The 60,948-nt window shown below is 30.6% G+C and overlaps 1 protein-coding gene and 1 long non-coding RNA gene across 2 annotated transcripts in view; both read left to right on the forward strand.

Moving 5' to 3' along the window:
- The window catches only part of LOC139491844 (terminal nucleotidyltransferase 5C-like), a 9,663-nt gene extending 6,967 nt beyond the window's left edge, over nucleotides 1-2,696 (forward strand). The window contains exon 2 of the mRNA XM_071279743.1: nucleotides 1-2,696. This exon is cut by the window's left edge and continues 6,077 nt beyond it. The gene's annotated coding sequence lies outside the window, so the exon portion shown is untranslated.
- Nucleotides 2,697-16,154: 13,458 nt separating this feature from the next.
- On the forward strand, nucleotides 16,155-59,110 carry LOC139491845 (uncharacterized). The gene is made up of 5 exons (XR_011656650.1): nucleotides 16,155-16,272; nucleotides 25,017-25,127; nucleotides 26,162-26,229; nucleotides 27,653-27,699; nucleotides 58,113-59,110. It is a non-coding gene; the product is annotated as an uncharacterized lncRNA (long non-coding RNA).
- The last annotated feature ends 1,838 nt before the right edge of the window (nucleotides 59,111-60,948 follow it).

A 60,948-nucleotide genomic window follows, 5' to 3' on the forward strand; every position in this document is an offset into this window, starting at 1 on the left:
AGAACATGCCCCCTAAATATAGAAAAAAAGGTAAAGCCTTGATGAAATTGGTCTCCTGCAAATGCTGTGTTAATGAGGCCAGGGCAACAGATCTTTTTCTGCTTATATTTCTTTTTGCAATTTTTCATTGTTTATTTGCTTGGGTGGAACATGAATCATTCTTTCTGAATTTGATAGCAACATGTACAATATGTATGTGTATCCACACTTTTATGTAACAAGGCATACATAGAGATAATTATAATTATGAATTCTGTCAATTACATGTACACACTTGTAACTATTCATCAGAGATATATGTAGATAATTGATTCCACATGATGTTATTATTTCATCAACACAGTGCAGTAAAATAGCTACACCAGAAAAAAATTATTTCACGTTTTGCTTTGACTAGACTAGCGCTCCTTCCTCATACTGGGACTTTAAATATGATTGCACTTTAAATCAAAGTGGGCTGGGGGAGCCATTCAGGATATAAATCTTTAAGAGAAACTTGGTATAACCTTTTCCTATGTTCAGGGTAGCAATTATTTAATTGATTATAAAAGTAAATGAATAATAGAATCAATTTAAATTTTGCTCCATACTCTAGGCTGGATCTACATTGCCTTTTGCAAATGGTATTCATATCATACAAATTTGCTATACCTCAAGATTTCATCACCAACTATATGGGTCATAAATACTCTCAGAGGTTTTGAATTTATTCATAAATTCTATTCATGAATAAATCGTCTGTGACCATGATATTTTTCTGCTCTTTGGGCCTATGATTATTTAAGGATTATACATTAACGACTTATTGATGAAGTTGTGACAGCTGGTTGCATGTAATTCAGATTCATTGTTTTCACTCCTTAGAATATATTACAAGTCTGAATACATGAAATAGTTTTGTTGTTCATATAGTTAGGGACACCAAGGTTGCTGACCTTTAAAGGGCTTTTTTAGATGGGAAGACGAACACTTACCAAATAATAGATAAAAGATTTTTTTTTTTTTAATTGAATTTTAGTCTCTTTATTTTTTATTTTATACATTGGACACTTAGGAACCCTATGTTATTCATATAAGAAATTCTGTAGATGCTTGATTTATTTTTTATCATCACAGCTTCTCCTTGACCTTTAAGGATTACAGCAGTCCATTTTTCTAAAATTTAATTGGAAAATATAATTGCACGTTTAATAAGAGCAGATTCCAAGGTTGTCTGTTATAAGGTTTTAATTGTCAAGTACATATTTAGTTCATACAGTTACCCATGCACAAGTAAGCGTAAAAAGGCAGCAGGTTTCACCAAAGGGTTTGAATAGAATTTCGTTATCATGTACATGTATCACTGGCTTACGAAATGCATCAACAATTTCTAGTCTTCAATTATCTTGTACAAGGATATTTATGGTAAAAGAGAGCCTTTCTCATATAAAACTTGCATTACTGATCATTCATTTCAACTTTCATTAAAAAAAAATACATGTATTAAAATTTTAACTGTAAGTGGCGCAGAAAAAAAAAGCTTAAATAGAAATCATTTATCCTCGCTATATTTAATTTTATTATTTAAAACACACAAGAAAAAGTGTTGACTCGACTTGTTTTAGTGATAGGTGAAGCAAACTAGAAATATTGGAGGTTACACAATAGCCTATAATAAAATTCATAAACAGAAGTTAATTCTTTCATTAGGCATGTTAAGGCATAATTAATGATTTTGCAGAATTGTTCCCATTTGGTGGTAATACAAATGTCATTATTGATGCTGTCTCAGACTTTAGAAGTAAAAATAATTTTGAGCCTGCCATGATAAATCTATATGATTACGTCACATTATTGTCATTTTTCTTGGTATTTCATCAATCGTTAAAGAGAAATCCAAGAAAAGTCCATCTCAATCTACATGATCTACATTTTTGTTCAAATTTTTCCGTCATTGAATCCAAATCATTTTCATTATTTAAGCCAGGGAGTTAATGTAGAAAGAGTATTAGGGAGAAGTGTTGGTCAATATTTTATTGACAAATGAACCAACCTGTGAACATATTGTAATAAAATGATCTGTATTGTATAATAGATTGTAAAACTTCTCCCTTAGTATCACATTGGTCAAAATTAAAAATCAGTGTCCAAATTTACTCTGTGTTTAAATATACCATTGAACGTGCATTTTGTGCAAGTTATACTCCACGGTTTATTCTACAGCTAAATCCTATCTTACTTGATTACCAACTATTAAATTTCATTCAAAATTCTATTTAAACTTGCTGTTAAGATCTCAAAGTGACAATGAGTATCTTGATAGACTGATTAAAAGTCTGATTACTGCACTATCAATGGTATTTTTAGATTAAGTGTATAACATTTTGTTCTATTTATAAGAATTATTTTAATGTAACACTGCAGCCATGTTTAGGCAGTTAGAATGGTAATTATTGTAAGATAAGGATGCCAAAGTTTATTGTACAGCTTGTGTATATTTTTGTATTTACAAGATTTTTTTTCTCTATTTTTGTGATAAATGCACAAATGTTGTTATATAACTATTCTACCATGAATGTTGAGAGGCAAGCAGTGTCCCTATATAAAATATATATATTATTGTTAAGACTACAAGTTATATCAAAATTTTAATTTCATTGCTGGATGATTATCTGTATTAACACAGAATTCCAGAAATAAAATATTTTTGAAAACTATTTTTTTTTCTCGAGTTTCCAATATTGCGTTCATTTTCCAGTTTTCATGTTCAGTATATCATAAGAATTAAGATGGTTGTACCTTCCAACTACCCTGTTTCCAGTTTACACTGCACATAAAAAATATAGATTCGATGATGATGCACTCGAGATAGTTAAATTTTCAGATTTAAGACAGACAGGTTTGTTGTAATATGAAAAAGAAGATGTGGTATGATTACCAATGAGACAACTCTCTACAAGAGAATAAATGACACAGAAATTAATAACTATAGGTCATTGTATGGCTTTCAACACTGAGCAAAGCCCATACCACATAGTCAGCTTTAAAAGACACTGAAATGATATATATCACTCCTACAAATCTTTATTTTCTGCGGAAAGTATTCACAAATATTTATGAGGTGAAATGATGTAATAATAGATTTATGCAGTACATATTCACTAGAGAGCATCTTATAAATATATATGTTGTATGATTACCAATGAGACAACTATCCACCAGAGTTGAAATAACATGGATATGTCCGATATGAGCAATTGTAGGTTATTTTATGGCCTTCAACAATGAGAGAAGATTATAATATTTGATACAAGTTACAATGAACAAACAAAAATATGAAGTATATGTACATGATGTAGCATTAAAATTGAGAATGGAAATGGGGAATGTGTCAAAGAGACAACAACCTGACCATAGAAAAAACAACAGCAGAAGGTCACCAACAGGTCTTCAATGTAGTGAGAAATTCCCGCACCTGGAGGTGTCCCTCAGCTGGCCCCTAAACAAATATATACTAATTCGGTGATAATGAACGCCATACTCATTTCCAAATTGTACACAAGAAACTAAAATTTAAATAATACAAGACTAACAAAGGCCAGAGGCTCCTGACTTTAAACTACAAAAAAACTTGTTTTATTTTTTACAGAGTAAAATAGGCATGACAGGCAAACAATAATATCAAGTGTGGATGTATATAGTACTACACAATCTTTTATTTTGGTCAATACTACAATTCAATGGTCTAAAAATCTATCTGACATGCCATGATGTCAAGTTGTATGAAGTTTTGGTCAGAAAAGTAAAGTGTCCATGAGGAATTAACAAATACCTAATAGAAATTTACCAAAAAACATCCAATATTGAAGTACTGTAAATTTAGAAGTTCTTGCATGCTTTTATTGTTGAAATTTTCATAAATTGACAAAAATTGGATATAAATTATATGCGATTTCAGAAAAACTGAATAGAAAAATATATCAGATATCAGAATGCACGAAACTAGCTCAGTTCCAATAATTTTTGAATTTACAGTACTAGCCAGACAAATACTCTTTTGGAAGCAATTATCATTATTTACTGCCTGATGGAATGTGTGACACTACATGTACTGGAATTTTCATCCATCTACTACATCAAATAACAGCTGCGATACTCATCAGAGGAATCACATACATGTACACCCACACAAAAAAGAACCTCGTCTTGTAGCAGAACAAATATGTCGGGGGCACCTTGGCAGTCTCGTGAATTGATTGCAATGAATGATTGAAAATGGATGACCGAATATGTTTGTTGGTTGTAAACATTTTTTTTCGCCTATTTTCAACATTTATCATGTTTATTGGAAGAAAATTTAGGTGGCATTAATTGGAGTAAGAATTGTTTTCTTAGTTCCATATTCCCAACCCTTTTTCTTCCCTCTACGTGCTCTAACTTGAGATCAAGTTGAGCACACAGTGAAAGCTGAATGAAATATCTTCGAGGTGATCACCATTTATACATGTAGGTATATTACCTTTTCTTGTATATAGGTGAATTTCTTCATGCTAAATTTCATACATTGTGTAGAATGTATGAACCTCCTACAGATGAAGATTCTGTCCAAGAATAATACACTTCTGGTATAATTAGTACAATAAATGATGGTTACATTGTCATGTCTACAAGGGACCATCTCAATGCATATTTTTTTCTAAATGAAATCTAGTGAGATTGTTTTTGGTATAGGTGGCTTTTTCAGTCAAGTATAGAAAAAAATAATGTTTTTCATTTAAGTTTTGTGTAAAAAGTTACTTAATCGTGCCCTAAAGGGACCATCTTAACTTGATACATGTATTTTTTCCCCAAATAAGGAAGTTAGTGGTATTGTTTTTAGTATAAATGGCTTGTCCTATCAAGTATAGAAAAAAATTATATTTACATTGACATTTTGTCGTCGTTTGTGCTTTTCTGAATTTTCATTTTTGTTGTGAGAAACAAAACGATCATGCACATTCTAATAAAGTCCAATCATATTAATAATTAATAAGATTGGTTGGCATCTTTCTAATGTCATACAGGTCTCCAATAGCTATAAGCTTAAAGGATAAATTTTCTACTTCATATAGTCATTCGTATTCTAAAGATAGAACACGTAAGAGGTGTGAGTCTACTGCTATAATTGTCTTGACAGTACAAAGATCAATACCGATAATTGATAAATCTTGGCAATGTCTGAGTCTGAAGGCAACTTGTTTGACATCACCTTTGGGGTTTAACTTTATTATCAGGATGTTTAGGGACTAGAATTACAAAATGTACTTTTGACGTAATTTTAAATTTAAGGTACAAAGTTATTAGCTGCATTTAAAAAAACAAAAATTGAAAAAAAAAGTCATCTGCGTGCAATATGCCTTTTACAGTTTTAATAAATTTATACTGCCAGACACCCAACTCTTCTAGTTGTTAATGTATAAATGATACTGAATAAAAAAAAAAATTGAGAGAGAGTGAATCAGAGAGAACAGAAAATGTCATGATATTTAATGCTTGTAATCTTCACAGTAAGCTATATGGCCAAAGCCAGGAAACTTATTTTGAAAAAAGGCCTCATTTTTATTGTAAGCCAAATTCTAAGAAATGTTATGTCGTCTTGATTTTGAGGTTGTTTTATTGACAGTAACATAGTGAAAAAAAGGGGAAAAAAATAATTTTGTGAGGACTCAAAAGCATTTATTCAACTGTAAACTTGGTGCATATACAATCTTGGATCTTCATACAACAACAAAAAGACTTAAGAGTCATGCATTTTAATAACAACATGAACAAACAAACAATAATCTCCTCATAATCATTAAGTAGGACAATAATGTCAAAAGAAGACCAAAAAAATTGAAAAAAGGTCACAGTTACAACAAAAAATTGAAAAGAGGTCACAGATTTACACAAAAAAAATTGAAAATAGGTCACAGTTACACTATTAAACACTTTCAAAAGAACTAAATGACATACATGTCTGAGGGACACACAGTCTTTTTGTATGGAGCTTCATATGATAAACTTTGCATAGACTTTGTACAAGTATTTCCTTTTTTTTTTTTTTTTAAAGTAGATGGCAGGGGTCCCCACAGACGAGTGCCTGTGGGGTCCCCCTTTTGAAAATCCTGGTTGACAAAAAAAATATATCCGAACTAACTGACACATATCTGAGAAATGGTAAACATAATACAGGTATACAACTATACAATAAAGTTTAACTTCAAACTTCATATTAATCAATATTTCAACAGGTTGAAATTTTTAAAAAGTTAGAATAAATAATCTTTACTACCTTGGACGACCACCTTTAACATGTTTAAGCAAATGTGTTGATATTAAATACATTGTACTAATATTCTGGTACAAACTAGTTCCATAGTTTACAGTTGAAATTAAGGTTACTGACTCCAACCACCTAGTCACCTAGTCTTCAACTTAAAACATTGTATTTGGACCATGTCCTAATCTTTTAAATTTCTTACATGTCTTATATATAGTGGCAAATATTTAAATTTAAAGTGGGTGGATTATCTTTTTGTTTTATGATAAGGCCTAGGTATCAATAATCTTACTAACTTCACTATTTACTTTATTAGAAGGTTCAAAAGATTTTAGGCTACTTTAACTTCTTGGATCTATAGTTTGACACCTTATAAAATTTGGCATGGTCATATATGTATATATATTGTATTGATAGTCACAATTTTTTTTTTTTTTAAATATTTTAAAATACATTTTTTGCTAGGGGACACTGTTTAAATATTGATTGATTTTGAAATAAAGATACAATCTTGAAAAGATATCCCAGCCTTTAGATTTAATCTTAATGGTCTGATTATAGGACATGAAAAGGCAACTTTATTTAATAGTATTGTATATTATATACTCTAATTGTATACATGGTATATTGGAAAGTTCTGGAAACAACCCAACTTAAACAGCACTTGACAAAAACTCTTAATGAAATTGTTTGGAATCGGTTAACTTAAGGCACTAAATATACAATGATATTTGTTGGCAATGGATTTTTCAGTAGGTTGACATGGATTACTACACATTTATTGCAATTTAATGGAAAACCCTATGAACTGTCAGTTTCAGGCAAATTTAGACTCAGAATTTAGGGGGAGATAGACACCAAGTACAGACTTCATAGATTAAAGTTAATATTTGCTGTTAAGACTGCTCTAATATGGGCCTCCTTTTTCAAAATCCTTGATCTTCATTCTGTCCATATCTAATAGATGTAGATATTTATTAAAGTATTAGTATGCAGAAAAATTAGGGGGAAATATACATTGATATAATATGAAGTCTTTTATTGTCAATTATGACACCCAAAATATGACTTTAAAACAGAAAAAGGAGGGAAGTAATAGTGTTAAATGGGAAAATAGAGTATTTACACTATAAATCCAAGTTTTTGTAAATAACTTCAGATTTCTTTTAGGTGTACAAGTGATTTATCAACTTAACAGCTTTTAATATAGACTCCTTAATAATCTGACATTGATCATATCAATAATCATATCAATGTCAGATCTGTTATGTTGATATGTAATCATTACCAGCCTTCAGACTAAAAAAAAACATCTGTTCAGATGCAATAATGATATAACTTACAACAATAGGAAGGGAAGGTTGACTGCAACTGAGGGTCCACATTGGGGAGGAGGGGCATCATAATAGGAAGGAATGGTTGACTGCAACTGAGGGTCCACATTGGGGAGGAGGGGCATAATACTAGGAAGGGAAGGTTGACTGCAACTGAGGGTCCACATTGGGGAGGAGGGGCATAATAATAGGAAGGAATGGTTGACTGCAACTGAGGGTCCACATTGGGGAGGAGGGGCATAATAATAGGAAGGGAAGGTTGACTGCAACTGAGGGTCCACATTGGGGAGGAGGGGCATAATAATAGGAAGGAATGGTTGACTGCAATTGAGGGTCCAAGCCAGGGAGGAAAAAGGGGGGGGGGGGAGGGTGTCACTGTCACAAAGTATTATAATATGTAGTCAGGATTATTTTGATACATGTACATGTATGAGGGTCTGGATGGGGTTTGCAGACCCAATTAACCAAAAAATTAAATAAATAGAAAATTAGGTGTAAAAAGAAAAGACAAGGAGGGCCAAAATATAAAAAATGGGCAAAAAATATAAAGAATAGTGAAAAAATACAATAAAATTTAAAAATACAAAAATGAAGCATTCCCCATCCAGAACTTCATGTATGATTATGATAAACCAAAAAAATATATCTGCAAGTTCAGCTAAGAAATGTAAGAATAGGAAAATGAAGATAAGAGTATTTAACCAAAACGTTAAGTCATGGGAAAATGAATGTTGATTTCCCCTAACATGTGAAAATTTTTGCATGACCCTTAAAATATGTATAGCTACTAAATGTTGTCTGCTCTATGGTCGGGTTGTTGTCGCTTTGACACATTCCCCATTTCCTTTCTCAATTTTATTGTGCTTAAAAAACACAAAAAGCCATGAATAAGAGAGGAAACGATTTCGGAGATGTTCCTCATTGCTAAGGATAGGATATGATATTACCTCTTCCTCATTAGTATCCACTCAACAGTATAAAGACACAAAGACAAGTACTATACTAATACTTAAGGTACACCTACTAAACTGGTCTTTTCCTTCCTATTTGACAATTAACATCTGTCACCATTGAATGCTAAACATCCTGGTTTTGGGACAAGTTTAACAATCCAGTGACAATACTGATTCCCTGTTTAAGTGTTTTATTTTAACATTAATTCTTTCTATATATATATAGTTATGATAGTTTATTATTGTGCTGAGCCTGATCATTTGCCTATTTTTTTTCAAATCTGTAAAGTGTATTAGTGTCTCCATAACAAACTACAACAATCTACAATAGATAAGTTGTAAATGTTGACAAGTTTTATCTGATGCAGAAAATTAATTGTCAGATGTTGTTGCATTTTCTTGGGATTGCTTAAGAAGTCCATAAAGAAAAAGTAAGATAGCTTGTAATTTCCTTGGTCTGGATTAATAATTACTGAGAAATGGGAGATTTGATTGATCAGTGGGTAAAAATAGTTATTTGTATCGCCTCTGAGGATTGAAACATTGTTAGAATCTAGTTAACAGGATGTGTGTCACATGAAATATATATTTGTTATACTAACCGCATAAACTTTGTGATATATTTTTTACATGTTCATGACCTTTTTATTTTAATACCTTTCTCAACACAAACCCCTTCAGTTCCACTTAAGGCACTTTGAAAAGGGTCTAAAAGGCTTTTTTTTAACAGAAAACTCTACCAAGAAGAAAATCTTTGATGGAGGTAGATTGATTGATTGTTCATCATGTGTTTGTTATACAGGGGCGGATGCAGGAATTTTCGAAAGGGGGGGTGCTAACCCAGGGCAAAGGGGGGGTGCAAAACATATGTCCCGATACAAATGCATTGATCGGCAAAAATAAAGGGGGGGTGTGCACCCCCGGAACCCCCCCCTCTGGATCCGCCACTGTTATATATCCGATGTCATATTTAGAATGATACATGCAAGCATCTGAGAACTGCACAGATTTATAGCATCATTCAATATTTAAGGGTTGTTGTAAATACATGTCCTATACAAGCCCTTTTTTAATGGAGAAAACATTGTTATATTAGAGAAGTGACAATACCATACAAGGTTCCATAAAACAATCTTGATTGGCTTAGATCTACTAATTATTGAGAGATAATGTATATTCCTACTGTTTAGTAAGTGTTATTAGGCATGAAAGGAAGCATTAAATCAATACCAAAGACAAATTAAACAAAACCATGTCCTTTGAAAATCCAATGATTTCAGATTTCACAAAAGGACTTCTTTGTCATTTCATTTCCTTAAAGGTAACACTTTGATCAATAAACTCCTGCTACTAAAGTAACAGAAATGAAAGAGATATAAGGAAATGGTTCTGAACAAAGTTGTCAATACAGATGTATAGTTGGAGGGATAGTAGATTAATTAGTCTCAAGATAGGATTTTTATTAAAATTTACAAGATATAGCACATGCACTCGTCTCAGAAAAAAATAAAGGTATATAGGAATTTTTTTGGGGGGATGAGTGCCTGTGAGTTATAGTCTTATTTCATATTTTTGAAATTTTTGAAATTTTAATTTTCATTTTTGAATGTGATGATTTCAATCATACCACATCTTATTTTGGTTATATTTGAAAAAAAAATAAATTATGAACCATTATCATGATAGTACATGTATACTGTATGCTGCATTTATAACCCATATAATATTATCCTAAGTAAGCTAGTAATTTGTCTGGGTTTGTCCAGCAATGAATTGAAAAGTTATCAAGTGTGTGAAGGTTTGGGACAGATTAAATTTCAGTCCTGCATATAGTGTAGCTGTCAATAACTGTTGTTATAAGAGGTATAGAGATGAAGATCAGCAATGCCTTTGTAGTATGCTGAAGAGTGTCTTTGGTATAATGTTAAAGAGTATGTGTCAGAAGAAAGTTTAGAGTCAAGTCAAATGGATGTCATAGCTTTTTGTTGATGGTGATAGAAACATTAGGCCAGTTTAAACCTAGTCCGGTAAGTATGTTTTTGCATGATAAGATATATATAAGTTAATGTTATATTAGAATTTGTTCTCCAAATTAAACAATGACGCATTAAAGGCTTTAAATTGTAAAATGTTAGTTTTGTAGAAACACCTTTAACAAAAATGAAAGCATTTGTGACTTAATGTGTTCATTGTTTAGTCATACGTTTTTTGATTGAGTTAAGTCTGCCAATTGATATTTTATCGTATGTTTTTCTTTGTTGTGATGTTATGCTATTGTTTCAGAAAAAGGGAGAAGGTTTGGATCCATTAAAATGTTTAATCCCGCTGCAAATGTTTGCACCTGTCCTAAGTCAGGAATCTGATGTACAGTAGTTGTCGTATATATGTGTTTCTCGTTTCTCGTTTTGTTTATATAGATTAGACCGTTGGTTTTCCCTTTTGAATGGTTTTACACTAGTAATTTTGGGGCCCTTTATAGCTTGTTGTTCGGTGTGAGCCAAGGCTCCGTGTTGAAGGCCGTACTTTAACCTATAATGGTTTACTTTTTAAATTGTTATTTGTATGGAGAGTTGTCTCATTGGCACTCACACCACATCTTCCTATATCTATATATATAGAGAGATAAATTGAAGGAATTCAGTAATTTGCAACTATTTGAATTTATATGATAAGTTCTATGAGCATTGTTAAGGCAATTTTCAGTCTTCAACAATGGACAGGTGTCTATAATGATTGTAAAAAACTTGATAATTGGTCTGATATGGAATCAAAATCCATACTTTTCTACATATTATATATATTATATATAAAACATTATACATTGTGATTGGTATTTATTATTTGATAAGAAAAAAAGGACATGTGTGATATACATCAATAATAATATAAATTACATCTCTGGACTTGTATGTGTCAATGAGACAGTAACCAAACAACACAAAAAAAACCACCAAAAGACAATTTGATACTCGTTGGAAAATGTTTAAAAAAATGGCTCATCAAAGATTCTAACCTGGCTTATAATTTTGTACGCAAAAGACTCATCTGATTTAGTGACACTCAAATCAAAAAGTTAAACAGCCAAATATAAAAGTATGAAGTTGAAGAGCATTTAGGAACCAAAATTTTGAAAGATTTTGAGGAATACAGCTTTGGTAATATATTCCTGAGCTAGAAACCCTTTAATATCATAAACAATTCAAATTATTTTTATATTGACTATATTGGTTAATTTATTCATTTCAGGGGAAAATCCACTGGAAAGGCAGCTGCTAAACAGTACCCGGAAACCCGAACATATAAAAAAAAAGGGGAATTCCCAAATTGATTTTGGCACAAAAATAAATTGGAAAACACCTGCATTGGACCAAAATGTTATGACATTAATTACTGGTAGATAAATACGTCTTTTACTGTTTATTTATTTATTTACTTGTACAGCTGAAAGTTTGAAATTAATTTTTCAATCTTTATCATCTGCGAATGTTGATTTTGGAATTTCTTTATCAATATTTACACATTGGAAAATAATTTGTTACTTTATTTAAGAAAGTTAAATTAACCAATTTAGATTACAAAACAAACTTTAAACATGGATTATCTGGCAACTGAATGTTCTAAAATTGACTTCATGCTGTTTTGATTTGAATTTTACGATTGAGATTTGATTTGTTTTTTTGTTTTACAGGTGTTTATGGAATGTTTTGTGGGAAATGTCAAGAGAAAATTCTAAAGTTATAAGCTAAAAAGACTCAGCTTAGACTTAAAGACAGGAATTTAAAAGGTAATCCTTTTATCCTTATTTATTCTTATGAAGAATGGTTATTCTAATGCAACAACGTTTGTAACGTTCATTTTGATTGGATAACGTCATTTATTTACATGGCATCAATTGACAATTGATGCTATGGAACGTACGCGCAAGCGCAGACGGCATATGGCAAATTTTAAATACATTTTTTAACGTTGTTTTCTGTCAGTTTCATTAGAATGGAGTTAACACTATTGTATTTTAAGCTCCGACAGCATCAATTGGGGATTTGATGGTCGCAAATACCCGTTTACTGTAATCTAATGTCATAACTTTTCTAAACCAATCTAATTTTTTTAGTTTTGAAGTGAATCTCTGTAACCACTACACTCATACTGACTTTTGATTGGTTGATCAGTTGCAGTCATGAATTGGAATTTCTTGCAGGTCAGATATAAATTTTACAAGCCTATAGCCTAGAGGACCTGTGGACTAAGCTTGAAGACATGCCTTATATGATATTTCCTATACTTATTTTATTTGTATGCATGTGATTTAAGTTTGTTTTTTAAGTCCATTGATCCAGACATAAGACTAATATAAAGCTTTACTTAAGTCTGTAAATAAAAGACAATTATACAAATACAAGGTCAGACATTGACAGAGCCAGGGGTTGCAATCCCCCTATTCTTTGTTAATTTTATATATTTTTTTGTTCATTTCTAAATCATTTGAACGTTTCATGGTGCTCACCCCTTTCCAAATGGCTGGATCTATGTCTGACGTGGGTTGAATCTAAAGAAGCAATCTTTACTTGGCTTATTAACCTTGTTACTTGTAGTCTTTTGCCTAATGTGTGTCTTTGTCATGTAGAGAATATGATGTTGATGGCAGGTCTTTATTTGTCTCTTTTGTTGAATTTTTCACGCCTTTCAATTATTCTCATGGCAATTTTCTACATGGTATATATTGCATTGATATCTGTCATTTGTTTAAAACTTCTAGATGTCTTTATGGTTATTAAACAGTGTTGCTGAGTTCAGGGGCGGATCCAGCCATTTCAAAAAGGTGGGGTTCCTAACCCAGAGTAAAGGGGGGTTTCAACTAGATGCTCCCATTCAAATGCATTGATCGTCCCCAAAAAAAGGGGAGTTCCAACCCCCTCCCCCTCCTCATCCGCAAATGACTGTGTTGATGTTTCATTGAGCTTTACCCCCACATCTTTTATTATCTTTACTATTTCTTAATTCTCTGATGGTAAGATGTTTTAAATAAAAATTAACCTGTTAACTGTAATAGGAACCTAAAAAAATATCCATTGTTGGCAGACCACTTAGATGAGTGTCCCTGACAGTAGATAATTGAAAATGGAAGTGTTCCAAACAAACTAAACTATGGTTGCCTATATAATTGCTTACTTTCACTTCCTTTAAACTTTGGTGATAGTTGTCTCATTGGCAATCATACCACATCTCCTTACTTTTAGTTTTATAAAGAATAAATAAAAACTTCATCATGGACATGATAACAAATTATAAGATATATTTTTGATTGAATTCAAACAATAACGGTATAAATTTTTTATAACAGATATGACGTCACAAAATGCATTTGAAAATAGTTTTTCACTCAAGAATCATTGTGAGAACTTCAATTTCTCTGTCATTTTGGTCTCTTGTGGAGAGTTGTCTCATTGGCAATCATACCACATCTTTTTTTAAATTTGAAGGCTTAAAATCAGTCATATAAGAATAAAACAGATTTTTTTCATGTCGCTGATTTAATAAAATCCTTTGCATTTGATCAGTTCAGTCAACTTAGTGTCATTTCACCGTACGTATGTAGTAAATGTCCATTATAAACACATTATCACATTCTATTATCATATATTGCCGATTATTGATTAATGATTTAATAGACTGGTAATATTTTGTGTAAACCCGTCATACTTGGGATTATTATTATTTTAATATCATTGTGGCTCATGATGTGATATATAATTTCTTTGTTACTCAATAAAAATTGTGTTTAATCCTTGTACTTTAATATACCTACCTGAAAAGAATTTGAATTATCCTGACTTACTAATAAGTTGTTTTTTGGCATTTTAAAATACAAATTTACAAATACTTAATAGTGAAAGGAATTTATCAGTTCGATATTAATAGTGCTTATAAAGGGATTCGATTTTATTTAACAAACCTTTCTAATATAATATTGTTGTTTTATAAATTTTTAGATTTAGAATTAGTTGAGCTTAAGGTGGTACCCAACACCTTCACTTAAATTAATTTAGCTCGTTAAATTTTCATAAAATTTTGACAAAGCATTTACTTTGACCCTTTGACAAAAATATAAAAAATTCAAAAAATTTGAACCAACCATTCTATCAGAAAAAATACACAGGTTATATAGCAGTTTGAAAAACACTAATTTTGATCATTGAGAAGCTTAGTATTCCCTTAACATTGCAACGTAATTAAACTGATTTTACAGAGTTATCTCCCTGTAGTGTTAGGTACCACCTTAACTAGATTTGGCTATAATTTTTAAGGTCCTTTTTGGTCATGAATCTCTTTAACTGTGTCACATTTTTATACATCTTCGGATTTCAAATATTCATCTTTGAGTGTCCTGATGAAGATAAATCCAATAAAGCTCTTTGGATGCTGGAGTTCTTGTCCTTAAATGGGTCAATATCTTTAATTGTTTTTACATAGGCGGTAATGGTAACGTTTTTTTCTGTAGCTCAGTCCATATCGTAAACTTGGATATGTATGATAGCTCGTTTCGAAGCTGTTGACATTTTCACATATGTGGTTAAATTTTTGGGGTATGAAGTGAATTACTTTTTCCGTAAATTAGCATACCCCAAACATCCTTTTGTGATGCTGCTCCTTGTGGTAAAATATCCCCTTTTTAACACAATAAGTTATTTGAAACTAGCTCCATAGTTTTTACACATTTATTCTATGTTCCTCTACTTTCCTAATCACCACAAATGGTTAAGTTCAGTCATTTGTAAAAAATAGAAACATGTCCAATATCACTACACAGAGATTTTTTCTTTACACATGACTTTTGAGTTCCTCATTTCAAGGCGCATTAGGGATGTTGTCCCAAATGATGATTTTTTTTGTTCACCCTATTTTTTTGCATATATATAGTTGAAATCTATAGAAGAGAGGAACTCTAAGCAACAAAGTGATCAGAAAAATGATTCACATAGATATTGAGTTTTGAATCAATTCATTTAAAAATAAAAGTCACCCCTCATAAAAGATATATTGTCAGTGCCATGCAAAAAGCAAATTTCAGGGGCAACCATCTACTGTGCCCCTGCTTGTTTTCATTGTAGAGTATACACTGTTTCTTATATGCTGAATGTAAAATAGGGTACCAGTAAAGATCATAATTATGCTAGTTTAAGTTGACACACTATAGTCTCGATGCAAATTGCAGACTTCCCAATAAGTATTCCATGAAAATTGAAATTGTAACGCTACTGATGTTTTTTGATCCATTGAATATTTTCATTTTTAAAAGATGATTAAATTGAACATTCAATTTCATGTCATACCAAAACAATAAGCCTTTCACAGATATGCTTTATTACTTCAAATTTTTCTAGTTAAAAAGTTTGGTATGGTCATCTTAACTTGTCATGTTAATGATAAATTTTACCATCTTTGACATCTGACCGAAAGCATAAATGATAAAACATCTTTATTCACACTTTAATTGCACTCCTAAACTTTTATATCGTTGATAACATTACAAAACTATAGAGTGTAGAAATTTTAATCTATTTTTTTTTGTAAATTTGATTTTTTAACATTTTCAGATCATTTAATGAAATAATCTCCTCAGACCTGGAGTATAAAGCAATATGCAGTGTTTGTAGTGTAAATTTATCTCCTAGGGAGAAAAGTTAAAAGGACAAGATAAGTGCAGGTATTTATAAAGTACATTTTTACCTACTCGGACACTCACAAATGTCAATATTCACATGACAGTCAGGTGAGAAAAAACAAAAAGGTGTGAGGATCATGTGAGAAAAAAAAATACTGTTCTATAAATAAACATACACATATATCATGATGATAAAGGATTTATGGCTAACTTTCATTTTAAACTGACATATAAGTAGCACAATACTGTGTCTGGTATGTTTTCTTTGATCAACAGTCTTTGTCTATAGACTATAGGTTAAATTATTCAAAACAACATTTTAAATTTTTTTTTTTAATCTTTAAGTCATTTTAAAGCCAATACATATTAGTCTTTTTGGATGGTTTATCATAATTCATAGTTATCAATTGTCATGGACTTCATTGGAAGCAAAGCACTGTCGGAATATTTTTCTCAAATCAGTGTCTTTATAAGTTAATTTATCCATAACTTCACAATGTTATTTTTAAATCTTTGACTCCTTTAAAGCTGAAATATGAGACTTTCTAGATACTGTGTTTTCATTGGAAGCACAGCACTGTCTGAATATTTTTCTCAAATCAGTGTCTTTCAAGATGCTGTGTTTTCATCATCATTTTCATTGCTTACCAATTTTCAAAGATTTCATTGTTATAGGTTACTAGGAATTTAAATCTCAGTAAAGTACAAACTTTCCATACATGTATAAGTTTATAGGCAGACTTTGGAAAAACAACTAGTAAGTTTATAAAAAAAATCCATGAAAATACAGTTTTTCATCAATCCACAAAATAATGATTATAATCAACCGAAATAACGATCCCATATTAAACATAGATAAGGCCACACCAATTTCATTTCTTGTTCTACGGATTTTTGGACTCCAAAATTTGGGGCGAGCGAGCAATTTGAAAATTTTAATAAAAAAATATTTAATTTGCAAATTTTTGAGGCAAAGCTTGAAAAGTAAAGGCGAGCGATTATAATTTTTTTTTGTAAACATAAAATAGTAGGTTTTGACAATATTAAAGCTTGATTTATCACTTGTACTTTGACATTTCTTTAATTTCTGAAGTATTTTTTCCCTGTTCACCAAGAGATAATTAAATCTGGTCTATGTATGTGTGATTGACAATGAGACAATTCTCCATCCAAGTCATAATCAGTTTGGGGACAACCCCTTAATGTTATAAATATCCCTTTTACATGTTTTATGAGGGATCAATATAAGTTATAATATATATTTGTTTGTACAAAAGGGCTCATATTTTCTCAAAGAACTATATATCTATCTGGTATTAAATGGTCAAAACATGTCCAAGAATTTTGTAATATTCCTGGACTTTAACCATGTTAACACATTTACTTTAACAGTTTAATATTATTCAAAATAAGTGGACCCCTCTTTTAGAAAAAGTTGTTTAAAATATGATGTAACTCTCCTCTTTTTGAGTACAAAATTCTAAGTTTTCAAAGGTTTTGTATAGAAGAACTATACAAATCCTTGGTATTTCTATTTTCTTTTCTACATCAGAAAAATGACCCCTTGCCAGTCTGAGGGAGGGTTGTTCTCAACCTGATAATAACAAACACAGGTCAAAGTACGGCCTTTTACACAGGGCTTTGATACAGACCAAACAGCAGGGACCCCAAAATTATAAGCGTACACAATTTGAACAGGAAAACCAACGATCTAATTTATATATCATGTATATCCAAACAGGAAAATACCAATGAACAACATCAACAAACGATATCTGCTGAACGACAGGCCCCTCAATCAATCAGGACAGGTGCATAAACATGCAGCGGCTATGGATAGTTTTGTTTCACCAGCATACAATATAATTGCAGTTGAAGGCAAATCCTTCAGAAGTTCTTTGTACTTTATTCTAACAACGAACATGTTTTGATAGGGAATATAAGTAAGGGGGAAAGTAACCAATTTTTTGTTCTTCCAGGTATTTCCGCTGTAATAAATTTATACGGAGCACTCCCCCTTTGGATAAATAGGTTTCATGCTGAAACAAATATTCTCACAGATATTTACAAAGTGTGGTTGGGTGCTTTTATGTTTTAAATCGTTATATACAGGTTAGACTGTGATTTTAAAAACAAATGTTGATATTTTTTTATAAAATTTACAAAAAAAGCAGTGCGGGAAATGGACATGATTACATTTCCGGATGCGGGAAGCGGGAATATAAAAAAAAATAAAAAAATCTGTTTTAAAAAAAATAGGTGCGGGCGGGTCCGTCGAAAAAGGAATCAAATTGGTGTGGCCTAACAGACATTTTTTTTCGAAATTGATCAAAGTCTTATACATGTACATGTAGACGTGCTCTTGCATAATGTTGATTTCTATCGACACAGCCCATATTAAGAATAAAGAATGATAGGCAAAAGGTTAAAAGATTAAAGAACACAGAAATGAAGGACCCCCCCTCCTTTTTCAACCAGGCCCCTGGATATTTATTGATTTACAATCTGAAAAAAACAGATTGCTACTAAATAACACAAATAAACAATAAACAATACAAATATGTAACATAAATTTAGAAAAATTATCAAATTATCTAGAAAAAAATCTGTTTTTGTTTTTCATTTTCTTTTCTTAAATGCTTGACGAAAACATGCCTCCGTTCACTGTGCAACAAATCATTAGTATGTACATGTACTGTATAACTAAATCTTATCAGTCAAACCAACTGTTTTATAAAAGGTGTACACTTTTAAACATTATTAATGAGATCAAAATTAAAGAGTTCAATTGAAGTGTGATAAAAGTTATATATTGTTATGTTATCTGTCAGATCTCTGTGACTGTTTAACAGATTTCTCACTGTAATCGTTGACCTTGAATTAAAGGTTATCAAACTACTTTGTATTTAATGATCCTTTCTCTTTGTTTGAGTTAGTCTTTTTCCACTTCTGTAAGCTTAGGTATTCAAGAGTTCAGGTATTTTGGGATTAGGTGACAGTTGAATAGGTTTTCTTTTATTTGATGTTTACTTAGTATATATATATAGGTATCATGTTCTGGTAACGGCATTAGAGCATGTTTAACACAGACGTAAATTTTCGCAGATACTTTTTTTCACGTTTATTTAAAAACAGATGATTAGAATCAGAGACTGAATCAGGGCATGTTGTCCGATTATTTAAATTAATCAATTTGAATTTTACCAAAGATTCCCAACATTCATTGCATTAGTGGGATTACATTATTTTTTCTATTAAATAACAAGAATTCTAAGCCCTTACTTGTAAACTTTGTGAGTTGGCTTACAGTATTACCTAAGTATGGTTGAAGGTGCAAATAGCTTGACTAATCATACTATGGATTTATTTATGTTTGTGGGTTCAGATTAACAACTTTATATGGATTGAATACAAACAAGTACAAAAGTACTTTTGTGGATTCTTAATTTCAAGTTTTATACAATTTCTGCAAACAATTGAAAATTGTTTTAGCTAAATGTTTTGATTCTATGTGGCATGGCAAATTTTTGTGCAAAATCTCATTTTCCTATTTTGGTAAATCTAAATGTACTAGAACACACCTGCGAAATTGCTGGCATTCAGAGCGTAGTTTAAAGTATGTAAAGTGTTGTTGGAAGAATTTTGTAAAATATTGAATGACTGGAGAATTTCAGCAAATGTATCATAAGTCATAGGTTATTGGGGACATGAACATATTTTTTTTTATCCCTCCTCCTTCATTTCAAACATTCCCAATTTTTGGTTTTCTATCAATTTCAATATGAACATACATTTAGTATGTTATGAACATTTAAGTAAGGAACCTGTAATTCAGTGGTTGTCGTTTTTTTTATGTTGGTTACTGTAAACCAACTTATTTTCGCGGATACTTTATTTCGCGTTTATACCCAGCTAGTCAACTTCGCTGCGATTTAATTTCGCGATTTTCTTATTTATTTAGTAGTTTGATAGGGAAAGATCCAAGTTATTCCTTTTCGAGACGATTTAATTTCGCGTTATTTTTCTACTCGCGAAAGTCGCGAAAATAAATCGCTCGCGAAATTTAGTTGGTTTACAGTACATATTTGTTTTTCGTTCATTTTTTGTACATAGATATGGCCGCTAGTTTTCTCGTTTGAATTGTTTTACATCGTCATTTCTGGGCCTTTTAAAGCCGAGTATGCGGTATGGGCTTTGCTCATTGTTGAAGGCCATAAGGTGATCTATAGTTGTTAATTTCTGTGTCATTTTGGTCTCTTGTGGAGAGTTGTCTCAACATGGCAATCATACCACAACTTTTTTTTGTTGTTGTAATAAATGAATTTTGTAAAAGATTTAATGACTGGAGAATTTCAGAAATCTGGTTGATCATATAGGGAATCACTAAAGCATGACTGGAGCGGGCCAGGCTCCCTCTTAGTCAGTCAGTGGGCCCCTCTTATGAAATTTTTTAGATTCGCCACTGAGGATTAACATTGGATGCAAAATGAAAGGCTAGAGGTCACTAATTTATAGTAGGGCAATACTCTTCTGATTTAATTAAACAATTTTTCATTAAGGAAAAGAAAATATCAGTTGTATATCTGTTGTAGAGGGACAAATTAGAGTCATTATTACCAACTTCCTATTTTTGCCCAAATTTTGCAAAATTTTTTTATAACAATTTCAGACCATTTATATTATACCAATTTACAATTGATAAAAAACATAAAGGTTTTAAACTTACATTCAGATAAATAGATTTGTTAATAATTTGCTACATTTAAATTTGGATGATACTTGTCAATACTGATCGACCCAATATTTTCAATACAAATACACGGACTCTTTTTTTTCGTTTTTCTGTAGGTTAATTTGTCTTTATGGTTACATAATAAGGATCAAATGTATTGTCTTTAAATTGATCGTTTTTTCATGTAACAATGAAGATTTGCATTACCTCTTGCCTTAGAAGGGCCAAGTTTTACAATCAAAGCTCAATGCAGACTGACTGTATATTTTATAAAAGGAGACACACTGAAGTGCAAGAAATTGTAAGAATATTGGTAATTCATATGATATAATACCATTATGATATTATCAGATTATTACATGGCATTTTTCATATCGCATGTATTATCAGCCCTAGGTTCAATATCAGCCCAAGAGCCGCATGGCTCGAGGGCTGATATTGACCGAGGGCTGATAATACATGCGATATGAAAAATGACATGTTATGATCTTTTTATCATATGCTTCACCAGTAGAGAAAAATAACAGATTCATATATTGATCCTTCTACATGGTTCCCGAAAAGAAGTTGAAAGAGTAAAAAGTTCACAGACGTCGGACCCAAAATTTGATACATTCAATATGAAATCTTTCCATCATATGCCTCAACAGAGAAAAAAAACCCAGATTTTAATATAAACGAATCGACAAAAAAATAATTCAACAATATACATAATGAACATTGTTTGGAAAAGTCAACTTTTTTAAAGTAACTTTCTAAATTATGTTTCAGAAAAACTTAAAAAATGCATTTATTTAATATTTTTTTTTTTAAATTAAATTTAATTATTTTACACAATATACTTTCCAGTATTCAAATAATTGTTTTGTACACTACTTTGTAATGTTTTTCACTGAAAACGTAGCATTGAGGTGTATTTTCCGGAATTTGCCGAGTATCACCGGAATGCCATGTGATAACGTTACCGAAAGGCATGTGATAACAATCGAAGCATGTGATAAACTTTTCATATCAGCCCGCTAAGCACAAATTCGAAAAATCTGGAAAATATTTTAATTTAATGCTATTATCATACGGTAAAAATCATGTTATTTAGTCTAAGTATATGATAAAAAGCTGTATGAGTTCAGGATGTGTGTAGGATCTTTTCATATTAGAAAATATTTAATTTTTGCTTGAAGAAGGAAGTAAAATATAATTTATCTACAAATTATATAAATAATTTATCACAATAGGATGCTGTGTGGCTTATGCCTAAAAAGGCAGCTGGTAGTTATTAATATGAATGATAATTATATAAGTGCAAATAATATACATAATTATAGCTCATAATTTTGTCTAGATTAAAAAAAAGTGACGTAAAATATGACACACATTTTCCTGTATCAATATGAAGATAAGGAGTTATCCCATTTAACTTCAAAGAAGGGTTATGTTGGTTTTTTTTTATAAAAATATATTCTCATCCCTAATTTATGAAAAACAAATGTTGTGGTCAGGTCAAGCAGATGCCCCAAAAAAGATTCTGAATCCAGATTTTCTGTTAAATTTTGAAAAAAATAATTTGATTGTTAAAGTCTAAAAGTTGAAAAGAAAGTTTGTGAAAAAAAAATCCTGACTCAGACAAAAACCATACCCCCCCCCCCCAAATTAAAGTTGAATTATAGTTGCCTAATGAGATGTGGACTTAACAAGGACATTTAGCAATTATAGGTCACCATTTGGCTTTCAACAACATGCAAAACCAATTTAGTATTCACAGCAGATTGTGCTGTTTAAAAAAAATATTCAATATGATGTTTTTTTCCACTTGTTAATGATGACATTTAAGTGTTGGTAAAAAAAATGTAAGGCTTGATAAGATAAAAATCAGACATATGGAAACTGTGTTAATGGGGTTCTAGAGGGATCCACTTTAAAAATGGGGAGGAAGTGGTTAAGAATAATTGTTGTTAATTTTTAACTCAAATTTAAAAAGGAATGCTGATAAAAGGGTAACCCGAATAATTCAGTCATTATATTCCCCTTACTACATTAACACCTGAATGCATAGACAATGAAAAATCTTCAATCAACCATTCGGAATTATCTTGGGATTTACCTATCTGGCCCAAGAACACAATTAATGACCCCGCTTTTCGTTGTCCACGAATATAGTTCCTTTTAATTAGAGTGTATTTTTCCTTAATTTGGTGAAATAAATTTTTGGATGTTGTATTTTAACTGATTTTGATTTGGAATGAGTGATTAGGCCAAGTGCAAAAAGGTAATATTTACAGTTTTCGGAACATCTCTTGACTTGTCAATAGGGGTATGAATGTGTATTGGCTAAATTTGTAAAATGTGTGACTGCAATCTTTTCTGAATTTTGGATATATTTTTGGACTAGTACTATACATTACACACACAAAAAATTTGACAAAAAGATTCGGTGCAATTTTTTTAATGAAACAAAAAGTTATAAAGAACTGATAGAGGAATTAATTGTGGTCTGTGACCATCTCAATAAAATTGAGCTTATTGCTGATTGGTCACCTCTTCTACAGGGCACCAATCAAAATCCAGGATTTGTGAAGAGTTTTTATCGTGTAAGGAATTCAGGCCCTAGCAAGTAGGAGAGATCGATTACGGGTAGGGACTGAAATATTCGGGTTAATAAAAGGGGAGATTTTATCCCCTTTACAGACCCACCAATGATAATGGTAGTAAAAAACATAAGAACAGTTAAAGTTATTTATACAGTGATAAGAATAAGAATAGAAACTTTCAGTTGTGTGACTTGTGTCATTGACATTGGCAATCATACCACATCTTCTTCTTTTTTTTTTAGCATGACATGTATACTCAATGAGTCATAAAACAATACACTGATTTATAACAGAACTTTTTTTATAATATTTTTTTTTTTACATTGAAATGAAATATTTAAAGTTCATATAGATGTAGCATGTATGATATGTGTCTACTAATCCTCATATAGACCCCCAAACAAAATTTATGATATTGATAATTATAACATACATGAGAACCAGCAAGTAAGCATAATAAAACAAACTGACATCAATTAGTTAGTCACAGTGTTGTAGTATTTTCATGACTGATGTAACAGTGTTTTTCATTTCTTCTCATAACCCTTAAATCTTGTGCAATGTTCTTGATATAAAAGGCATTTAAACATGTTTTTGTGTTTGTTATATAAATAGTTCTGGTTAGGAAAACCATTTTACTTACAATGAGTCTTAAGGTGTTATTCTGTAAAATTGCAAAATCTTTAAAAATTAAAAAAATTGATTTAATTTTCTGTTTTTGATAGTTTTTTCACCAGATCTGCAGATCCCTAAATATATATGTATGAAAACAAAATTTTTGATAAATTGATATATATTTTTATTAACTTACACATTTAAAATTGAATTTATTAGCATTAAAAGAAAAACATCCTGAATGTATTCCCTGTTTTATTTCTATTCTCATGTCTTACAAGGATTTACAGGTCTCAGAATGCATTCAAACAATATGTTCAATATTGTGGTTTGTTTCCATTAACTTACAAATTTTAAATTCAAAATGTATTTATTTTTAGAAAAATATCTGAGGCTACAGCAATATTCAGGCCTCAGAATGCATATATGTTTTGCATAATTCAGGCCTCAGAATGCATATATGTTTTGCATAATTCAGGCCTCAGAGTGCATATATGTTTAAAAGAATTGCTAAAAACATTTGTATTTTTATTTACTACCACATTTCATACATTTTATTTTTAATCTAGTTATTAGATAAAAATAGTTCTCCTTTTTTTAACACCAGATTTCCAAGTATCAGAAATCATATTCAAACAATATAAGTAGTAAACTTGTTGCATATTTTTATTTAACTAACACATTTCATTTTTCTATTTTTAATCCAGTTAAAACATTATTTGATTAAAATAGTTTCCCTTTTTTACACTAAATTTCCAGGTATAAGATAATGTATTCAAACAATATGCATATAAAAATTGTGATATATTTTTATTTAACTAACACATTTCATACTTCTATTTTTAATCTAGTTATAACATTATTGGATGAAGATAGTTATCCTTGACTTAACTTGTTTTTGAAGTGGCCTCTTGACCTTGGACTTACACAGCTCCTTGTTTATATTAAAATCATATTCTCAGGTAATTGTTTATTCAGTTATATACTCTTAGTGTTGATCTAATACATTTAATAGTAAAAAACAATCTGTCTTAAGGAAGCTATGTTTATTTATTAAGTGTATTAATAAAAAAGTTTGTCCCTCCATGTAAATGTAATCTCATAAGCATATTTGTATTTGTTTACCTTAACTATTGTGTCTGTATTTATATTGTATGTTTCTCTGTAAACTTGTATCTAGTTTTTAGAGAATAAAGTATCTATCTATCTATCTAATACAAGATGTATAGGGGGAATATTACATTTCGACAAACATAAATTTAGTTATATAACATGATCATTCATAATTAAAAAAACAAACAAAAGCCATTACAACCAGTATTTAGAATTTGTTCTGTCATTTGAGAGTATGTATCATCAATGTTTGAAATAAAAACAACTGTTTAGTCATAACATTACTTAATAACAAGTTTTTTTTTGTCTCTGTGTATTTTTGTCTCTTTTTATGAATCAAAAAATGATAGTGATTTTGTATAAATTTGAAACATCAGTTTAAGAATAAGAAGAAGTGGTATGAAACCAAATAACTTAAAAGGTAACAACTGTAGGTCCTTCAACAATGATCAAAAACCATATGGTATGGCAAGCCATTTAAGGCCTGAAATGTCAAATGTTAATAAAACTATTCAAATTAGAAAACTACCTGCTTGATTTAAGTCAATGTTTAGAGTGATACATGTAAAAAGTCTATGCATATATCATATACATGTACATGTATGAAGCTACATTATTGTTGGAAGAAGAGGGGGAGGGGGCTGGATTGGTCATGTTTTTCTGATTTATTGAAGAAAATATTTTTTTCTCTAGGAGAATGAGCTAAGAGCTTTTTTTCTATTGAAAATTATAAGTTTGACAATACATTGTTTTTAAAAATGAGAAGATGCATGTACCTATATAATTTTTTGTCTAGATAAAAAAAAAACATGCGCCGCCAAAAAATTACAAAGTTGGTGACATAGCTTGGACACACAATAAGACAATTTTACTTTTTTTGTAGGTAATTAAGAATTGTTTGATGGTGAAGCTAGAATGTGAAGGCATACATGGGATAGGTTTTTCTGGTTGGTAAGTGTTCCTGTAATAGAAAGACAAATAACAAGTCTTCACACAGTTAGATGTGAACTACCAGTCTTGTATTACAACTCCAATTTCCGGTGCATGTCAAAACATGGAGGGAAACAAAATAGTGCATTTTTTTCTGAATTTTTTTCTGAACTCAATTTTTTCTGTTTGATTATAGGTTTATGCTGAATTGAAACATATATATAGACTTGCATCTTCTGGGGGATATTAATCCAGGAAGGTGGAAGGATATCATGTTTACTGGAAGTGGTGCAGCCTAGTAAAAACAGCAAACAGAAGGTAGAAAAAAAATGTTTTGACTTCAGGGTTACGTAACTTTTTATTCTTCGTGGCAAGACCCACTTTTTTCGATTAAATCACAATTTCACATTATTACATGCATGATATGAACATGACAAAATTTTTTCTATGTAGCATTTTTTATTTTTTTTATTTCAAAGATCAGCTGTTTAACATGTAAGCCTATGGAGCAGTCAATTACAAGACTGCAACCTGCAGCGATGAAAGTTCTCTCTTGACTCTGGTTAGGATAAATTCAATTGGAAATTTCCAAGGACAAATATGTATCTTTGTTAGTGGCAAAGACTTTTGTCTTCAATTATTTTCAAACCACAATTTAAAATTGTAAGCAATTTTTTTTTAAATGATATTTTTTGCTTTTAAATCATTTTGTTTTGGAAGTAAAGTGAAAAAATAGCTGTTCCCATTGAAAACTAGTAATAATGAAGTTAAAAAAAAAATATTGCTATTTAAATAAAAGTTTGTATTCCTATAAAATAGTTTTTTTACCTGAAAAAGAAATGCTCTCCTACAAAAGATGAAAAGTTGATATATCAGGTGTCTTAAGAACACAATAAGTTAAATGTTATATTTCTGTTTTAAAGCTGATTCAATACTGCTAGCATGTATATAAATAAATTTCCGATTTGTTTGAATGAAACAAAGTTGAGTAGTTGACATCTTATTTTCTATGTCATTTGGTCTCATAGTGGATAGTTGTCTCATTGGCAATCATACCACATCTCCTGGTTTTAAATTGTACTAATTATTTGAATCTGTCCTTCAATTTAAATTGTAAAATATAAGACTTTTTTTTCCCCTGAGGGTATCATCAGCTCAGTAGTCATGCAGTGTTTTGGTGCTTACATGATTTACAACATATTTATCTAAAATTGCTGGTTGATAAATTTTTACATTTTCAAGAAAATTAAAGTTCCAACTTCTTGAAGCAAAGTTGACCTTGGATGAATTTTGATATGCTTTTAGGTCCCTCATGGTCGTATAGCTCTTAATGTTTTCTACATCTCTGGCTTTCAGATATTTAGCATTGAGTATTCCTTATGAAGATAAATCAAGAAAAGCATTTCAACTGACAAAATTTAAAAAGTGTTTTTCTCATTTGTAGATATTTTAGAATTGCTTAATGGTGGATAAAGTGAAGATCTCTAGGGGGTAAGTGAACCTACAATAGAAAGATATATTAAACAAGTCTTCACACAGCAAGATGTGAACTCTGTAGCGATGAAAGTTCTCTCTACTCTGGTGAAGGATAAATTTCTATGATTGGAATATCCCAAGGACAAACGATACCTAAATGACAATGCTTTCTCATTATAATTGAAACTGTGATGATATTATTGAAAAGACATAACGTTATTGTGATGGATTTATCACAAATTGTCCACAAGGTCATAAGGTTTGTTGACGTTATCGTCAATATCAGGCTGAAATTGATGACAAAAACAAAGAGGCAATACCAATAATCTAACCGTCCATAAAATACTCAAAGCAGCTTCTATTATTTCTATCCTTTAACGAAAAACCATGAAAAACTGACAGAATTAATGGACAACTCTGTCTGATGCAGATCCCATGGGACGACATCAGCGAGTATTAAACATGATATCCCGTCTATTTATGGTCCTGTATTAGTTTTCTCCATTTTTACGACCTACTTTAAGCGGAAATTGAGTAGCGTTGTAATGACTGATATCAATCTAAAAAAGGAAATAAAAAATGTACTTTGAAAAAAGTATTACCCTGTATACTACTAATTTATATTTTTCATGTAAATGTTAAAGGCATCTGTCAAATTCAGAAGTATGAGGGATGTAAACTGAGGGCTTATTAAGTGTCTGCTCTGAATATAAAATGCATTAAATATAAAAGTAAAAGTCTGCATTAGGAAAAAAGCATAGCTTTATATGCATTTGAATCAGTTTTGTTCTAACCCCTCAACATTTTGTCAGAGTTCGCGAAAAGTGGTGGTCCTCAGGATTTGACAACCAAAATTTTGCATAGGACCGACACAATTTTAGTATTTTTCAATAGAACTAATAGTGAGGACCAGCAGATTTTCTCCAAGGACCACCAGGGGAAAAAAGATTTTGTGAACTTTGTTTTTGTGTCTATTCCAAGTTTGACTACCTTGACTATGTGTTCTTCATGTTGTTAATGTCTTTCCTCAGAGGAATTCAGTGTTTGATAGTTTTTTTGGTCTCTCCAGTATTTTTTTGTAACTCCTGTTATCTTTTTGTATAATTCTGTTATTATTCTAGTTTATGCTGTGAGGTCTGACCTGTTTAGAAGATATTGCAGTAAAGTTAATTGATGTTTCCAGGAAATACAAATTTTCAGTGGATACTTTTCAGAAGCATCAACCCTACAAGAAAAGGATTGATAACAAGTATGGTTCGAATTCATTGCTAACTTTATTCCTGTGGTTTTTCTTTAGCTTTTCAATGCTTGCATATATAAGAATTTGGGTTTTACAAATATTTTGAAGTCAATGATATTACTAAAGAGATTTCTGTAGTCCAGATCATTTGAGATGTAGTTAAATATCAAGAACTTTTCATAAGGGAGGCCCGCTGACTGACCTAAGGGATGGCCAGCTCCAGTCATTCTTCAGTGATTTCCTATATAAATAACCAAATTTTTCTATTAAAAGGGGGAGGGGGCCTGGATCAGCATATGACGGATATTTCCAAGTTTGCCTACATTGGTGTGAAACATTAACAAATAATAAATCTATACAAATAAAAGGGTAACAGGGGAGCTAATCAAGATGAAGAATTAAATGAAACTGTACTCCATTTAGGGTTACTGGCAATTACAACTACAAGTCTAGATAATTGTCCTTGCTCAGCCATCAGGTCCTTTTCTGGTGCATCATCGTATATTAATATATATGTGATATATAAAGTACTTATAAACAGTACAATATGACACAGTTTTTGATGTATAAATAGAGTTACAAGGTTGTGGTTTTCTCAGGACATCCGAGATATTATTTTTACCCAAGAATAAAATAGGCTGCCAGGAAGACTGCGGTTAAACTTGACATATCTTATAATAATAACATGGGATGAAGGATACACATGGATGAGAAAGCAAGACACCAAAAAATAATTTTGTTTTTTACTAAAATACTGAACTTTAAGATAAATTCTGAAAGGGACAGTCCATCAACACATTCAAAACTAAATTTTTAACTACATATATATCTCAAAACAGACTGCATTTCTCTAAGAAAACAATAGGTTTAACCTAGCCATAGAGTCAGGTTATTAAACATTGCCCAGCACTCATGATACAAAATTATTGCTCAAAACACAGTATTTTGATTGGTTTATTCTGAGTACAAAAATTAAAAAATTTCCTGGTTTTATATATTGCTTACCGTGACCTGTTCCTTGTTTGACAGTTGTAGAAAGCGTTGTTATGTTGACAAAATAATTGGTAAATATGACAATAATTGGGATCCAGCAGTCAAAATTGAGTTAACATTCATCATAGATATAACACAATACTAAATTAAATTGTCCAAAAATATATGAAGGTCAGCAAAGGTTCAATAACAATAGACCAATTTGGTATTAGTTCTTTGTGGTGTTATTGTGTTACTGTCTTGTTTACAGGTATTATAACAAGTGGGAAAATGATATCCCATGATATCAATTCAAGTTATTCAATTTCTATATACCGGTAATAATAAACGAGCCTTTTGAAAGATTTTTTTTATAATAGAACACGATAGCAGCCATTCATCAGGAGGCAGAAGTCATTCCCAACATAACTGGACATTGGGCAAAGTCCAGTTAAAATTCATTTGGTCAGTTAAGTGATATATGCATTACTGGACAAAATGTCTTTAAATGACCAGTATTTTTAATTTTTTTTATCTATTCATGGAAAATAATTTTCATGGATTTCGTGGGTTCAAGGTAAACAACAAATTTTAAGGTTAAATGTTCCATATGCTTCTATGCAGACTTAACAAAAAATACCATTCACAAAAATGGTATCAATGAAAATAGATGAGCCTTCATTATGTGTGAACATCGTTTTAGATACTGTTTGTAAACTGTGTTTTGGTAAGACTTTGATTTGATCAACAAAAAGATTACTTGAATGATTGGTATAAAATTACATTTGGCCACCTATGGCTTGCAGGCTGTGTTTTCCCTATCAAGCAAAATGTATCTAATTGTTTTGTTTATCCAATAAAGTTTGTTTTTTTGATTGCATACTAAGAAGAGGTTTTATATTTCTTGGACTAAATGAGTCCTAAATGTTATTGACTGCATTTTCTTATTTCTGAAGATGGATGTTAAACAGCAATCCATCCATCATGTAGATGAAATGTGCATCTGGCGTACTAAATTATAATCCTAGTACCTTTGATAACTAATTATTTCTGACACACGTTTTGTTTAGGCAGTGGAAAAGAGAGCTCAAGATATATATACTATGTATTTGTGTTTCGTTTGTCCTGTCTCGCTATGTATTATCTTTATAATATGTTTGTATATATTGTCCTCTTGTACAAAAGTATGTGTCTGAGGTTATGAATAAAATCTTGAATCTTGAAATCTTGAAAGAGGGGGGATAGGAGGGGTCCTGATCCCGAAATCCCGGACTTAAAAAAAACGAATTCCAGAGGTCCCGAATTTAAATAAAGTAAATCCTGATGTCCCGAAATCCAAAAAAAACGATTCCCGGATCCCGAAAGGGTCAATCCCGAAATCCCGAGCTTAAAAACACGCGATCCGGGAGTCCCGGTAAAGGTTCTATCCCCCCTCTTGAAAGACTTCGTAATAGAGAGATTTTTGTCTTGAAGTTTTAAAGCAGTGAGATGAAAAATGTGGCATTAATTTATCAATGATTTTTGTTGTTGTTCAATGTTGATTGTTAGATAATATATCTGAAAGGATAGGCCCATGTGATCATAGCCTGATATTATCCTTAATATAGGACTTCAACAATTTTATTGCAGTATTGACAACTTTTTTGTTTCTACTTAATTAAAATTTATAATATTGATTGATTGATAGCAATTTAAAGCTACTTAAGCACACATGGGATCTTTTACACAGAGAAAGGATTTTGTCAAAATAATGATAATTTGAAGACAGATCACATACTTAAATCACAATATGAATACACACAAATATTAGTGTAAACAAATAGTTTATCTGTCATAGATAAAATCTTTGTTTACACCAATATCTCTATTCACATATAATAGTAAACCATAATAACAACAAACTTTTTAGAGCATAGATTTTTAATTGTGTGAAATTCGAAAAAAAAAAATGCAAAATACTAATTTCTTAAAAAATTCTAGCAAATGTTTCATTTTTTTTATAACTGTATATTTGCATAATACTGCTTTCAAATGATTAAAACTGGTTCTGAAGTTTGTGGATAAATTAAAGCTTAACGCATTCATAACATTACTTTTCTAACACCAAGTGTTTCTATATACTTATAATATATATCATTTAAAGACAGGATTATTGTGTCATGCCTCCACAATTATGGTCCATCAACTTCAATAGTTTTTCTTACGATAGTTGAAATATTGCCTTTTTGCATTATTATCCAAATTATATACAGGCAAGACATTTCTCTGTGTCAACATTTTATTTTTGGTCATTCAGGACATGTGTTGTATCTTTATACTACAATATCTGTACGTTTATTTTAGACTCAGGACACATTTTGCACTGTCTGTTGGAGTTTATCATGATGTTCATTATCACTGAAATAATATATATTTGTTTCGGGATCAGCTGAAGGACGCCTCCAGGGGTGGGAATTTCTCGCTGCATTGAAGACCTATTGGTGACCTTCTGCTGTTGTCTGTTCTATGGTTGAGTTGTTGTCTCTTTGACACATTCCCCATTTCCATTCTCAATTTTATTTAGTTTTGAATGGAGTGTTTTGTAGATTATACTTCTATAGCTTCTTGTAATATTTCATTATTAGCCATGTCGTCCTCATTTTTCTTCGTTTTGTGAGATCTAAAAGTACCCTTGGTATCTTACGCCTCTTTATTTCTTCCATATTTCCGTGTAGTGTATTGCGTCTCAATTCAATTTTCTTCAATCTGGAAACCATAAGATATAAAATCCAATTAAATTAAATGGTCTATTAATGTCTCAAATTACATCACTTCAATGAGCAAATTAAGTGATTAAATTTCTAATTGATTTGTCTAATAAATTATAATTACTATTTAATAACTGTACAATACAAATCACTTAATGATCGTGGTAATGTAATTTTTTGTACTAAAAAACTAGCTGTTTTTAAATGACACAACATATTGTTTGACATTATTAAACAGTTTATTTTGCATACAATATTGATCCAGTACAATGTGTTCTATAATAGAATACTATAGTTTAATAGATTTTTTCACTAGGCTTCTATAAAAAGAAAATTTCAATGACATGGTTGGAGTAGCGTAAACTGAATACTTTGCCCCAGACATATTTGAGATTTAAGGTATATGATACATTAAATTTGTCGACTAGAAAAGTTATTTAAATCTTGAAAGAAGACCCCCCCCTCCCATATTTTTTCATCCACTTATTTCTGTTAACATAGACCTTCATAATAAATAAACAACACCAGTCTATTGTTGTCACTGTAGGTTGGTCTCTTGCTGACTTGCTGATTTGTGTTGTGAAATTAAAAAATTTGCCCCCCTTTTTCCATTCCAATTTTCTCTTCTCTGTATGGCTTATTACTCTGTATGTGTTGTGTATTCCATCATGGAATTAATATTTAAATATTACTTCCATGATTCTATATTCTATGAACCTGTGACACAGTGAAACACCTATTTCTTGTTGAAACTGTAGGTTGGCCTATTTTGCTGACTTGGTTATTTATATTGTTGGACTGCTGTTTCATCACATTCTATAAATTTAAATATGCCAGTAACATATTGTAGAGCCTTGAAGTATATATCTTACAGAGTTTAAAATAGAATATAAGTTATATATGATATATGTCAAAGCTAGTACATTATGATTTTTTTAAGGTACTATATTTATTATAAAAGTATTATTATAAGTAATCTGTTGTCAGTCTACACACATTTTCTTTGATAATGTGCAATATGGTTTATATGTTATGTTAAGTAGTGTAACAATTGTTGATATACATATTTTTTTAATGATATTTTAATACTTTAACAAAATATTGCTATTAATGGGTCTATGAATTTTAATATTTAAGGTGGTACCTAATACTACAGGGAGATAACTCTGTAAAATCAGCCAAATGTTTTAATAACGTTGTGTTGTAAAGGGAATATTAAGTTTTTCAATGATCAAAATTGGTGTTTGTCAATCTGCTATATATTAACCAGTGTAATTTTTCTGATAAAATGGTTGGTTCAAATTTTTTGAAATTTATACATTTTGGTTAAAGGGTCAAAGTAAATACTTTGTCAAAATTTAATGAAAATTGAACGAGCCAAGTTAATTTTAGTGAAAGTGTTGGGTACCACCTTAAGAATTAATTCTTCATGCAATCCTCATCATGCTCATTTTATAGATATAAGAAGATGTGGTATGAGTGCTAATGAGACAACTCTCCATCCAAGTCATAATATGTAAAAGCATAGATGTAATGGGTATTACATCTATGGTAAAAGTAAACCATTAATATGAGGCAGGCATTACCTGTGAATGGGGTGGAAGTCTGTATGATATTTTTTTTTAAAATCAAACATGTTAAAAAGAGAAACGGAAATACCGTAACGTTTTCGATTTTGATTCTGTTGTTAGGGATTTTAGTAGTGACGTTATTTAAGTTATGACGTCATATTCAATGTAAACAAAGAAAGGCTGTCATCAGGTAACGTTTTTTTTTTATAACAAACAATTTAAAATTTTTAAAAATGAATTAGTATTAAGTTCCTTTCTTAGACTGATCAATAAACATTTTATTCAAAGTCTCATGCAAACAAGACCGGAAACGGAAGTAGATTTCTGCGCAGATCCGGAAATTCAAAAACGCGACAAAAAAAAAATGTACGATTTTGAGTTCATTAGTACAATGAAAAATTTCGGGAAATTGTCTCGATTTTTAATTTTTAAATTTTTTTTATTGAATTTTCTACTGTAATAGGGGACTTCGTCCTCATATAATTTATAGGTTAAAGTCTTCAACATTTTAGTATGGTTGGCATTTTTTTTGTTGAAATCTTTACACAAAGCATATCGATAAGCAAGGTGGAAACATCTAACACATATGCAGGGTAATAGAGTTAGTCATGAAAAAATAATCAATGTTCTAATTGAAACATTAAAAAAAGATCTTTCCAAGATTACACATCTGGTTTGAATTGAATCAAAAGTGAAAACTGTTACAGGTTGCAAAAGCTGACTTTAACAAATTGTGTCTCAATTTATTTAGTTCTTTAATATTGGAAATTGTTCATATGAAAGGACCATCTTAAATGCTACAAAAATCTATTGACAAAATCCAGCTTACTTGCAGTTGAGGGAACTGGTAAATTAGCAAAATTAAACAAATTCAGTTACAATACATGCATTTTGTATCAACTGCATTTTCTTGAAAATTTCAACTGATATAAACACTTATTTTATGAATGTATTAAGGTAGCACAATACAAAGATTTTATAACTCCAACTCCCAAGTTTTTAAATGCTGTAACTTTCTTAATAATGCTTGGAAATTTATAAAAGTGGTAGTTATGGATAGCTAACAGATTACTCTTTCAAATTAATGCAATGTTAGTATTATGCAACAAATATGTAACCAATTATAATGTTTACTGTGTCTAAAATATTTTTCACCAAATTTCCACTTTCAATTGAAATTAGCTTTTGCATAGGTATTCCTAGAGGGTTGATTTTATTATATGTTGTTCCTATGGCCATTATCTACAAAAGGGTGTCTCAGATTTCAGATAGAATGTATAGAACAAATTTTACACCTAATTGAACATTTTCTTCTTTTATGTGGTTAGGATGTTTACACTAATTAGAGATTTATGAGAGAATGGAATACCATAGGGACTATTTGAGACACCCTTTTGAAGCCCATGATGTGTTGATTAAGATTTCGTTAAAATTTTCTGTATAGATAAAGAGATGATAGAGCTAAATTCATTCAAGTGAACTGACCGAGATTTTGCCACTAATTACGTAATAATTGATTACATAATAATTGCATAATAAAAATATTGCATTCATTTAAAAGAGTAATCTTTTATCTATCTATATATACCTCTTTTATTATTTTGTATGCATTCATAAGAAAGTTACACCATTTTAAAGGTTAGTGATTGGAAGTAAAAAAATCTTTGTATTGTGCTACCTTAATGGCAGCTGTTTCTCAGTATGGCTAATTTGTCAGGGCTGTGAAGTTTCACCAAGAAACCTTTGAAGATGATAAAGTTGAATTATGATAAATTATTTTAACAATATACTTTTTGCCCTCCATAAAGTTTATGGCATAATTGTTGTTTTTGACATGTTTTTATTTTCATATTTTCATAATAATTTGACATAATCAATGTTTTATATTCAGAGGTCAGGTTCCTGCTTTTATGGGTCAATTTATGTGCCTATTAATAAAACATGGTCATAATAAATAACAGATGACTGACCAGGAAAACTTATGTCTTATGATCGTGTTCCCCTTAGTTTTTCTGATGTGCTGCTATGAGTCTAAGATGGTGTCTGGCTGGGTTCTAAATTCCCCTCATTATTATGGGTCATTGATTTGTTGAGTTCCTGTAGTAAAACAGACCTTGCTGTTGAAGACTTCCAACATAAATCAATCATAACTGTCGACCATTCATTAAAAGTTGAAATTTGAAAAAAAGCTACAATTTAATATTTGCGTATTGCTTTAGAAAGTTATATTATCCTTTGAAAAATATTACCCCTACCCCAATTTTTTTTTAACAATTTATCCCTCCCCCTTTATTCAGTAATAAAACACTGGTGTCAAGATGTACACTTTTTATGCTAATTCTTAATGTCTTGACCTTGTTAAGTATGCAATATATACACATTCATCACCGTAACAACAAGAAAAAACTGTGAATTCAAACATTATGACTAGGTTTGTTGGTTTTTTTTAGATCATTTATCATTCAAAACCTATATAACTTTGGCACCAGAAAATAGATGAGTTTGTATATAGAGGGGTTTTTGGTGTTTATGTGTCACCATAAACAAGATCGATCAATTGACTATTTTTTTTCCCAGTTATAAGTTCTCACGTCTGAAATGTTACGCCTGCTTATGTAAAAGTTGTTGTGTTTAATTTGTAAATTATACTTAACAACACAAATAACCCACCACATCTTATGAAGACAGTAATTTCATAATTTCTTAGTTTTGCTACAAGTTTTTTCATGAGTATAGAACAATTGGACTAAAAGAAATAGTTATCACACCATCTGACAGGCAGGTTAGGTGATTACTGATAACATGGAAAGGCCTCCTGAAAACAAAAATAGTATGAGACTGAAGTATGACTTCTGTATTTAAGGTCAGAGCATCATGAATCTAAAGTTGGAAATTAACATCCACAAATAAAGAAACAAATAATGTATAAGTTTATACTACAATGTATAAAAATAAGGAGATGTGGTATGATTGACCATTAAAGATGCGTACAACTTTCCGCTGAGTTCAAATGACTAAGAAGCTAGGAAAAATACAGGTCACTGAAAAGTGACCTTGTTCATTTATTTCTACAAACGAAACAGAGTCAATAATACGATTGTGCTCCAAATATTTTGTGGAAAATATTTACATAAGATTAGGGTCAGTCACTGTTCTAATTACAGCGAGTCAATATTTACCCCATATGAAACAAAAATTGATTTTAGTGGTACGTACATGTATGTAAATAGTGAATAATTCAATGATTATAGTTTTGTAATAGCTGTCTTTGTTATATTATGTAATTTGATAATTCAATAGAAGAATAATCTTTTAAGAAGCTGTTTAAAATATTTCTGTCACAACTTCTGAAGAGCATCAGGCGAATTGTCTGTAAGAAAATGCAATTTTGGTAAAATTAAACTTTGTTATTAAAAGAAGCAAGAACTACGTTGAGAAATTGTCGTAAAATAAATTAGAAAATGTCTCTTGTTAAAATATAATTCATGTACCATTTAGAGTTTGTTATGAAGCAGTTTAAAATAATACCGGTGTGTAATTTTACTGATTTCTAATTATATAAAATTTCCTTAAGCTAACACTTATTTTTTTAACATTTTACTTGTGAAAACAGCTGCTGTCAAGTGCAAATAACAAAAAGTTCTTTTATGTAAACATTCTTTGATGATCCTCTTTCATTATGGAATTAGTTTAGTTCTATAACTTGAATGCAGGATTATTTAAAAATTAAGAAAATAAAAGTCTTTGAAATCATACAAATTTAAGGAGGCTTCAGTTGATACATAGACAGATTTGTAATACTGATTAAACAATATGACTTTCATAGATTGATTAGTAATTATTACTTAAGAATTTTTTAATTCAAAATTTGATGGTTTACAAAGACATCAAAAAACACTTTTAGTTTTATAGATTAATTACAAAATATTAGAGTCAAAGAGTCAATATTTGTGCTCCATGATGATTAAACTTTGGTGTCCTTCACTTGAGTCATTCATAATGATAATGATAATGATAATTATAATGATAATGATAATTATAATGATAATGATAATTATAATGATAATGATAATGATAATGATAATGATAATGACAATGATAACAAATTCTTTATTTATAGAGGGAGCTGGCTACAATAATTTGTCTTCCCTCATGGTGACCCTCATATACATTTACATTGTATACTTCAATTTATCACTAGTAAAGATAAAAACTGTGAGTTTTGTTTAAGAGAATTATCAAAAATATAATTATCAAAATTTATGAAAACATTTGTACCAACATATATGGACTTATATCCTATATCTGGGCTTTTAAAGCTTAAATACTGTGTGGTATGGATTTTGCTCATGGTTAAAGGTTGTATAGTGACATATAATTGCTAATATCTACATCATTTAGTCTGGGGTATATAAGTTGTCTCATTGGAACCATCTTATTATTTTATATCATGTCACTACAAGGTCAAGTATTTTTTCATACTTTGTGTGGAAGTAAAAGTGTTTTGTACTCTTAATACATACATTTTGATTAAAATCCATTCTATTAGAAATGTTCCAGAATATACAAACAATCATAGAAATTTTAATTGCATTTGCCAACATTTTTATTCTAAGTTAATGTAACTTTAAAGATCAATTGACTTCTAGCAAGAAAATTGGTCAACACACCAGGGAAGGCTTCTACTGTAAATTTTTATTTTGAAATTACAGTAAAGAATTGGGCTAAGTTTGATTACTCAAGGTTTTACCATACAAGAAGGAAAACATTTGCAATCTATCTATGGACGCTATAAATAATTAAAAGGTATCCAGGCACAATAAAGTTGTTATATTTGTATCCTTTCTATATAAAACTCATGTGTTTCCATGATGAGATCAAAACATTGAACTATTCTGTTTCAAGGTCAGAATCTCTGTTATTCATTTAGTGATGTAAAAGCCGATGGCTATATAGTACTTGTTTCCTAATTGGCTCCCAATTATAAAGTAATGCACCTGGGTAAGGGGTCAATTTTCCAAGTCTTTGATTTTCTTCGGTTTTTGGTATCTTCTTTTTTTTCTAACAGAACATTTTCAGTCTGTAAATTGGTTTAATGTTAAATTGCTTATAATGTATAATAGGTTCACTTAATTCTGTGTTCAAGCCATTCTTTATTAATTTTGTCCATTATTCTCTCATTCTTTATATTTAAGCACCCATTATTCCCTTTTCTTCATCTTTTTTTATCCATTTTACTCTTTTCCTTTTTTTTGGGAAAATTTTTCTGTAGTATTGAATAAAAATAGATCAGGTTTGTGGTTCAGCCATGTTTAGATAACTTTTAATAGAGTTATTTTCCTTTGATTTAATTTCATGAAAACTCAAATTATCTTCTTTGATGTAGATGTTGGGAAAAAAGGGGGGGGGGAGGTAAAACTGACACTATGTGACTCTTTTGAAACATAATAATTGTTTTAAGAGTCAATAGGAAGATTGTACACTTTCAATATTGTGATCTTGTTATAAAATTGCATTGAAAACAAATTCAAATAGGAAACTTATAAATTTATTTTATATCTGACAAACTGATTTATATGAGTAACCGACTGAATTTCATAATAATTTAATTTTGGATGTAAGGCGTCTTTTGATTGGCTGACGTTGTTTTGTTATCAGCTCATAGACATAATTATGTCATGTGACCGTGACGTCATCAATATTTTTTCATGATTTTCTACAGTTCAAAATGTAATTAAGAATTAAATTATAAGAAATGACTGTAATATTTTTTCTGCCTATTCGAAATAGCACACTTTAAAATAATTCTCTAATTTAGATGCAAACTAATTTAGTAACTTCCTTTATAGATATTTATATTATATATATAAATCAAATTGTTGGTTTGAACTAAAAATATAAAGAATTTAGTGTGTTAAGAAAGCCCAAATGTTAATTGTATTATTAATAACAAGAAGACAAGAGTAGAAGTACCAAAAGCACCTGACGTACATTGCTCTATCATCAGACTAATTTTTCAATCTTATCTATAAAATATTTAATGATAAATTTACAAATAGGTTATGTAAAATTTAAGGTTATTCAGTTGGGAAAAAGGTAGATCAAAATTGACAATACATTATTCTGTACTTGTGAATTTAAATGGCCTTAAAATCGAAATACTAGTTGTAGGTCATGACTTTTTAACTTTTATTGATTAATGACATGAAAATCAATGAATTTGATAAAGAGAAAATATTTAAGTTGAATTTGTATATGTAAGTTTTCTTTATCATTAGAATAAAATGTTTGTATTTCATTTGTTAGCATAATATACAAATATATTAGCCACATTTGACATAAGAGATTATAAAAAAATATGTAGAGGTTTTATAATATGGAGTTGACTACAATTAGTCAAAGATTCCATTTTGCCATACAAGTTCTTGAAAGCCTCTACCTTTTAAAATATAATTAGCCCAAAAGGTCCGAGACCACAATTGTCGTCCCTTGATTTTCGTTGTTCTAATATAGTCCCTAGTGTTGACAGTGGGTTACTTAGTCCCTAGTGTTGACAGTGGGTTACTTGCCATTAATTTTTATACCCCTTCCAAATTAATTTCTCCATGTTTAATGCCTGAAATTGCAAGTAGGGGGATGAAATTACACTGTAAAAAAATTTGGGTCCAGAATTTTAAAGGAAAGTAGTGATTTGGTCCAGGTGAAAAAGGTTGAAAATTAGCACTTCGGAAGCTGTCAAAAGATTTCAAGACGCCCTAAACATAAAATTGTCCATATTTTGAGTTAGAGCCGATGAAGTTTTCTATAATTTTGATATAATTTGTCCCAAAAGTAGTACAACACACTGTAAAAGTTTCTTTGAGAAAGCTCAGGTGGGATTTTTTTTATTTTCATTTATGTTCTAAAAGAAATGCACTACGAAATAATTGTGGTCTCGGAACAAAGATCAAAGTTGATATGAACAAATAGATTACAAATATTTACCTCATCTTTTAATAGTGACAGGGGCTTGCGAATTAGTGATTGTTTCAAAATGTAGCATTTAGTGTTTGGCTCATTAATGAAGGCTTCACATGTACAATGAACTATAGTTGCTTACGACCACATAATTCTTTGGTCTCAGTGCAATGGCAATATACTTTCTTATATTTTTATTATACAACTGAGATTGAGGTTGCTCTGATGACTGACTTATTTTTCTCATCAAACTTAATTAGCCACTATCAGTGGTGGATCCAGAAATTTTCATAAGCGGTGGCCTACTGACTGCCTAAGAGGGGGCCCACTCCAGTCATGCTTCAGTGATTCCCTATATAAGCAACCAAACCAATTTTTTCCCCCCCCCCTAAATCCGCCTCTGATTGTCATCGTAAGAGGATCTTGTTTGAACATTTTATTAAAACAAATCAAGGTGTTTAAACATAAATTAAATTGATCTTTATACAATAATTATATTTTATCTATGATAATACACTTATAAAAGAATTCTTATTTCCGATAGTAAGAGTGTAGTTAATTGTGTATGTCATATGATAAATAGCAATCTATATTTAGGTTCAGATATCAGTTGTAAGTTAAAATTAAGGAAGTAAAATATCTGGCAGACATATTGGAAGTTTTACAAATAAGTTATGGCCCATGGAGGGGGACAGGTTCCAGTTTCCTGTAACCTTTGTGAGGAGAACACTAAAATAGAATGGAAGTGCCTCAACTGTGACATGCTCATGTGTGATAAGTGTAAGGAGAAAATTCATGTGAAATTCAAATTTGCCAAGGATCACAAAGTTGTTTCTATTGAGGAGGTGGGGCTCCATGCAGAAGAAGTAGATTTTTCTAGTATTAGTTGTCAAAATCATTTGAAACAGAATTGTTTTATGTTCTGCAAATCCTGTGACTGTTTAGTATGTCCCCTTTGTATCTCTGAAACCCATAATGGCCATGGTTTGGTAGCCATTAAAGAGGGATATGACATCCATACCAATAAATTGAAGATGGGACAAAAGAATATGAGAACTAAAATAGATGAGCTGAAGAAAAGAAAAGCAGAAGTCAAAGATATTGAAGGCACTGAACAATCAAGATTGGAAAATACCTTGAAGAAAATAGAAACTCAGATAAATGTACTAAAGAATGAGGTTGATCAACACGGTGAGAAATTAAAATCAGAAATAATGAAAAGGTGGGAAGATCTTCATAAAACCACAAAAAAAGAAGAAAATGAAGTGACACTTCTGATTGGAAGTTTGGAATCCAAAAACTCAGAGGTTGATGATATCATCCAATCAAATGATGGCAAGAGAGTCTTTGTGGATGGTTTGGGGTTAGTTAAATCAATAGAGGAAACAGTCACACCACCTGGCACCAAGTTTGATTCTGTTCCAATATTTCTTCCTGGACAAATAACTTCTTATAACATTGGTACATTAGAAAATATTTCAATAAAGGGTGAAATTAAAATTATAAAAGAATTTAACTCTGAAGTTTTCAGCATACGTCATATAGCAGCATCCACTGAAGATATATTGTGGATAAGGGACAAAAATGTACTACAGAAAGTTGAAATAGAAGGATGTAGATTGAAGGTGATTTATTAAAAAGAGGTTGATATCTTTGATATGGCATGTACTCCATCTAAAGATCTCCTTTTTGATTCAGGAGGATCTGTACTGAAGCAGATCAGTGGCCCAAGGAGTGAAGTAACTTATTCTGTTTATGATGTAAAACCATTACCATTAATTTCAGCTGTTCATGTAAACCTAGAAGGAAGAGTCACTGTTGGTGCTTATAGTGGGAATTTTGTTTTTCCAGCCAATGGAAGACGTGTTGTGATTGTAATGGATAAAAGTGGGAAACATGAAACTACTTATGAATATGACAGACATGGAAAGCCTTTATTTACATATATTGAAAATATAACTAGAACAAAGAATGGTAATATTTGTGTAGTGGACATATTATCTAAAGATGACAGAGGTAGAGTCGTTATACTAAGTGAGGATGGAGATGTTCTAAATACCTTCAATGGCCATCCAGAAGTTAACACTGATAAAATTCCTTTTCAACCATACTGTGCATTCACTACACATTCTGACAATGTTGTAGTTTCAGACTTAGATTCTTCCATTTTATATTTTTTTAACAGTTCTGGAAATTGTATTCAATGGTGTGATTTATACAAAGTTGGGATATCTTGTTCATATTCTTTTTCTATTGCTGACTCTGGACATATTTTCATAGGATGCGCAGTAGTACCAGGCAGTAGTGATAAAGCCAAAATATATGAAGTGAATATTTCATGATACATGTATGAGAAACATTTCAGTTCATTTGAAGAAAAAGAGACTCTTTTGATGTTAGTACAAAACCAGTGTCCATCAAAATAGTTGTTTCTGACTTTTTGATAAATTATACTTTTTATTATTAACTTTTAGTATTTTTATTTAAGATGTGATCAGTGAGGTAAATGTTGAAGTTATCCTAAGCTTGATGAACCATATTGTTGCTATAGTGTTTAAGACAAGTATCTTAACCATTTACAAATTAGCATATTCTCATGAGTCTTCAACTCTTGTCATGTTGCAATTGAAATGAGCTCGAATAAAAAAACAGGAGCAAAACAGAAAAAAGGCATAGATATGGAATTAGATGTCTTTGGAAACCATATATATATAACAGCTTATTAGTCCAGTCAAACCAAGATTTAACCTCAAACTTAAATTGCAACAGAAAATGTTTCAGTTCTAATCTATAGCATAATGCCTTTAATATACACTGAAAAAAGTCCCATAAAATGTAACTTGAGGAAAACTCAAAATCAGCATTTTTATTTTCCTACGGAAATTAACACTGGAAGGGGAGATAACTCTTAAAAAATTAGTCTTTTTTTTGTCAGTTTTTGGTTGATTTTCTTGAAATTTATGTTAAGTAATACTTTGATGGGGTTATAAGTTTGTATTTCACTATAATCTTCTGCTCATGAAAGTACAAAACCGAAGTGTTATGGGTAGTTTTATTTTTTTTGTGCATTTTTCATTTCAGAAATTGCAAATTTGACGCTTTGTGACCATTTTGAAAAAATAATGTGAAAATTTGGTAATGTTTATATCTGTATATTATATTTTTTCAGCATCTTACTTATCTAAAGAAACTTTAAACCACAAAAAGAAGAGTAAATGCTTAATTATTTTTATTAAATTTGAGATTCTTTACCTTGACATGTTGAAAAATTCAATAAATGGTCAATTAATGAATTACGAAATCTAGATTATAGCTTGATAAAAGATATGAAAACACCTTTAGAGTTGTTTGTTATACATGTACTCTTAAGACCGCTAAAAATCAAGAATCAATACATTCTGATGAATAGAAGCTGTAAAGTTATAATTTTGTATCAATTTTTATTGATATTTCTGCCTTTTTTGCAAGAGTTATCTCCCTTTTCAATGCAAATCTCCATAGGAATTTTAAATGGCGATTTTTTTAGTCGTCTTCAAGTAAGATTTTATGGGACTTTTTTCTGGGTATATTTGGGGTATAATGCTAAAGATTAAAACTTAAAAATCTTCTGTTGCAATTACTTTCAGGTTAGTGTCAAATTTATCCTAGATTGACTGGACTATATCATTAGAATATAGGAACTGATCCATATCATCTGATGTTTCATAGAATTTTATTGATATAAGGAATTAAGTTGAAGACGGTACTGTGACCTTTAGATGCTTACTTGTACTTTTTTGGTCTCTTCTGGTGAAAAGATGAACGTTTCATTGGCAATCATACCACATTTTCTTATTTGTATTGCTGTACTGACAGAGTCTGTAGGAATTTTGTATAAAGTTTAACTTGCTTTGTAAAGAAAAATTACATGATGTGGTATTTAAAGTTTTTGTGTCTTGGTTCATTTATCAGATACTATATGCAATATGTTAATTGTGTTTAAATTTTTGTAAATGCTTGTTTTAATATAAAAAGAAGATGTGGTATGAATGCCAATGAGACAACCTTAAAAAGAGACCAAAAAGACACAGAAATAAGCAACTGTAGGCCATCGTATGGTCTTTAACAATGAGTAAAACCCAAACCTCATAGTCAGATATTAAAGGCCTCAAAATGACAAATGTAAAACAATCCAAATGAGATCCTGATTTATAACTGTAAAAAATAATGTATGTAAAACAAATATGATAAACAGCAACAAATGACAACTATAGAATTACAGACTCCTTACTTGGGACAGGCACATATGGAATGTGTTTTGAAGTTTGAAAGGTGCCGACCCTCCTCTCACATGGGACAGTAGTGTAACAGTACAACATAAGAACAAACTATAAAGATCAATTGAAAGGTTTTCTGGTATTGGTATCATCTGACCTTGTTATGGTTCATTGTTTAAATAAGTTTCCAGTGTATAGTTTCTTTTCACAGACACGTAAAGCCCTTTTATACACAAGATGTAAAAATGGATCTTTATATTAATTTTTCCATAAACAACACGAACCCCACCAAAAACTAGGGGTGATCTCAAGTGCTCCGGAAGGGTAATCAGATCCTGCTCCACATGTGGCACCTGTTATGTTGCTTATGTGATAACAAATCCGGTAAATAGTCTAATTCAGTAGGTCACATTCATGAAAGGGAAGGGAATTGTAGTTACGACGTAAGGAACATATCCGATATCATTTGTGAAACAGTTAATCCAAAACGGTCAACCAACTCGTGATGGTGTCCATAAAATTTACGAACGGAAAATTTTAAACTTCACCATTTGGAACTCTTGGTTTAATATCTTCCTTGTGAGCAGCAACCCTCTATCAAGAAAATAATGATAGGAAATGCAAGCACAGGAATATCATATCAATTGGGAGATATATACCCCGTATGCAGGTGCTGCTGGAAGTTTCTACTTAGAAAATTGAAAGTTCACAATTGGAAAGCTGAAATCATCTCTTTTGTCGTAAAGGTTTGTTTTCAACAGACCCTCATTGTCAATTTCTAGATGTAAGTCAAGATATGAGGCTGACTTAATTGTATCTGTAGTATCCTTTATCATTAGTTCTATGGGATAGAGGACACCTCCAAAAAGAACAATTATAGTGCTGGAAGTGGTTATAATATCATACCCGTTAATCAATTAATGTCAAGTCCTGCTGGTTTAGTTTCTTTCTTAGATACAATATAAAGCAATATGTTTGTTGCATGGAATGATTGTATTAGGTGTACAAACCTGCCTATAAAGTATCATCTGACCTTTACCTTATTTTCTAGTTTTCTTTTTCATTGTTTCAGTTTTCATGGTTTAACTCTGTTTCACTCTATAATGAATAGGTCAATTATATTTGATGTATGGAATGATTTTAAGTGTACAGTACATGACTGTCTAACCACATAACATCGCATTGCATATATAAGAAAATTAGCTATCACTTGGAGTTACCCTGAATCAAATTGTCACCCCTTTTTCCTGGTTACAAGCTTTAGTAACTATGTATTGATGTAACCTCAAGTTTTCAAAATATTCTATAGAAACACCAAATAAAAAAATAATAGTGCTTTGAAACAGCCTTGGTGTATGTTTATGACTCTGAGAATTTTTTTTCTGCAATGCATATTTTCCTTCAACTGTCAAATTCAAGGAAATAAATTGGGAAATTTTTTTTTTTTAACCCTAATTTCAATATGTAACTGGATGTGAAGTACAATGATTTAGTGGTAATACATCTGAATAATTTAAAATCTTAATTTTTAGAATCCATTTCTGTGAATATCTGTTAAATCTGAAATTTTGAGGTTTTCATTGAAATTCAGTTATTTATGATAAGCCGCTTTTATATTAATCAATATATTTGAAAATTTGAAAATTCAAAAAATTCAAAAAATTTTAAAAATTTAAAAAAAAATAAAAATTTAATTAATTTTTTGACAGTAGGAAAAAGTGACAAATTCTAAGTGGAATAAACAAGAATATATATAATAGGATTTATAAAGATGTCTTTCAAAGTATGGTGTTAAGTTATAAATCAGAGGCGGATTTAGGAGGAGGCCAAGGCTGCCCCCCCCCCCCCCCCTTTTCTTGGACAAATTTGGTTGAATATATAGGGAATCACTGAAGCATCTGGATCTGCAACTGTAAATTTTCCAGTTTTCAAATCATTAGAACCTTGAAGAATAATTCACAAATGTCATATGGTATGCCATTGCATCCATAAATGCATCAATTGGAGTACTTGCTGCTATGAAATTCATTATATATATATATATGTATATACATATTGTATATGCTATTATGTAATTTTAGGTCTTTAATGGTCTTATGAGTTATTGAAGTGAATTATTATCAAAGCAGTCTGGCAATGGAGTTGTCTGCCCTTGAGAGTCAGAGATATTAGAACCTCTTTAATTATATATATAGTCATTGCACATTATGAGGTAATATGTTAATTAAGCAGAAAACAAATTATTTTCAACCAGACATTGTTTTTGATGATATGGAAGTAAGAAAAGTCTAAAATTGTCAGAATAAGAACAAACAATTATTTATAAAAAAAAAAAAAGATTTTTTTTTTTTTATGATTCGTTTACATCATGTATTATTTTTCTTTGATTTTCAACCCCATTTGACAACTAATACGTTTGTTTCGTTCCATTTACCAAAACACATCCAATTTTGTCAAGTTGACATGTAAAAATTGTATTGAAAATTTTACCACTATAAACAGTCATCTTTTATAGCTTAATTATGAACCAGTACTTTACAAGTTGCCAGATAACAACAGACAAATTTGACTTAGATTTAGTCCTCATGTATCAATACGAGGCTAGTTACACAGCATTGTTAAATTGGTAGTTGTATCCAATTGTAGCATGTTTACTTCCCCCAGTTTAAAGACAAAATTTTTAACATGAAGACAAGGTCGTTTGATGATATCCCAACTTACGTAATAGCATATCATGTTTGCTCACCAGTGACAAGTTCAGAATTTTGTAAATGAGACCTTGATGACAAAATATATATATTTGTAACAAAAATAACTTCCAGTACCAAGTAACTCCATTTGTATGGGCAGTTTCAAAAAGTATTTTGAAAAATGGGGAGAATAGTTATCAAAAGTACCAGGATTATAATTTTATACGCCAGACGCGCGTTTCGTCTACATAAGACTCATCAGTGACGCTCATATCAAAATAGTTAAAAAAGCCAAATAAATACAAAGTTGAAGAGCATTGAGGACCTAAAATTCCAAAAAGTTGTGCCAAATACGGCTAAGGTAATCTACTCCTGGGGTAAGAAAATCCTTAGTTTTTCGAAAAATTCAATGTTTTTTAAACAGAAAATTTATAAAAATGACCATATAATTGATATTCATGTCAATACCGAAGTGCTGACTACTGGGCTGGTGATACCCTCGGGGACGAAACGTCCACCAGCAGTGGCATCGACCCAGTGGTGTAAATAGTTATCAAAAGTACCAGGATTATAATTTTATACGCCAGACGCGCGTTTCGTCTACATAAGACTCATCAGTGACGCTCATATCAAAATAGTTAAAAAAGCCAAATAAATACAAAGTTGAAGAGCATTGAGGACCTAAAATTCCAAAAAGTTGTGCCAAATACGGCTAAGGTAATCTACTCCTGGGGTAAGAAAATCCTTAGTTTTTCTAAGAGAAGATAACTAAACTAACCTGTATTTTATAAATTGTTTTGTTATAATCTAGGCCATTAGTTTTCTTGTTTCAAAATTTTTCATGTTGCTATTGGGGCTTTTTATAGCTAGCTATATTGGTATGTGTTTTTCTCATTGTTGAAGGCTCTGACATTATTATGATACTGACCCAGAAAAAACATTCTAAGTCTGAAAAATACTACACAGAACATTAAAGGTAAAACAACATGAACCCATTCACCCTCCCCCCCCAAAAAAAAAAATGAGTTAAAAAAATAACTATGGCCATTTTAGTTAACACAAATGAAAAAAAGTAAATCATTGCCTGACAATAATATATAAATTCCTATTCAAACTGCATTATAGTACCATTTTTTTTCAAATTGGTGTTTAAAAAAAGTCTAGTGATTTTAAATAAAATCGAAAACATAAAAATATCCCCGACAAATTCTGGAACAATAAAACTTGTACTTATTAACCATCTGTTGATTTTATAGTTGGACATGATAAAATGCTTGTTCGCCATTCTTAATGACATAATCAATACTTCTGTCTGAAAACTACTCTGTGTTAGTCTCTGATAACAGGATATATTCTAGGACAAAAGTGTACTATACAAGTATTTCATTATATCAGTGATGAAACAATCTAAACCCTGTAAAGTGTTGTGGTCTAGCAATTATACTTACAAGATCCATCCTATCAATTGCATTATGCAAGGCACTGACTGAGATGGCTTTTTTTTCTATGTGAGACACATTTTTTTTTTCAAGTTTAATCATAAAATTTAAAAGGAAAAAAGAATGTTTTTTGATATATATTTTTAAAATATATTTTGATTTTTAGCTCACCTTTCAAAGGAAATGTGAGCTTTTTCCATCACTTGGCGTCCCTTGTCGTCGTCGTAAACTATTTCAAAGATATTCTCATCTGAAACTACTGAACCAATTACAACCAAACTTTAGCTGAATGATCCTTAGGGTATCTAGAATAAAGATTGTGTTTTATTTTCCATTTTGTGAAAAAACATGGCCACAATGGCTAAAAATAGAACATGGGGGTAAAATGCAGTTTTTGGCTTATATCTCAAAACCGAAAGCATTTAGAGCAAATCTGACAGAGTAAAAATGTTCATTAGGTCAAGATCTATCAGCCCTGAAATTTTCAGATGAATCAAACAACCCATTGTTGGGTTGCTGCCACTTAATTGGTAATTTTAAGGAAATTTTGCAGTTTTTGGTCATTATCTTGAATATTATTATAGATAAAGATAAACTGTAAACAGCAAAAATGATCAGCGAAGTAAGATCTACAAATAAGTTAATATGACCAAAATTGTCAATTGACCCCTTAAGGGGTTATTGTCCTTTAATGACAATTTTTCACAACTTGTTCATCATATTTGCTAACTTTAAAAAATCTTCTCCTCTAAAACTACTCAACCAAATTCAACCAAACTTCAACTGAATGATCAGTAGGATGTATAAAATAAAGTTTTTGTTTTATTTTCTATTTCGTCAAAAAACATGGCCGTCATGGCTAAAAATAGAACACAGGGTAAAATGCAGTTTTTGGCTTATATCTCAAAAACTCCAGCATTTAGAGCAAATAAGACAAGAAGTTAAAGTATTTATTAGGTCAAGGTCTACCTGTCCTGAAATTTTCAGCCGAATTGAGTAAATGGTTTTTCAGGTATAATGCCCCTGAATTGATGATTTTAAAGAAATTTTGCAGTTTTTGGTTATTATCTTGAATATTATTATAGATACAGATAAACTGTTAATAGCAAAAATGTTAAGCAAAGTAAGATCTACAAATAAGTCAACTTGACCAAAATTGTCAATTGACCCCTTAAGGAGTTATTGTCCTTTTAAGACTTTTTTCACAATTTGTTCATCATGTTGACTTACTTCCTTTGAAACTGCTGTATCAATTTCAGCCAAACTTAGGCTAAATGAGTTTCAGAGTATCTAGTATAAATTTTATATTTTATTTCCTTGTATGTCAAGAAACATAGCTCCTATGGCTAAAATAGAAAATGATTTTTATACGACCGCAAAATTTGAAAATATTTCGTTGTATATTGCTATCACGTTGGCGTCGGCGGCGTCGTCGTCGTCGTCGTCGTCGTCCGGCGTCCGAATACTTTTAGTTTTCGCACTCTAACTTTAGTAAAAGTGAATGGAAATCTATGAAATTTTAACACAAGGTTTATGACCACAAAAGGAAGGTTGGTATTGATTTTGGGAGTTTTGGTCCCAACATTTTAGGAATTAGGGGCCAAAAAGGGCCCAAATAAGCATTTTCTTGGTTTTCGCACTATAACTTTAGTTTAAGTTAATAGAAATCTATGAAATTTTGACACAAGGTTTATGACCACAAAAGAACGGTTGGGATTGATTTTGGGAGTTTAGGTTTCAACAGTTTAGGAATTAGGGGCCAAAAAAGGGCCCAAATAAGCATTATTCTTGGTTTTCGCACAATAACTTTAGTTTAAGTAAATAGAAATCAATGAAATTTAAACACAATGTTAATGACTACAAAAGGAAGGTTGGTATTGATTTTGGGAGTTTAGGTCCCAACAGTTTAGGAATTAGGGGCCAAAAAGGGACCCAAATAAGCATTTTTCTTGGTTTTCGCACCATAACGTTAGTATAAGTAAATAGAAATCTATGAAATTTAAACACAAGGTTTATGACCATAAAAGGAAGGTTGGTATTGATTTTGGGAGTTTTGGTCCCAACAGAATAAGGGGCCCAAAGGGTCCAAAATTAAACTTTGTTTGATTTCATCAAAATTGAATAATTGGGGTTCTTTGATATGCCGAATCTAACTGTCATGACTGTGTATGTAGATTCTTAACTTTTGGTCCCGTTTTCAAATTGGTCTACATTAAGGTCCAAAGGGTCCAAAATTACACTTAGTTTGATTTTGACAAAAAATGAATCAGTTAGGTTCTTTGATATGCTGAATCTAAAAATGTACTTAGATTCTTGATTATTGGCCCAGTTTTCAAGTTGGTCCAAATCGGGGTCCAAAATTAAACTTTGTTTGATTTCATCAAAAATTGAATAAATGGGGTTCTTTGATATACCAAATCTAACTGGGTATGTAGATTCTTCATTTTTGGTCCTGTTTTCAAATTGGTCTACACTAAAGTCCAAAGGGTCCAAAATTAAACTTAGTCTGATTTCAACAAAAATTGAAATCTTGGGGTTCTTTGATATGCTGAATCCAAAAATGTACTTAGATTTTTTATTATGGGCCCAGTTTTCAAGTTGGTCCAAATCAGGATCTAAAATTATTATATTAAGTGTTGTGCAATAGCAAGTCTTTTCAATTGCACAGTATTGCGCAATGGCAAGAAATATCTAATTGCACAATATTGTGAAATAGCAAATTTTTTTTTAATTAGAGTTATCTTTCTTTGTCCAGAATAGTAAGCAAGAAATATCTAATTGCAAAATATTGTGCAATAGCAAGATTTTTTTTTAATTGGAGTTATCTTTCTTTGTCCAGAATCAACTTAAATCTTTGTTATATACAATATACAATGTATATTCACTTTTTACTACCAACTGATAAATTATAATAAATAACATTCAGTGATAACAAGCAGTTTTTTTTACATCTTAATATTTTATGATGTATTTAAATGAGTAGTTATTGTTGCAAACTCCATTAGAAATTTTAATTGAGATTAGTTTTGGAATAAGGGAAAGGGGGATGTGATTAATAAAATTGGGTTCAATTTTTCTCATTTGAAATTTCATAAATAAAAAAGAAAATTTCTTCAAACATTTTTATGCCCCACCTACGATAGTAGAGGGGCATTATGTTTTCTGGTCTGTGCGTCCGTCCATCCGTCCTTCTATCCGTTCGTTCGTCCGTCCGTTCGTCCGTCCGTCTGTTCCGCTTCAGGTTAAAGTTTTTGGTCAAGGTAGTTTTTGATGAAGTTTAAGTCCAATCGACTTCAAACTTAGTGCACATGTCCCCTATGATATGATCTTTCTAATTTTAATGCCAAATTAGAGTTTTTACCCCAATTTCACGGTCCACTGAACATGGAAAATGATAGTGCGAGTGGGGCATTCGTGTACTGAGGACACATTCTTGTTTTGAGAGGATTAATATTCAACAGCATAGTGAATTGCTTTAAGAGAAAACAAAAATTTTAAGTTCATTAGAACACATTCATTCTGTGTCAGAAACCTATGCTGTGTCAACTATTTAATCAAAATCCAAATTTAGAGCTGAATCCAGCTTGAATGTTGTGTCCATACTTGCCCCAACCGTTCAGGGTTCAACCTCTGCGGTCGTATAAAGCTACGCCCTGCGGAGCATCTGGTTTTTTTTGCTTTTGAAGAAAATAGGACGATTCAAAGAACATTTAAATAAATTGAAAAGCCAAAATAATCTTTGATGAGAGATTTAACCAAAAAAATTAAGGTGAGCGATTCAGGCTCTTGAGAGCCTCTTGTTTTTTTTAAATACATTAGATTTATTTTCAAATTTCAATTTAGAATTTACCCCACTCCATTATTTTTCAATTGGAAACAATCTGCTATTTTCACTTATACCTTCTAACAGAATCAATTATTGTTTCTTCAATAAATTTAGAATGGGAACAAAGTATTTAATAATATCTCCCCCCCCCCCCCCCCCCCAAAAAAAAAAAAAAAGAAGAAGAAAGATGCATATAAGGTGCTTAAGCGATTATATTATTATATACTTATTTAAAAAAAAAAAACAGCCAAGTATGTTTAATGTGTGGGCTATATATAGTTTGTCTCTTTTGAATTGTTTCACATTTTGTTGTCCTTGAACTTTTGATAGCCAATTATACAGTTTAAGTTTTGATCATGGATGAAGGCCGACCTATGAACCTGTGGCTGTTCATGTCTTTGCCTTTTTGTCTTTGGTGGATAGTTGTCTGAAGACAATCAAATCAAATCTCCTTATTTTTTTTAAAAATTGCAAAGTTTTGATGGTAAAAAACCATTATATAAAAAATTGCATAACAAAAGAAGATTAGCGGTAATACAGTATTTCACATTTATTCTGATAACTTGTCACTTATCGTAGAAGTGTCAACAATGACATCACAATTTTTTTTTGTACTGACCTTGGTTAGATAACTCTGGTATCATCTATTATACATGTATGCACTGAAGGAGCACTGATAAATCAAATTGAAAGTTATATTATTATCCTATGAGTGTTTCTGAAAACTTTCAAGAGTCCAAAACTTATATTTATCTGTGATGAAATTTACTTGTATGTCAATGAACTAGATTACTTACAAGATTAACTATTCAGAAGTTTAGTATTTATCTTTGATTTCATTATCATCTTAAATTATTTAGACATATATAGATTGTATTTTATTAGAGTTTCATCTAGTTACCATAAATAGGAACACAATATGAATAATAGATCTTAACATGTTTAACTCCTGCTCATTTTTGTGTCTGAAGTCATTTCCCCAGGATAAATGCTGTGGAGTTAATTGTGATGACCATTTTCACTAACCTAATTTTAAAATTGTTGTTTAGGGGCCAGCTGAAGCCCTTTTCAGGTGTGGGAATTTCTCATTGTGTTTAAGACCCATTGGTGGTCTAGCTAGGGCTGTTTTCTGCTCTTTGTTGGTGTTGTTGTCTCTTTCACACATTCCCTGCTGCTATTCTCACTTTTATCTATATCAATCATATAAATTTGTATTTCAAACCAAGAGAAAACAAATTAAGGGTACACATGTACTAAATAAAATCTTCAATACACTGTACATACCATGTGTAACACAATGGGTGCAAGAGAATTATTTTACATATCAGTATTAAAAAAAAATCAAAATATACCAAGCTACAAACTCATAAAGGTTAATACAGAAATATACGAAGTGTTAAGTATAGCATAGATTGTATTTAGTACGTGTATACCCTGGGACTGGTTTTAAATAAGCTATAAAAAAATCAATATTCATATTTTATTAATAATTCATCAGATTAACATGAAATATTGTTTTTTCCTCGACAAATATGTATATAATTATCTTTATTGAATTATTTTATTTGATACACTGACATATATATATTGTAGATATTTGTACAAAACATATGTTACTTGTCTACAAAAAATGTTTCATTGATCTGGTGAAGATATTATTTATTAGTATTATATTTGATGAGGCTGTTTAAATAAATTAAAAACAATCAATTGAAGTGGAAATGAACAAAAATTGACTTAAAAAAATTCTCATAAGACCTAGCTGAAATACCCCCCTTCCCAAAAAAAATCAAAAAGATTTTTTTTTTTAAACTTTTTTTGTTACAAACTGTTGCTGACATAATGGATCTGCAAGGAAATGCTAAGTGGTATTCTTTGAAAGCCATTAAAATTGGTTGCAAATTAAATTTATGTGGTGTTTTTTTAAGATATATTATGTTCAAATTCTCAATAAATTTTCATAAGTTTTCAAAACATTATAACAATGGAAGTAATATTATAACAAACCAGAATTTGACCTTTTTTGTAAAATCCAACATGGGTTTTTCATTTCTACTTCATTGTTTTAACTGACTGAAATTGAATAGACCTTCAAAATTTATGAAAGGTAATCCTTTTTTTCTTGAAAACATTTAATTATTAATTGTGAAATGAAATTTTATATTTTATGGTTTGAAAGTTGTATTGCATAATCATATGATATCCAGGAAATACATGTACTAGATAGAAAATAAAAGTGAAAGTACAAGAGAATTTCAGATTAATTCATGTATTGAATTTCTGTAAATGTCATTTGTGACTGGAAAAGTCCTATATATATAATTATACATGTGTGTTTCAATTTGGTAATTTGACATTTCTTATCAATTTGGTAGAAAATCAGTACGTTACATTGTACAATAAAGAGATTTGAAGGCAATAATTTGTGAATAGATGTAACAAAACCCAAAATAAGAAAAGGACTGAACTTGTAGAAAGTTTCCATTTCCAATAGAGAATGTGTTCATTATCATTAAGAGAGTCAATTTCACAACTCTATTTATAGAATCCCAAAGTTAATTTTCAATTTCATAATGAATTCCAGAAAATGTAGTGACATTTTTTTTTTAGAATTTTAACAGAAACATATATAAATACGTGAAATTATAATAATTTTAATTTTAAGTGTGACACAATCATTATTTTTTATATCTCGTCCAACGAAACTCACAACTCTTCATTATCAATTCAGGAAAATTTTAAAGTGTGAAACAATTTTATTTTTTTGTCTTGTCCCAATCTATTACAAATATTTTCCTGATGATAAGATTTAAATTTAAATATACATGTATCATGATTTGTATACATGTACTTATAGTTGTCTTATCAGATAGGTTATACAGTCAGCTGTCCTGGGTCTATCCTTAAACCTATCACAAAAACAAACACACATAACCCATAATCAATTTGTTTCTTTTATTGGAAAGCTATAAGGGATCTCAGATTAGAAGGCCTGGGTCTATATTTGGCTTTACCTATTCAATATTTCATTTCTTTTTCTCAATATGGGAATAAGGTTAATGTGTATTAGGTTTGTTTACATCATGAATGAGGTTGTGGATGGGGGCATTTCTATTTCTCTATTCTTTATATTTTTGGACCAATATTCTCTATTCTTTATTTTCTTTTTGTTTTTTATTCCTTTTTTTTTTTGGTCCTATTTTTTTCTATTCTTATTAATTTTTAGCCCTTATTTCTGCACTCTATTTCTCCATTTATTTTCAAATCTCTAAGCCGAATCCTGACCCTCATGTATCAATGTTTAATGCCCCTGTTTCCATGATATCAAGTCAACAAGAAATATCCTGTGTATACCAAGTGAAAAATAAAATTTGATCTTGAAATCCTTGAGAAATTTGTTATGTATAAAGGTGAGGCAGTTCGATAGAACACCAGTTTATATTTTCATGATTTGAGAGGAATTGAATTAGGCTTATTCATTGTAATTATTATATATCCTCCATTCTTCTATATTTCAATATATGTTGCTTTTCGGTCAATGAGTTTAATATCTGACTAGTATATTAGTGCCTTTTTATACCCCTGCTTTAAAAAAGGGGGGGTATACTGTTTTACCTCTGTCTGTCAGTCCATCAGTCCGTCCATCAGTCCGTCCGTCAGTCAGTCCGTCCCATGAAACTTTCGTCACATTTTTCTCAGGAACTACACATCCCCCCTTTCTGTAATTTGGTATCAACATTTATATATGTTAGTCATACCGTGTGATGCGTTTTCAGATTCATCACTTGACAACTTCCTGTTTACCGAACACTTGTATGATTTTACACATGATAGCCAAGTTGAAAATTTTCGTCACATTTTTCTCAGCAACTACAATACAAGGATTTCTGAAATTTGGTTTCAGGATTTATATAAGTCAGCTATACCGTGTGATGCGTTTTCAGATTCATCACTCGACAACTTTTACCGAACACTTGTATGATTTTACACATGATAGCCAAGTTGAAAATTTTCGTCACATTTTTCTCAGGAACTACAATACAAGGATTTCTGAAATTTGGTTTCAGGATTTATATAAGTCAGCTATACCGTGTGATGCGTTTTCAGATTCATCACTTGACAACTTCCTGTTTACCGAACACTTGCATATTTTTACACTATTAATATTATCCACTTGCGGCGGGGGTATCATCAGTGAGCAGTAGCTCGCAGTTTCACTTGTTTTTTTATCCCGAAATAGGGAATGCTGGTTAATTTTGGTAAAATGTGAGGTGAAAGTTTGTTTAAGGTTAAATTAAGTTTAGGCTTGGTTAGGGCTTAGTGTTCAGGGCTTACAGTGGAGGATTGAGAAATTTTTACCAAGGAGGTTTGGGGTGCCCAGTGAGTGACTCACTGCTCAAGTCATGCTTCAGTGATTCCCCATATAATCAATCAAATTTTTCCAACAAAAAGGGTGGCCTGGGCACCCTGGTACCCCCTCTTTAATCAACTCTGGCTTAGGTAAGGTTTTTGGTTAATTTAGAATAGCTCTAAATGCCAAAATGGGCAATGATTCAATTTGCTTGATTGAAGTAAATATAGGCCATAAATATGCTAAATTGGCATCAGAGATTTTGAGGAAAAATGAGAGAAAAAAGACCCCAAAAAACACATTTTATTTAAAAACTATATATATTTATTTTGCTTTGACTTTTGTGATAATTTTATATAAATTTCTTTTTTATTTGTAGTTATTGGTTAAAAGAAAAAGATGCCTGCCAATACACAAAACTTGAGAAAACAGATTTTGATCTCTAGCAATGGTAATATTGATGTTTATATAACAGTTTCTTGTGGTGTCATGGTCATGTTGTTGTTTTTATAACTGCTTTTCTATTCTTGTCAAGTCATGGTCATTAGTTATGTACATTTTATCACCTAAATAACATGTGATGGAGTATTCAACCTTAATAGTGAAATTTAGTATACTTTGTTATACTTTTATCCTAGCAACACAATTATTAGTATGACATACCTAAATAGTTGGAGAGTTACTCCATTGAAAATGCGGAAAACTTCACCTCAAGTCACGAGTTGTATAATAAAGAATGGAAACGGAGAATGTGTGAAAGAAACAAATAATTTTATTAGAATCTGATGAAAGATCAGAAAACAGCCCAGTTCTACCAATGAGCAGACAAAAAAATTGAGAAAATTGCTGTATGTTTGATAATATTCAGATCAGTTAAAAAAATGAAATACCTGATCCTAACCATCATGTTATGAGAGAGATATTTTTTCCTGAAATTTTTTTTTTACACAGCACTTAATATTTCTGGAAAAAATTCTGGAAATACTCTTGAAAAATGTTAAAAATATTCTGTGAAAAATGTTTCAATTTGCCTGTGATCATTTTTTCTTTTAGACCTATCACTTTGATTCACCTGTGAACATGAATGATGTTACGATTATATCAATCTTTATATCTACTCCTGTATTAGATCAATATCTCTTCAATGAGATCGTAAATATATATATACATTGTATTGTACAATTGAGATTTTATCTTTGTAATGAGATGATTAACATTACAGCTATAAAAGAAATAATCAATCAATTATCCTATAAAACATATTAAAATCATTATTTATATATGTAATATTATTTCATAAATCGAAATATATTGACCTCACAATTAAAAAATAAGGATTGCCTGCTTTAGACAACTATCCAAAATAGTTAAAATGAAGTAGATGTAAGCAATTATAGGCAATCGTACAGCCTTCAACAATGAGAAAACCCTCACGTTAGTTTTTGCTTTATTTATTCAAAATTTTTAGTAGTGTTGAACCACAATAAAATAGGAAGGGCATTTTTTTTATCAAGAACAATGAATTGTCAAAACATCTATAGAAATGGAAAGGGTGGATGTAGAAGAATGGGTCTTATGTAGGTCAAGTTAAGTACCAAAATAGGTCACCACTTTCAGTTTTTCTTGGTTGTTGTAATTCTGTCAACTTCTTATGATTTTTACATATTTCATGTCACTTCTTACTAAACAAAAAGACACCCCCCCCCTTCCTCCTCTTTTATACTAGTTTCCGGTATTTAGTAAAAAATTGTAAATTGTTGTCTATCCATTTGTCTTCTTTTTTAGCAACTGTGTGATTTTAAAGGGAAACCCCCTTCCAGAAAGCAACATTTTTTGTATGCCAGTGAATGCTAGCAGTTAATGGAAGCAATTTCTGACAAAGAAAATTGAGAAAAAAAAACAAAAAAAAATAATTTGATGATATAACAAAATTTTGTGTGCTGTTATGTAAACTCCTCTAAGATTATGTAACAAAAATAAACATAACATATAACATTTGCTGTAAATTCAAAAATTATTACAAGATGTTCATAAGTGCATTAACATAAGGCTATGTGATTAAGTGAGTTATTGCAATTATTCTGAAATAGAATACATGTATCTTAGGGCAAATAATCCTTAAATAGTTAAAATAAATCACAAATTTTCTTCCTTTCTAAACAAATCACAATTATAAAATCCAACTTTTTAGGTGGTACCTAACGCTACAGGGAGATAACTCTGTAAAATCAACTAAAGGTTTTAATTACATTGTATTGTTAAGTGAATATTTAAAGCTTCTCAATGATCTAAATTGGTGTTTGTCAAATTGCTATATAACCAGTGTAATTTTTCTGACAAAACGGTTGGTTAAAAAATTTCGAAATTTTTTTATTTTTGTTTAAGGGTCAAAGTAAATACTTTGTCAAAATTTTATGAAAATTAAACGAGCCAAATTAATTTTAGTGAAAGTCTTGGGTACCCACCTTAATTTCAGAATTTACAGTAAAAAAAACAGTTCCATTGACTGTGTTAAAAAAGGAACCCATTGCTGACGTTTGTACCTGTTCAAAATTTGTTTTTTGAATATACATTTTTGAGAGAAACTTATGTAGTAAGTATCTAATGAAAAGACCAATTAGAAGATATAATGTCACAGTAGTCAAATTGCACTCTTTTAGCAAAAATAACAGTGGAAATCTTACAAGTTTTGTAGAGACTGAACTATTTGTATTTTTTTCGATTTGATATTGTGTAAGTACAGTGTATTTCAGCATTTCTAAAAATATTTAAATATATGCAAGATGTTCACAGTATGTATCAACAGATAAAAATCTACAGAAACATCCACAAAAAGTCAACTTTTAAAATAAGCTATTTAAATATGTAACTGTCATCCATTTCTTAAAAAATGAATGGTACACATAGACTATTGTAAAATTTTAAAATAGTTCTAATTATTTGTAGAAATAATAGAAAACATTTGTTATTTGATTTTTTACCGATGTGAATAGGATGCAATTTGGTTACTCGCAATACAGAATCATGGATTGTTTTAAGTCAGTTCAATATGAATTCAAATTTTGATTGCTGGAACTATATAGTAAATAAGGATATGTACATCTACAAAATAAACAGAATGGAAACTTTTGTACGAACCATTAATAAACATATTTGAAACAGGGGCGGATCCAGCCATTTTAAAAAGAATAAAGGGGGGTTCCAACTGTATGTCC

This window comes from Mytilus edulis, chromosome 10, assembly GCF_963676685.1.
Source record: "Mytilus edulis chromosome 10, xbMytEdul2.2, whole genome shotgun sequence".
NCBI classification, from domain to species: domain Eukaryota; kingdom Metazoa; phylum Mollusca; class Bivalvia; order Mytilida; family Mytilidae; genus Mytilus; species Mytilus edulis.